Here is a 72089-nt window from a genome sequence, read left to right as displayed (position 1 = left end):
GGGTGGATGCTGAATGGATGGTGGGTGGATGCTGAATGGACGCTGGGTGGATGCTGAATGTATGCTGGGTGGATGCTGAATGTATGCTGGGTGGATGCTGAATGGATGGTGGGTGGATGCTGAATGTATGCTGGGTGGATGCTGAATGGATGGTGGGTGGATGCTGAATGTATGCTGGGTGGATGCTGAATGGATGGTGGGTGGATGCTTAATGTATGCTGGGTGGATGCTGAATGGATGGTGGGTGGATGCTGAATGGACGCTGGGTGGATGCTGAATGTACGCTGGGTGGATGCTGAATGGATGGTGGGTGGATGCTGAATGTATGGTGGGTGGATGCTGAATGTATGCTGGGTGGATGCTGAATGGATGGTGGGTGGATGCTGAATGTATGGTGGGTGGATGCTGAATGTATGCTGGGTGGATGCTGAGTGGATGGTGGGTGGATGCTGAATGGACGCTGGGTGGATGCTGAATGTATGCTGGGTGGATGCTGAATGGATGGTGGGTGGATGCTGAATGTATGGTGGGTGGATGCTGAATGTATGCTGGGTGGATGCTGAATGGATGGTGGGTGGATGCTGAATGTATGGTGGGTGGATGCTGAATGTATGCTGGGTGGATGCTGAATGGATGGTGGGTGGATGCTGAATGGACGCTGGGTGGATGCTGAATGTATGCTGGGTGGATGCTGAATGTATGCTGGGTGGATGCTGAATGGATGGTGGGTGGATGCTGAATGCATGGTGGGTGGATGCTGAATGTATGCTGGGTGGATGCTGAATGTATGCTGGGTGGATGCTGAATGGATGGTGGGTGGATGCTGAATGGACGCAGGGTGGATGCTGAATGGATGGTGGGTGGATGCTGAATGTATGCTGGGTGGATGCTGAATGTATGCTGGGTGGATGCTGAATGGATGGTGGGTGGATGCTGAATGTATGCTGGGTGGATGCTGAATGGATGGTGGGTGGATGCTGAATGTATGCTGGGTGGATGCTGAATGGATGGTGGGTGGATGCTGAATGTATGCTGGGTGGATGCTGAATGGATGGTGGGTGGATGCTGAATGGACGCTGGGTGGATGCTGAATGTACGCTGGGTGGATGCTGAATGGATGGTGGGTGGATGCTGAATGTATGGTGGGTGGATGCTGAATGTATGCTGGGTGGATGCTGAATGGATGGTGGGTGGATGCTGAATGTATGGTGGGTGGATGCTGAATGTATGCTGGGTGGATGCTGAGTGGATGGTGGGTGGATGCTGAATGGACGCTGGGTGGATGCTGAATGTATGCTGGGTGGATGCTGAATGGATGGTGGGTGGATGCTGAATGTATGGTGGGTGGATGCTGAATGTATGCTGGGTGGATGCTGAATGGATGGTGGGTGGATGCTGAATGTATGGTGGGTGGATGCTGAATGTATGCTGGGTGGATGCTGAATGGATGGTGGGTGGATGCTGAATGGACGCTGGGTGGATGCTGAATGTATGCTGGGTGGATGCTGAATGTATGCTGGGTGGATGCTGAATGGATGGTGGGTGGATGCTGAATGGATGGTGGGTGGATGCTGAATGCATGGTGGGTGGATGCTGAATGTATGCTGGGTGGATGCTGAATGGATGGTGGGTGGATGCTGAATGGACGCAGGGTGGATGCTGAATGGATGGTGGGTGGATGCTGAATGGATGGTGGGTGGATGCTGAATGGAAGGTGGGTGGATGCTGAATGGGTGGTGGGTGGATGCTGAATGGATGGTGGGTGGATGCTGAATGGAAGGTGGGTGGATGCTGAATGGATGGTGGGTGGATGCTGAATGGATGGTGGGTGGATGCTGAATGGATGGTGGGTGGATGCTGAATCGATGGTGGGTGGATGCTGAATGGAAGGTGGGTGGATGCTGAATGGATGGTGGGTGGATGCTGAATGTATGGTGGGTGGATGCTGAATGGACGCTGGGTGGATGCTGAATGTATGCTGGGTGGATGCTGAATGTATGCTGGGTGGATGCTGAATGGATGGTGGGTGGATGCTGAATGGATGGTGGGTGGATGCTGAATGCATGGTGGGTGGATGCTGAATGTATGCTGGGTGGATGCTGAATGGATGGTGGGTGGATGCTGAATGGACGCAGGGTGGATGCTGAATGGATGGTGGGTGGATGCTGAATGGATGCAGGGTGGATGCTGAATGGACGCTGGGTGGATGCTGAATGGATGGTGGGTGGATGCTGAATGGACGCTGGGTGGATGCTGAATGGATGGTGGGTGGATGCTGAATGGATGGTGGGTGGATGCTGAATGTATGCTGGGTGGATGCTGAATGGATGGTGGGTGGCTGCTGAATGGATGGTGGGTGGAGGCTGAATGGATGGTGGGTGGATGCTGAATGGAAGGTGGGTGGATGCTGAATGGATGGTGGGTGGATGCTGAATGGATGGTGGGTGGATGCTGAATGGATGGTGGGTGGATGCTGAATGGATGCAGGGTGGATGCTGAATGGACGCTGGGTGGATGCTGAATGGATGGTGGGTGGATGCTGAATGGACGCTGGGTGGATGCTGAATGGATGCAGGGTGGATGCTGAATGTATGGTGGGTGGATGCTGAATGTATGCTGGGTGGATGCTGAATGGATGGTGGGTGGATGCTGAATGGACGCTGGGTGGATGCTGAATGTATGCTGGGTGGATGCTGAATGGATGGTGGGTGGATGCTGAATGTATGGTGGGTGGATGCTGAATGTATGCTGGGTGGATGCTGAATGGATGGTGGGTGGATGCTGAATGCATGGTGGGTGGATGCTGAATGTATGCTGGGTGGATGCTGAATGGATGGTGGGTGGATGCTGAATGGACGCAGGGTGGATGCTGAATGGATGGTGGGTGGATGCTGAATGGATGGTGGGTGGATGCTGAATGTATGGTGGGTGGATGCTGAATGGATGGTGGGTGGATGCTGAATGTATGGTGGGTGGATGCTGAATGTATGCTGGGTGGATGCTGAATGTATGGTGGGTGGATGCTGAATGGATGGTGGGTGGATGCTGAATGGATGGTGGGTGGATGCTGAATGGATGGTGGGTGGATGCTGAATGGATGGTGGGTGGATGCTGAATGTATGCTGGGTGGATGCTGAATGTATGCTGGGTGGATGCTGAATGGATGCTGGGTGGATGCTGAATGTATGGTGGGTGGATGCTGAATGTATGGTGGGTGGATGCTGAATGTATGGTGGGTGGATGCTGAATGTATGGTGGGTGGATGCTGAATGGATGCAGGGTGGATGCTGAATGTATGGTGGGTGGATGCTGAATGTATGGTGGGTGGATGCTGAATGTATGGTGGGTGGATGCTGGGGGCATGAGAACATGGGTGGGTATGCTGACCTTGTTGAGAGGGCTTGCAGTATTGGGTGTTGGTCTATAGGAGTAGATGTTGAGGAAGCCACTCTCCATCGCCACATGTTTCTTCAGAGCAGAGTGCCAGCGGTTTTTAACGCAGTTATCAGTCCTAAAATCAGAAACAGAAGCACAAGTGCAGTTATTCACACAGTGAGGATGCCTGGAATACGGTGTTCTGGAATCCAGTCCAGGCCTTGATCTGTAGCTTGACATACCTGCCAGGTAAGAGCCTGGAGATGGTAGCCCAGCGGTTTCCATGTTGTCTTTGGCCTTGCAGGAGAATGCTGTCTTCTTCTGGTGTCCACTTACTCTTAATCACAGTTTGATTGAGATGGTTGTGCCAGCGCTCGCGGCACTGCTTCTCATTACGAGTGCGCAAGTGTCCGGCAATCAAAGACCAGTGCTTTGTCCCATACTTCTGGATCAATTCCTTCATCTGCACAGAAAGTGACACTGAAAATGGTCAATGTGGATGCTCTTGTATCATGACATACAGTTAAAATCATGCTATCGGGATTGATCATTCTTTTCGGAGCACATCCACAATCATCTGTGAAAATGCTGGAACTTGTCACTGACATTCAAACATACTGCAGATTGGTGGACAGTTACAAGAATTTTAAATAATCTTAAAATGACTTCACTCAGAAAGAACTTTCCCCCCAAGGATGTTGATCTACACAAACTTTTTTCACCTTCTGATCTTCGTCTTCAGACCAAGCACCTTTGACCACCTCCAGACTCTTGATCAGACGCCATCGTTGCCGGCAGTTCGTGTTTGACTTCTGTCCCTGAGAGAATGAAGCGTTTACCCACAGACACTGAATCAAATGCTGAAAAACATGTTTGTTGCAAATACTGACTAGGAAACACAGACATAGGGCCTACGTACACTAACAACTAACACTTTGTAATACCCTGCCACACATTTGACATTAAACTATATAAATGCAATTTAAACTTAATCCTTCTTTCTGGTTTACATATCCCCACTTATGCCCAATTATATTTACTCTAGTGGGGACTTAAAATTCTTGCCCCATGGATGGTAATTAAATCTATTTGACCTTGTTTATAATTTTGAGCCCATGAGACCAATTGGAGCTGGTTTACATAGAAAAATAAATATTATGAAGTAATGGCTAAAAGTATTATAAAATGAAGGGACACATCTTGCATTTGAAACAGCTTAACTTCTGAAAGTTCAGGAGTTTAGTAGATGTAGTGAGGAGACATCCAGCTTTCATCGTGTCAAATTCAAACACTCACATTGAAGTGGAGAGACACTGAAATCCAGCCGCCTTCTCCAAACTCTTTCACCAGAGCACGTAACTTCTTATCCTGAGGAGGAAGATCAGAATCATTGTGATGCAATTAAAGCTGCAATGCAATAAAGTCTCAGCAATACTGTCACATAATCATCTATACTACACACACACACACACACACGTACATATATAATCTTATCTTATCTTCATCATCAGGCACACAACCTCAAATAAGTTCTGAGCATCACCTCTTCTGAAGTCCATCTCCTCTTCAGATGATGTTGAGTCAGGTGTTTGTGTTTGAAAGAGTGGGACTGAACCTCCATACTGAAAGACGTTTGTACAGCACAGGATCACGGCTGAAGAGGGAAAACTTTACAGAGCTTGTCATACATGAAACTAACTCAAATCTGTGGACAGAGGAACTGTAAAAACATTATAAAAAACATGATCTAAGCCAGAAGAGTTTCATGATAGCAGGGCGTCTCAAACATTAGACACAATAAAATGCATTCTTTTAGTTTGAACAGTGAAACTTTGATATATATTAGATTTAATAGACACAAACTAAATGTTTCAAGCACTTTTTGTTTAATTCTTCTTAATAATAGTATCTGTTAGATGTTTAGGAAATGTACAGTTTCTCTTGAAATGCTTTCCTTTTACAACAAGTTATTGTAAACAGTTTTTTTAAGCAAAAAGGTAAGTAGTAAATTGCTTACAGAGCACGTGAAAGCACTTCAGCAGTTAACTCAAATATTGTTTTCTTTACTTACAATTCAGGTAAAGTTATATAAAACAATGTTTCATTATTTCACCAACCAAAATGCAGACCACACCTGTTTGCTTCCTCGGAATCTAATATGAACAAGTAAAAATGTTTGTGGACAAGCTCTATATGACTTAAAAAAAACGAAACAAAAAAACACCCTACCTATTATTCGTTTTTTTTTTTCTTAGGTCTACATCATCTCCAACAGGTCTGTCTGCAGCTGCACTGTCACATTCTTAAATGCATCAATATCATTATTCTGTATTATTTTCTTGCATGACAATAATTAAAACTGTGATCAAATGTTATTTATTGTAGTTCTTTGATTTCACAAATTGAACACAAACTCGAGTTTTAGTATAAAAAGCATAACTGCATAGAAAACGTCCATCTATTCATCCATCTTCCCGAGTGCTTCGGTGCTGGAGTTCATCCCAGCTCACTTACTTGTGTGTTTTTGGACTGTGGGAGGAAATTGAAGTACCTGGAGAAAACCCCCCCACACACAGTGAAAACATGCAAACAGAAAAACCCAGGCAGGTATTTGAACCAGGACCTTCTGGCTGTGAGGCAACAGAGCAATGTAAATGTTTATTATTTAGCTGTTAAAATGAAGGTACAGCTCCACACATAGTTCATCAGACGGAAAGAGAAATAATGTTTCTTTCAGCTCTTGCCTCTGCAGGGCTGGTCTGTTGTTCAATCTGGATTCCTCATGACTGAGGAGGAACTCAGTGGAGTTTCTTTAAAACATGAATGTTTAATAAATGGGACAATGGAAATAAACCTGTTTATTTTGAGTCTCTTAATCTTACATTACTGTACTTAAATCTCGATTGGGCAAGTTAGCATTGTTATACTCTATACAATAACTTCCAGTAAAACACGGATAGTTATTGAACAGTTATTGGAGTTATAACTCCATTTAATTGCCCCTCAGGAAGAAATAACGTTTGCCTGATTTTGATTTAAATGGATATGAGCCGCATTTAAGCTAAAGTAGGAGCAGTTGCTAATCGATGACCAGGTTAAAAAAAACAAAAACTTACCCCCCAAATAAATATCAACTCTAGACGTTTCTCCCTGGTTTCCTCTACTGTTTGCACATTCCTCACAGACTTTCTACAATCAGGCGGAGTTTAACCTCTGATTGATTAGAAATTGAATGAAGTGACTCATTCGGAAAATGTCAGATTTTTTTTACACCTATATAAACAAAATAATAACTTAAACACTGTTGTTTAAAACCGATGCAGTGGTCAATAGAATAGATTATCGCATGTTGTATTGATCGTTTCAGCAGTTGTCAATGAGTCATGGATGAAACGTACCTTTTGAAAAGCAAGGAAATTCTCTGGAGGGAAAAAGTAAACCAGGACAAAGGATTGAAAGGTTAGTAAAACATACCAACCCAATAAGAAAAAAAAAAAACAAAAAACAGGAATTTGTCCAAAGTGAAGTCTGAAATAACGTAAAATGGAGAAGGTGGAGGCAGAAGGCGTCTCCATGGCAACACCAGGGGTTCCTTTCATCTGATTGGACAGTTAAAAAAACTAACGTATTATTATTATTATTATTATTATTATTATTATTATTATTATTATTATTATTATCAATAATAATAATAATAATAATAATAATAATAATAATAATAATAATAAATGTTATTTAAAACTTGTGTTGTTCAGTAATTTTTTATTGTTATTTGTATCCATGAAAATAAAAGCATCAAAACCTCACATGTCTGACTTAAATCTGACTAAAAAAAAACAAAATGTACTTTCTGTGGTTCATTTTTTGAGTAGCCCTAATTATTTCTCAGTTTAAAGAAAGGACTCTGATTACAAAATTAGAATGCACATTTAAACTAAACAACAGCAATACATGACAAAAAGGGGAAAATAATGGATAATGATGGATAATATTATAAAAAAAAACATTCAAATGGACAAGAATGAAAAGAATCAGAAATATACTTGAATAGAAATAATGAGACATTGTAAAGTAAAATGAACAATTGTTTTTACTGAAGGCAGAAGCAAACAGAGAAATGTCAGCCTCTAAAAAGAGTTTTAATTGTCCTGGAGTTTTTATGGGTGTTTGTTCTGAATATTTTGTGCATAAAAGCAAAAAGCAGCTTCTGGATGTTTGGGTGTGACTCAGGAACTGAAAGTAGATTCGATCCAGACGACCTGAGGTCAAATAGTGGAAAATCAGAAAGTTGTGGAGCATGAAAACAACTCAGAGCTTTGTAGAAGTATTTTAAAGTCAACTCTCTGTGTATGTGGAAGCCAGTGTACAGACATGAATTGATTTATCTAAATCAGCCCTTCAGGTTTTGTTGTATTCTTCATGTGACAGTACGCTCCCAACGCACCTGTCTTTGTCCTCAGTGACTTTAATCACTGTTCACTAAAGTCAACTCATAAAGACTTCTACCAGTATGTCACCTGCCCAACCAGGAACAACAAGATTCTGGATGTGTGTTATGGTTCTGTGGAAGGTATGTATAAATCCCTCCGCTTTCCCACACTGGGTGGGGCTGCCCATAACTGTGTGCAGCTTTTGCCAGCCTATTGCTCTGTCCTCAGGAGGTAAAACCTTCACCAAGCAGATCTCCAACTGGACCAAGGATTCTGAACTGAGCTTGCAGGGCTGTTTTGACACACCTGATGAATCAAAGAATCAAGCAGGGATATTGATGAGCTTGTTGACTTATGTGACATTTTGTTAAGACTGTAATTCCCAAAAAACAAGTCTGAATATTTCCAAACAGTAAATCCTGGGTCACTTGGATTTAATGGCAGTTCGCATCCATAAAGTTGGATTACTGCCATCTGCTGGTTCCATCCAGCCGGTTTCCCACAGCTCTTGTCATCCCTGATGACCGTTTTCCTCTCACTTTCAGCAGCTTTTTCATCCCTGACTGTTTGCTCCTTCTTCCCTTTGGAAGAAACGGCAGTTTGCATCCGTGAAGTTGCAACACCGCCATCCACTGGTTCCAGGAAGTTCGTACCATTCCCGCCACTCAAGAAAAACAAGAAAGAAAGAAAGAAAGATGACGAAGAAGAAGAAGAGAGTAACCCTGGGTCTCAAAATCCCTAAGAAACCTGTTTAACAAAAAGAAAAAGGCTTTCAGTGAAGGTACTGTTCCCAAGTTAAACCTGCTTAAAGGGGAAATCAAGAATGAAATAAAAAATGCTCAATCAAATTACAAAGACAAGCTGGAAGGTGAACTAATCAACAACAGAACGGGCCCTGTTTGGAATGGTTTAAAAAAAAAAATCATCATTGATGGAGAGATCAAGAGTGAACAAATGGTGGCTGGTATTAACACTGGGAACCAATTGATGCATGAGTTCAATACATTTGATCTCAGGTTATATAGCTTTGATTTTAGTAATGAGATTTTTAAATCTAAAAAAAAAACCAAACAACTGTTGTGGTCATACTCGTTTTGATGTTCTCTCCAAACTCTTTTAAATGTTCTCAGACAGGAAAAAGCCTGGGTTCTGATAATATAGGCGGCAGACTGCTCTCTTCTTGTGCAGAACAAGATCTGTCCATCTGTCACTAAACCAGCAGAGGGTGCCATGGAGCTGGAAGCAGTCCACAGTGACACCTGTGGCTAAAACCAACCAACACCAAATGATTTGTTTTTATGCCTGTGGCCCGAACTTGCCTTGTTACAAAGTCCTTTGGAATCCTGATAAAGAAAGAACTTCTCACCAAGAAAGAACATCTACTTGACCCTCTCTACAGTTCGCCTATAGGGCTGGTCGGGGAGTTGATGATACCACTGCCACTTTATTAAATCTGCTTTTTAAACATCTTGAAAGGAGCAAAAACCACACAAGGCTGCTATTAGCTACTAGCTATTTATTTTAACACAATCCAGCCCCACATTTTTTTGACAAACTTGTTCACAATTTTAGCCTCGATTTTAATATTTTAGGTATGGATTCTAGATTTTTTTTTTTCAACATTCAGAACACAGAGGGTGAGGGTGAATGGATGATTGTCAGGTGAGATGTCATCATCCACTGGGTCTCCCAAAGGCTGCATCCTCTCCCCTCTCCCCTTCACTTTATACACAAATGATTTTCGGCATGACAACAGATTTCTAATTAAATTTGCAGATACCAAGGACATGTACATTGATTCTAGAAAAAAAGCCCCACAACAATGAAAAGGCCAGGCAATAGACACATTTGATAGACAGATATATCTGGGGACTACTCTGGATGACAAGCTGGATTTCACTTGTCATTCAGAGAATCTCAAAAAAAGGCCAACAACAACTGCACTGTCTGAGAAAACTTTCTGAAATTCCAAATCAATAAGACCCTGATGATTTTATGCTACCGATCTTATATTGAATATGTGCCAGAGACGATCTGTGACCATTTCTATTCTTTGCTGGTTCAGTAACCTCTGCACCAGGTCGAAAAATGCACTGAACAGCGTGATAAAAACCCCATTGTGGATTCCAACAATGCACATTAACCAATCTGTGAAATAGACAAATTATCAGGAAGGTTCAAGCCATCCACGCTGATGGCTGCTGTTGGGATTTCTTACCTCAAAAGGATCACTTGGACCCATTTATGTTGTGGTTGGCTATCGTTAATGATTAATAATTATCAAAGATAGTTATTAATTATGTTATTGAAATTTTATCTGATCTGTATCAGATACATCGGAGCACCACCTGTCATAACAGGAAATGATAGCCAATTCAGTTATATCAGTCTCATAAGATATACTAAACAATTAATCAGGAATTTGAATTAATAGTTAAATTAATTACAATTACTAGAATTAACAGTAAAGATTGAAGGATTTTGGAGTTCTTGACACAGAAGAGGTCGACATTTCATTCACCTTTGTGCTCATTAATAAAACAGCAAGTATGATTCCAAACATTATATTTATTTACAATGAAAACAAATAAAACACAGATTCTAACTACCTATATACAGCTTGGTGTGTGTGTGTGTGTGTGTGTGTGTGTGTGTGTGTGTGTGTGTGTGTGTGTGTGTGTGTGTGTGTGTGTGTGTGTGTGTGTGTGTGTGTGTGTAGAGAGAGAGAGAGAAAGAGAGAGAGAGAGGTGGAGGGACTGCGTGTGAGACGTGTGATGGAATTACAAAACAAGATGGCGGTTCACAATAAACTACATTCCAAATGGAGGTTGTCAGAGAACAGGAAATCTGTCCTGGGCCTCGACTATGTGCTGGGAGAGCAATGGAACATGGAAGCTAGTCTTTAGCGTCTCACACTATTCCAAACACACACCAAGTCTCTCGGGGCAGACTGAGCTTCCATGAGGTGTCTGCTGGAGCTGTTAAATGGCCTCAGGTGGTAGGCTGAGCTGAGCCAATCAGTAGTCATCCACAGATCAAGGTGATCCACATCAGGACAGGCAGAGGAGGAAGCCTGTGAGGGTACCTCCTGTCAAACTGTACAAGGGAACAAACACATACACATACACACAGAGGCAGAGGCGAGGGCATATAGCCTGTGGCCTGTAACACCAAACATGAAGGACCTTTAACTACTTTTTTATTAGTTCCAGATTTAACAGTTACATCAAACATGTATGACCTGAGGCCCCAGGAAAATTGGGGACACTGAGTTATTAAAGCAACAGGCTTGTAACTGTTGTATCGATTCTGGCTTCACCAAACATTCAAACTATGAGGCTTCTCAGCTTTGTTCATGGATTTATAGCACAGTGTCCTGACAACAACCTCATCTGTGTCCTGACAACAACCTCATCTGTGTCCTGACAACAACCTCATCTGTGTCCTGGCAACAACCTCACCTGTGTCCTGACAACAACCTCATCTGTGTCCTGACAACAACCTCATCTGTGTCCTGGCAACAACCTCACCTGTGTCCTGACAACAACCTCATCTGTGTCCTGGCAACAACCTCATCTGTGTCCTGACAACAACCTCACCTGTGTCCTGGCAACAACCTCATCTGTGTCCTGACAACAACCTCACCTGTGTCCTGGCAACAACCTCATCTGTGTCCTGGCAACAACCTCACCTGTGTCCTGACAACAACCTCATCTGTGTCCTGACAACAACCTCATCTGTGTCCTGACAACAACCTCATCTGTGTCCTGGCAACAACCTCACCTGTGTCCTGACAACAACCTCATCTGTGTCCTGGCAACAACCTCATCTGTGTCCTGGCAACAACCTCATCTGTGTCCTGGCAACAACCTCACCTGTGTCCTGACAACAACCTCATCTGTGTCCTGGCAACAACCTCATCTGTGTCCTGACAACAACCTCACCTGTGTCCTGGCAACAACCTCATCTGTGTCCTGACAACAACCTCACCTGTGTCCTGGCAACAACCTCATCTGTGTCCTGGCAACAACCTCACCTGTGTCCTGACAACAACCTCATCTGTGTCCTGACAACAACCTCATCTGTGTCCTGGCAACAACCTCATCTGTGTCCTGGCAACAACCTCATCTGTGTCCTGGCAACAACCTCATCTGTGTCCTGACAACAACCTCACCTGTGTCCTGACAACAACCTCACCTGTGTCCTGGCAACAACCTCATCTGTGTCCTGACAACAACCTCATCTGTGTCCTGGCAACAACCTCACCTGTGTCCTGGCAACAACCTCACCTGTGTCCTGGCAACAACCTCACCTGTGTCCTGACAACAACCTCATCTGTGTCCTGACAACAACCTCATCTGTGTCCTGACAACAACCTCATCTGTGTCCTGGCAACAACCTCACCTGTGTCCTGACAACAACCTCACCTGTGTCCTGGCAACAACCTCACCTGTGTCCTGACAACAACCTCATCTGTGTCCTGGCAACAACCTCATCTGTGTCCTGGCAACAACCTCACCTGTGTCCTGACAACAACCTCATCTGTGTCCTGACAACAACCTCATCTGTGTCCTGGCAACAACCTCACCTGTGTCCTGACAACAACCTCATCTGTGTCCTGGCAACAACCTCATCTGTGTCCTGACAACAACCTCACCTGTGTCCTGGCAACAACCTCATCTGTGTCCTGACAACAACCTCACCTGTGTCCTGGCAACAACCTCATCTGTGTCCTGGCAACAACCTCACCTGTGTCCTGACAACAACCTCATCTGTGTCCTGACAACAACCTCATCTGTGTCCTGGCAACAACCTCATCTGTGTCCTGACAACAACCTCACCTGTGTCCTGGCAACAACCTCATCTGTGTCCTGACAACAACCTCATCTGTGTCCTGGCAACAACCTCATCTGTGTCCTGACAACAACCTCATCTGTGTCCTGAAAACAACCTCATCTGTGTCCTGGCAACAACCTCACCTGTGTCCTGACAACAACCTCACCTGTGTCCTGGCAACAACCTCATCTGTGTCCTGGCAACAACCTCATCTGTGTCCTGGCAACAACCTCATCTGTGTCCTGACAACAACCTCATCTGTGTCCTGGCAACAACCTCATCTGTGTCCTGACAACAACCTCACCTGTGTCCTGACAACAACCTCATCTGTGTCCTGGCAACAACCTCATCTGTGTCCTGACAACAACCTCATCTGTGTCCTGGCAACAACCTCATCTGTGTCCTGGCAACAACCTCATCTGTGTCCTGACAACAACCTCATCTGTGTCCTGGCAACAACCTCACCTGTGTCCTGACAACAACCTCACCTGTGTCCTGACAACAACCTCACCTGTGTCCTGACAACAACCTCATCTGTGTCCTGACAACAACCTCACCTGTGTCCTGATCCTTGTCTGACACTGAGAAAGACATACATTAAATTCAGTTAGCACAACAAAAAAGTTTAGAATAGGCTAAACAAACGCAAAGCTAATGTCACCACATAATACACTTACCCTCGTACTTGTGCCAGTAACTGGATATGTACAGCCGAAAATCTTTTTCTCGTTTGCAGGCCAGGGACTCCGGTGAACGTCATTTATTGACAAGTTGGGCAAATTTTGGAGAGACCTTGACATCACAATGAATGAATGAATGTCATTGTGATGTGGGCGAAACGAGACGTGAACCAGAAACTAGTTTGCAACAACAGGCGGCAAAAGGAAGTACGTCACCAGACCTGTGCACAGAGCTTACTGTGTCCATGGTCTCAGCAATTACTGATCAAAACTATGAGTGACTGAAATGAATGAGCGTCCAATCAGTATCATTTCATGTCAGAAACTTGGGGAACTTTTTAATTTGCCCAAAGCTTGGTGATTGGCTTAAAGTCCATTCTAACTTGTTTCTATGAGATGTTGAGATGAAGACAACAAGCAGTGAGTATCTGATCATTAACTCTGTTACATCACGTCTAATTTACCGTTTGAAATGAGAAATTTGGCAGTAAAGCTGCAGGTGAGGTTAAACTTTTTCCATTATAGTTTTTTTTTTGTGTTATTTTTTATGTACAAACAGAAATGTGTTGCAAATGTGTACAGGTTTGTTAATGTTCATAAATGTTTAGATTTGCTCATATTTATTAATAGCAGAAAATATTTTTATTATGTTTATTTTGCACGACTTTATTGCGGTTTCTTTCAAAGCATTCTAAAATGCTGTTATTTATTAACAAAGACATCCTCACCACATGACAGCTTGCCCAGGACACCAGTGGGCTCTTCCCAACACAAGATAAGGGAAAGAGATCAGTAATAAAGAAATACAGAGTTTTGAATCTTGAGTCCTGTGACCCTTGACCACTCTGGCCACTCACAGTGGACTCTTGTCCTCCACTCATCCTTATCTTAGCTGGACTCCAGTTTCCCAGGCTGCAGTGGGTCATTGTTTACATATCAACACCTATTGTCTCATCAGTGAAACTGACAAGGAAGAACATGGAGTCAAAAAGCACATGGTAGTTTAAAATGGCAGACGACATGGAAGAATCCCAGTCAAAATAGTTCAACAGTCTATTCTTTTTTTGGGGGGTTTTGTCAAGGTTTTGTGTCTGTCTGTGGTCGCACGGTGGAGCTGTGGTTAGCCTCCAGGGCTATTCTTGGTGGAGTTTGTATGTTCTCCCTGTGTACGTGGGTTTTTCTGGATAGTCCAGTTTCCTCCATGTCAGGTCAATTAGTGATGCTAAAAATTGCCCCTAGGTGTGTATGTGAATGTGTGTGGTGGTTTGTCTGTTTAAATGTTATGGCAATGACTCCAAATCGCCCCTCTGGTGACCTATCTGGGGTGTGTCCTTCCCTCCCCCACAGTAAATGGATTGATGGACGTGTCCGTCTACAGGTTTTCACCATGCAGCCTGGGACGGGAGTTACTTCTGGTTTTACACATTAAACTGAAACACTGCAGCTTCTTGGAGCTGTTGGTGGTGCTGACTGTATTTCATCTCATCAGCTTCATTCTTTAAGTTGAGGCTCTGGTAAAGTGGTGTCCTTCCCACCCAGTCCATTTACCACCGAGTTCACTCGTTTCCCATCTTGTCCTCTGTTTGTGTCAGAGAAATGGGATGGAAATATAACATTTATTATGAATGAAACTCAAGGCAAGATCTTCTGTGGCTTCATGATGGATGAAGCCTTTTTTCCATCCATCCTTTCACCTTCTGCACTGCTTATCCTGGTGAGGGTTGCGGGGTGCTGGAGCCAATCCTGGCTTACAATAGGTGAGGGCAGGATTCACCCTGGACTGGTTGCCAGTCCATCACAGGACACAAACACAGTGACAAACAACAGCATTCACACCTAGGGGCAATGTAGAGTAATCAATTGAAGGTCACTGAAGGTTTTTATTTTGATAGGGTTCGGGTTATATTTTATTTCAATTTTGTAGGTGTAGAAATAAAAAAAAAAAATAATAATAATTTCCAGGGAGAATCTTTATAATATAATATAAAGTAAAATAGTACATTTTTAAATACATCATACAGTTTGGTCATGAAGATGTTAAAGTTAAAGATGAAATGGTTAACTTATTTCTAATTAGGGACCTCGCCAACGGGTGGGCCCTAGGCCCAGCCAACGGCAGGTCTCTTTTGGATTTCGTCGTCGCCAAAAGTGCGGGCCCTCCGAACCCCCTAAACACGCTCAAAAACTCACCAAATTTGGGAGACTCGTCAAAAGTGTGGCACTCCACAATCTCACGTCAAAAAATTCCCAAAAAATCAAAAAATGGCTCTCTAGCGCCACCTAGAAAATTGCAATCACCCGCCACGGTCCGTAAGAATGTCGTAGAGAAAAACAGCGAATACAAAACTTCTTCGTCTACTCGACCCCTACAACTCACGCGCTCTAACTTTTGACCTAACTCCAACAGGAAGCCGGCTATTTGCCTTTCAATGTAAGGTGTTCGCCCAAAAAAGGGAAAAAAAGGCAGAAACGGAAAATTTAACTCCTCATAGGGCGAAGGTCGCATCGGTTAAATTGAGATATACAAAAATAGAGGAGATTGTTTACTACTGAACTCTAGAGGGAAATTTTCTTACCTAGTCCAGTTTAATTTTTATTAGCCGTCCAAGCTCCCCACCCCCTAATCGCCTTTTTGGCTCCTGTCATCCATTAACATGGGGAAACGGACAATTCTCGCCGAAAATCAACGATTTTAAACTCCCCGAACTACTCTTAACTGTTTGCAAACCGTGACTCTCAGCCACAAACCGAGGGCATCGCCACGCCCACGAGACCCTGCCGAACAAGAGGATGTAACATATGTGGGGAAAATTCCAAAACAAGTCCCCAGAATGACGAGTTAAAGCGACACAGTAACATCTTTCTCGTCCGAAATCTTAACACTATAGCGGATGGAGCCAAATCTGCCGTTCCTGCCAAACAGCGCCCCCTGGTGTCCAAAGTTTACCTCTGACTGCTTCCAAACCCACACAGTATTAAAGAGGACAAAAATTCCTACAAAAGAATGGTATTTTTATCCACATACTCCCCCGATAAGTATAGATTAAGAGCAGTTGTTCGCAAAATCTTCTAATATAATCCTCTCTGGCTCACTCTGCCGTCAGAGTGTCCGCGCTCGGTGCAGCTGTGAAATTCTCCACTGTGATTGGTCAGTGCATCACTCCATATATGGGCAGCTTCCTGTAGCTTCAGGCTCATCACTGCTGTGTGATTGACAGCCTGTCATATCCTGCAGTTTGACCTGAGAGTGACCTCACCAGTCATTCTCAGGTCAGGTTACTCTCATGTGACCTGACCTCACTCTCATGTCTCATGTTCTCCTGTCATGAGGACATGCAAAACCTGTATGAGACCTGGCCTGAGGCCCTCAAATTCATGTCGGTGGAAGTTTTTGAAAGACCTTTCATGTTCGATAAGTGCTGCGTCATTCACACCGTGCACCGCCGACAAAGGCCGGGCCTCCTAGGCCCGGCACTCCACCAGGTCAATCAATCGTCCCACACTGACCGCTGTAGGAGGCTTGGCCTGAGGCCCTCATATGTATGTCGGTGGAAGTTTTTGAAAAACCTTTATTGTTCCATAAGTGCAGTGTCATTCACACTACAATTGAAGTAAGACCAGATTCAGGATCGGGGCCATCTGAGGAGTACCCAACAGACATTTTCAGGCAGCTCGGCTAGCTTGCGGCTTAGCATGCCTGTTAGCATGCGAGCAAGCATTGTCCGATTGAGCCGAAATTTGGTAGGTAGCCTAATGGGGGTGCTGCAATCACAAATCACTAGCTAATTAGCTGGTTTTGACGCCGTTTTTTCAAAATAAAAGTACTAATTTTTTTTTTTTTTTTTTTTTGCTTAAATAATATTTTTTTTAATTAACCGTTCATAGCCACCCCCCCGACGGGCAATCTCGAGGTCCCGACCAATGCTGCTTGCAGCTTTAATTTCTTTTGAACTTTTTTGTTCAATATAACAAACAGCTCAAGGAAAAATATTGTTGAAAAATATTAGCTTTTCTAATAATGTGTAATTAATAATTTTATATCAACTTTCTAAAAAGCAAGCAGAATACTGAAGTAAGTAAGAAAGTGTTGCTGTGTCACAGGAATGGAGTATATTGTTTTTCTTTTTTGGTGTTACATTACAGTATTCTCTGTGATATTGTAACCTTAACAGAATTAATCTGTGACCAAGGTCGCAGAAGTAATCATACAGTCACATAATTGGTGACATGATGTCATCATGTTCAAGCTAAATAAGAACTCTTTAGTCAGTGTTCTTGTCAGGAGTCACACACCTCGCTCCAGCACCGGATCCTCTCTGGCACTCCTGCAGGCAATCAGCTAATTGATTGTCAAGCAGTCTTAAGCCCTGCAGTGAGGAGGGTCCGGGGCCAGAGGATTGCTAGTCTTCACTCCGTGTGGAGGTGCGTCGGTGTTGTCCTCCCCGGGGGGTGAGTGTCCTCCCCGGGGTGGTTCCCGTTCCTGTTCTGACGCCCGGTTCTGTCCCAAGAAGTTCCCCGTCCGGGTTCCGTCCCAAGAAGTTCCCCGTCCGGGTCCCGTCCCAAGAAGTTCCCCGTCCGGGTCCCGTCCCAAGAAGTTCCCCGTCCGGGTCCCGTCCCAAGAAGTTCCCCGTCCGGGTCCCGTCCCAAGAAGTTCCCCGTCCGGGTCCCGTCCCAAGAAGTTCCCCGTCCGGGTCCCGTCCCAAGAAGTTCCCCGTCCGGGTCCCGTCCCTAGAAGTTCCCCGTCCGGGTCCCGTCCCTAGAAGTTCCCCGTCCCGGTTCCGTTCCTAGAAGTTCCCCGTCCCGGTTCCGTTCCTAGAAGTTCCCCGTCCGGGTCCCGTCCCGGTTCCAGGAGGCCCCCCCAGAGATTCCCCCGGGTCCTGTCCCGGTTCCAGGAGGCCCCCCCCAGAGATTCCCCCGGGTCCTGTCCCGGTTCCAGGAGGCCCCCCCCAGAGATTCCTCCGGGTCCCGTCCCGGTTCCAAGAGGCCCCCCAGAGATTCCCCCGGGTCCCGTCCCGGTTCCAGGAGGCCCCCCAGAGATTCCCCCGGGTCCCGTCCCGGTTCCAGGAGGCCCCCCAGAGATTCCCCCGGGTCCCGTCCCGGTTCCAGGAGGCCCCCCAGAGATTCCCCCGGGTCCCGTCCCGGTTCCAGGAGGCCCCCCAGAGATTCCCCCGGGTCCCGTCCCGGTTCCAAGAGGCCCCCCAGAGATTCCCCCGGGTCCCGTCTCCGTTCCAGCTCCCCGTTCCCTCCCTGCACAACTCCGTTCCAGCTCCCCTTTCCCTGTATTCTCAATAAAACATAGATGTTTGCAAACAACTTTCTGCTTGAGGTCTGCTTTTGGGTTCAGGACACTCCACACGCCGGCTCCCCCCCGTGACATGTTCAGTCTTTCAACCATGCATGTCCTTCAAATAGCTGATTTGATCTGATTCCAACAGGCAAACACATCAGTTCCTGAATGAGGCTTTTATAACAGAGCCCAGTGAACCTAATGGCCTGGTCAAGAAACTGCATATTGTGCTTTGTACATTACAATTCAATTGCATCAATTATAATAGTATAAACCTGACATGCCTTGCTGTGGCATGCTGGGAGTTTAGTCAAATTCAACTTACAGTAATATCCAATCAATAGAAATAATAATAGAACATATTGAACAATATTGTATATCTTTTCAAAAATATTCTTACATAAATTAAATACATTTTCATAATCAATGGTCTAGAAATCAGATGCATTTCCTCATTAGTTGTACTACACCACATTTTACCTGTGTTAAAGCGTATTGCTCTTAGTTATACCATTGTCGGGTTAATCAGGAACAGCCTGGTGGTCTGAGTGTAGCTGGATGGGTACAATAACAAACCTGGGTTCCTCTGCACATTGTCCTTACAATTACGGACAGGGCCGTCTCGATCCAGTATCAGTATCGGGTTCCGATACCACCATAATTCACGGATCAGAAATTCCTGATCCAACCTGTGGAGATTTCCGATCCATGAGACAAGGGTCTTTGCTTTACTGTTGCTGAAATGACTCTACAAGCGTTTCCCTGCTGGCTGCTCTGCTCGCTGGCTGCAAAATGTGGAATGGATCTCCTGAATGTAGGGGGGTTTCAATGAGATGCGGAGTAATGAGTCAGGAAATCCATTCCACAGTTTGCAGTCAACTGGCAGGCGAGCATAGTATCACTGGGGCTATTCTCTTTTCATGACATGTTGCTGTTTGGACGTATTTTACGTTCAAAACACTGCAAAGCAACACACCAACATGCAATGTTTGCAAAGCCATTGTACAGCGAGGTGGTCACTCTGTTGCCAGACGTCACCATTTTCAAACACCAGCTTGCCAACTGACAATGACATCAAAACAATGAACAGCAGCACCTCCACTGTCGCAGGTAATTCACACCTCCGTGAAGCTGTGTCCTACTCCACGCTAAACTCTTAAAATAGTCCCAATCGCTTGTGGTTCATTACAGCTGGAAACTGCTGTTTGTGCTGCATGGCAAAAGAATTTCTCCAGGGTTTAATAAAGTGATTCTGAGGTTTTAAAGATATAACAAGTTTATTATGAGATGATGACATCACACAAACCACCACATTGTCCAAACTATACCGCTTCCTTTTCTGACCTAACACTAACCTCAAGTTGCCTTTTAATTCTTATTTTTATTTCGAGAGAATACATGTATACATTTGTACATTTCATACTTGCCTGTAGAGAGGAGTTTTTTACAGCCTCATATAAAATCAACAACAATAATAACAATAACAATACCAATAATACTACTACTACTACTACTACTACTAATAATAATAATATTAAAGCAAACAGAGCTCTGTATCAGAAGAGCATCAGTATCGGCAGACATCCATATTGAGGCATCGGGATTGGATCGGAAGTTAAAAAACGTGGATCTGTGCATCCCTACTTACAATTATTGATCACAATCTTTTGTTATCTAGGACCATCCAGCAGGAGTTTGGCTCTGGCTTCTCGTCTCTCACGTTGGCAGGGAGACACAGCAGGGGACTTGCTGCTGCTTTGGGGTTGGTGGGGTTCTCTTTAATGGCCGCCATGACTGCGCTTCACACCGGTGATCCAGTCAAGTGTGATGAAGGTCAGGCTCATGGTCATGAATATGAAGCCCAGTGCAGTAAAACAAGCAGCCTGAAACATCAACAGGACATGTGTGAAAGAGAAAACACTCAAACGCTGCAGAGCAGTGGAATATTCATGACGACAGATTCTATTTTTTTTTTTTTTTTAATCAATATCTGTTTGGTTTATTAAAATCATTATCTTTTCCTGTAATCACAGACAAATACAGATACCCTCCGTGGCCCTTTTCTGTGGGCCCTCTGCATTTCCTCTGCAACCCACCACCCCCCTCCCCATCTCCCCTCACTTTCTCCCATAAATGCTCAATGCGAACTGCCTTGTCAATATTTTTGCATCTCAATCCATTTTACAGAGAGAGAAATAGTCATGGGGGAGGTGGAGGTCAGGAGAATTATATTATTTGGTGTCACAGTAGTGGAATCACTAATGAAAGGAAAAAAACAAGCTATGGGCAGCGTGTCGTCACCGCTGGAAATAATGGGAGTCACAGAGAGATCAGTGACTGCAGAGGTGGAGAAGAAGAATCTGATTGGAAGGTGAAGGCCAGAGGAGTGACATCATGGGGGAGAGTTACATCATGGAGGAGAGTGACATCATGGGGTCAGCACCCAAGCAAAACAGCCTCCGTGGTTGTGACGGCCAGCGTGTGTCAGTGTGTCGGAGAGGAAAAGAGAAATTTTATCTGTTTATTAAATGTATGAATTAAATATTTGAACAGGGATGTGAAAAAGGCTCAGTGGACTTTGTGCTTTATCCTCAGTCCCTTGAGAGTTGGAGGCAGAGGATGGAGGAGGTCATCTGTCTGCAGCAGCAGTGCATCCCGGGCACATGACTGTACCGGTACCTAAAGTGATTCTCTGCCAAAAGCTGATTCCAGTCCACACGAGCGGCTTTTATCAGGATTTACAGCCATAACTGTATCACGTATGTATAATAAGCAATATAAAATCTATAATTTCTTTATTTTACATGTAGCCCATTGGTAAATCATCTCAATTGCAGTTTTTTTTGTCTTTTTTTTGCATGAGACTTTCCCAGAGACTCACATTAGTTGTTATTGTAGTATATTTCTAAATTATAGCCAGTGCTTTAAGTGGAAGAAAATAAGTGCCGGTACTCCCCTTGGTGACATGCCGTCAGTCTCTCATACAAATATTTTGAAAAAAACATAATATTCAGTGGCGTGTACAGACATTTTATACGGCAGGTGGTCAGTGTAAAATAGAGGCACCTTGTGTGGATCCACCTGCTGCTTTATTATAGTAGTGTGAGATTTGCATATTTTTTTTGGCATACAAAAATATAGATACATATAAAAATATATAAAATGTATAAAAAATATATTGGCGCACCTTCACTCGACTTCTAAAGGGTACACCTTCTAGTCAGCAATCCTATTCATGCTTAGATTACTTTCTGGTGAGTGAATCAGTGATTAAAGACACTTCGGACACACAGATTCACCCCGTCACTATCAGTGGCCATGCACCTGTCACTATGACGTCACTATCAGTGACCATGCACCTGTCACTATGACAGTCACTCATAGAACAATCACCTATCCTAGTAGACAATGGAGATTTATCACATCACTGCTCAAGGAACCAGACTTCCTCACATTCTTTAAAAAAATGTTTTATACAATCTCTTTAGAAACAAATGATCTGCCTGTGTCCTCTGGTAGACAGCTAAAGCTGTCATGAGAGGCAAAATCATTTCTTACTCCTCATACAAAACCAAAAATGGAAAAAATATAGGAAAAAGAATTAGAAGATAAAATCAAGAGCACATGAGACAGCTCATGCTGCTTCTAAAGATGACCACTTATTAACCAAGTTAAGGAAATTAAAAACGGATTTGAATTAAATAATTGAACATAAAACACAATTTCAACTACAGAGATTACAGTGGGAGAACTTTGAACTTGGCAATAAATCCAGCAAACTGTTAGCCAATGAGTCAAAATGAAATAAAGAAGGGTTGCTGCTGATTTTTCTTGTTTTCTGCTATTGTTCTTTCAATGATCAAAATCACATTTTTGTTCTTTGTTTTGCGTCGTTTTGTTTTTGCTTTTGTTATCAAACAAAAGTTTTTTGTTGGGTTTTTTTTTTGCCTACCCGCTAAGTTATACTCTTGCTAGAAAATCAAGGTACTGTCTAGATAGAGCTGTCCAGGCTGGTTTAATAGAGAAAATCATGCTACTGTCTTGATAGAACTGTTCAGGCTGGTTTAATCTAGAAAATCATGTTACTGTCTAGATTGTACTGCACAGGCTGGTTTAATCTCATAACAGTTGGAAAATATTTGGATCAGTATGATTACTGTAAAAAAAAATATATGTAGCATTAACAAGGGTATTGAATGTTGTCTGCCTTTGCTGCTGAACAGTACAAGGGCAACCCCCCCCATAAAAAACAATGTACATGTGTTCAATCCCCTCAGTGAAAACTCAAAATGGTGAAAGCACTTGTGACCCTCAGGAAAAAAACACGACTTAGAGAATTTTAGAGAAAACTTTACTCTTTATAAATGGACCCTTGCCAACTTTCTGAGCACAGTTGACCTCCCAAAATTAAAAAGACGAACATATCCTTCATGTCAGTAGAAGAACTGCATGAAGCTCTCCAGCGCATGCCTGATGGTAACTGACCTGACGGATACACTACTGAATTTTACAAAGAATTTTGGCCTTTACTCTCACCAACTTTTTTTAGAACAGTTGAGGAGATAAAAGTATCTTCAACTCCCCCCCCCCCACATATGAGCTGTGCAAATATCAGTCTTCTTCTAAAACCGGATAAAGATCCTACACTACCATCGAGTTATCACCCGATATCACTAATCAGTGTAGAGCCTAAAATGGTTTAGATGGACAGCTGACTGAGGGTGACCCCCAGGGCCATAAATATGGGAGATGGTCCGGGAGGGTGTGTGTGTGTGTGTGCGTGTGTGTGTGTGTGTGTGTGTGTGTGTGTGTGTGTGTTCTATATAAATATGAGTGTCCATTGTCTTGCGTGAGTATGTGTGGGTCTGGCCCCTCCCCCGACTTTGCACCGCTCACAATTTCAACTACACTTAGTCACGCAGGGTCTTGAGGGGATAAGTTGACTTTCGGGGTTCTGCTGCTTGGCAGTGGGGGAACGCCCGGGACCCCGCGACCCCTCAATTTAAAACCGCACCTCAGACACACACATTGCATCCACCTCTTCAAAACACAAATACACACCTCTACATGCATCCGACACCCCACAGGAGTGTCGGATGCAGTTGAGGGTTGGAGGGTCAGAGGGTTGAGTTAAAATTGAGGAGAGACCCAAACCTGGATTTTTGGTCTGGAGTTAATGGGCTCCTGGCTGGACGGGATGATCCTGATGTAGAAGAGTCCAGGGAGGATGAAGATGAGGGTGGGAGCAGTGGTCGCCCCTGCAAACAAACAGAAGAAACGACAAATCATGTCTGTGGAAAAAAGATTTGTCGAGAGAAAGATGCTCAAATTAAGAAGCTGATAAGTGAAATTGTGTTTGCTCTCTTGTGGAGGTTGAGTTAAAAATATTTTACGTACTTAACATAGATGCAGCACTGTGACGACAGAGCAGCACAATACTCAGTGGAATAATATTAAGGTAGAAAGTTTTACTTTAAATGTTTCCTGACGACTGATTGAGAAAGTGAACGTCATTAGTTTTACTTTGACCACAGTAGTGATTCTGCAGCAAAACAGCAGGTTGTCATGTTGGCTGACCAGGGGCCAGTATACTGCTAAAGCTGGAGGAAAGACTTGCTCTCTCTCTCTCTCTCTGGATATTACAATATATTATTGCCACTGTTCATGTAATACATTTTCAACTTGGTTTCTAGAAATATTCAAATCCACAAAGTGATGGACCTGCACTCGAACAAAACCCAGACTTATGTTAGATGTTTATTAATTAATTAATTTATGTTTTTATTATTTGGCTCATCTTGGAGAGAAACAGTTTCACCAAAAGCTATAAGGACATTATAAAAACAGACTTCTAATTTAAATATAGTCTCTAGTGTGTGTTGAGACGACATTAATTCTGTGATTTTCCCTGAATAAATATCCATTACAAGCTTCAGTCTTCAGTCGAAAAACAATGTGATTAATTGCAATTAATTACAGAAAATTGTGCAATTAATTAGTTAATTTGTTTTAATTTATTGACAGCACGAGTTTTGGTTTAATTTCTAAATATATGTGTGTGGTGTGTACAGAAAAGGTATTCTGGCTCAGTAATTAAACTTCTATGTATTTTGGAAGACATAACTCCAGTGGTCCAGAAAGGCCAACAGCACTACACAACCACAAAAGTCATAACGAAACTGCAAAAGCCACAACACAACCGCAGAAGCCACAACACAACAGCGAAAAGCATTACTATTTTGATTAAGAATCGTTTAATGAGAGTTAAGTAAAACACTGCCACATGATGATTGTGATTACAGTTTATTCCAATTGTTAACACACTAAAATGACACGCAAGGCACAATCATTAATGGCACACCTCTGTGACCACCAGATCGAAAGCCTCCTCTCAAGTCTCCAAAACTCTAAACCAATTATTTTGCTTTCCACACATTTTGTGATTAAAAATGGCGCTTTTTAAATGCACAACATGGTTCTCTGCATAAGACACAACAATCTAACAAAAAAATCTCATTTGCCATTTGAAAACACTGACATTTACAGTTTTTTCCAATTGTTAACACATTAAAATGACATGCAATGCACAATCATTAATTACACACCTCTGTGGCCACCGGATCTAAAGCCTCTTCTCAAGTTTTCAAAACTTTAAACACATTTTCTGCTTTCCACACATTTTACAATCACTAACTAATTATATATGTGCTCTGCCCGCCATTGTTCCGTCAGAAAATATTGTCCCCTGGAAAAAAAGCCTGTTCTCTCGATAGACTATATCCAGTCAATGTCAATGGTTCCTCGACTGCAAGTCCATACAAAAATATTGTCCTCCGGAAACAAAGTCTGTTCTCAGACCGCTGAGCACTTTTATTGTGACTGCGTTGTGCTGTTAGCCATTCTGGACCACTGGAGCTATGTCTTCCAAAACACGCAGAAGTTTAATTACTGAGCCAGAACCTTCTCTGAAGAAGCAAAAATGCTGCTGCTAACATGCTGTGCAGGATGAACCTAAGGGGCCATCCATACGAACATGCCGGTTAACCTAAACAAGCTGTTTTTGGCCTGTCATCCACACGAGGTGGTGTTTTAGAAGCACGAAAACAGTTTTTTTTTAAACACGGGTCACAGAGTGGGGAAATTGTAAAACCCCAGCTTGTGCTGTTCAACACCCAGATCATCTGTGGTAAAAAGATTATGTAATCACCCCCCCCCCCACCCCATGTCCGTGATATCATCAAAAAACCACAACAATCATGGACTACAAGCTCCAGTGGAGCTGCAGAAGCTACTGAGCTAGCAGTAGGAACAGTGTAGCCATAGACCTTACATCTAAAGCCCCGGTCCCGGACCCGGGACGGAGCGGAGCGGTACGGAGCAGTACGGAATAGAGACCCCGACCGAAATTTTGGGTCGCGTCCCCACTGCAGAGAGGAGCGCTCGGGTGCGGGGCAAGTGGCCGGAGCGTTCCCCCCGGTTGGCTGAGGCACAGACACGGGAGTCTGAGCTTTCTGCTCAAACGCAGGAGGCTCTCCACTCCGGCGCTGATCGCGGCAGCTCAGCGCCGGAACACGGAGGCGCTGAGCTCCGAGCTCCTTTTCATCGCTTCCGCGGTCCGTCCCCGCGATAAAGCGCCACTGACCGCGGCTGAACAGAACGCTGACCGCCTCTGGAAAGCGGAGCTGCCGGAGCGCGGTCAGCGCCGGAGACGAAAGCTCCAGACTCCGGTGTCCCGGACGCGCATCAGCGCCACGGCCAGCGCTATGCTGCAAACAGAAAACTCCAACGCGATGCAAAGTCCCTCCCCCCGGTCTCCCCCTGCCTCAAGTCGCTCTTTCACCACAAACACTAAAGTTGAGCAGCAAAGAAAAGAAAATGAAAATAAAAACAACCAGAGCACAGCTGACCACACTGACAGCAGAGGATTCATCCAGCCGGCACATTAAACTATTGAGGGCGTGTCGTAAATCACTGACCAATCAGCAGACAGCAGCTCAACCTCAGACCCGTTCCATGGTCCCCGGCACCCCAACGGAAGGGGAGCGGAAAAGCGGTCGCCTTTGGAGCGGTCTGGAGCGGTTTAGACCGCAGTCCTGTCGTGACACGTGAACCGGAGCGGTTTAGACCGGTCTAGGCCGGCACTTTTTGTGCGGTGGGACCGGGGCTTAAATTTCTATGTAGGCTGTCTTCTGTGTTTTTGGTGTGTTTGGTGAGTCACAGTGCCCTTAAAAGCCTGGCATGTGTACTGCATGCTTTGAAGCCTTGTGTTGAGTCGTCTTCATCGTGACATGTGGACTGAGTTTTTTTGAGAACCTCGGGGAGAAAAAAGATGTGGATGTGGCCTAAAATAATGAGCTTGGTGATTAGAAATAAAGAAGAGCTGTTTCAGACTACCTGGGGGTCTGAGACCAGCCGAAAGTTCAGACTGCCACAGAGCTGCGTGACATTTAGAACACTGAATAATCCTCAAATTAGATTTATCTTAATCGACCCGAGTACATAACTGACACATCCAACCTGTTATCTGTTTAGCAAATCTACTGAATACACTTATAATGTATACGATACTACTATAGTATGAAGGTAATGTATATCCATGGATGGAAGCCTAAGAATCATCTTAAAAATATGAGCTGCACACATGCACGCACACACACCCATACACACACTTCCACTTCTCATCGATGAGATTTGCTGCTGATTTTTCTTGTTTTCTGCTATTGTTCTTTTAATTATCAAAATCCTGTTTGTTTTTTGTTTGCTTTTGTTATCATTGTTGTTTTTTTTGCCTATCTGCTAATTTATTCACTTGCTGGAAAATCATGTTACTGTCTTGATAGAGCTGCTCAGGCTGGTTTAATCTAGAAAATCATGTTACTGTCTTGATAGAGCTGCTCAGGCTGGTTTAATCTAGAAAACCATGTTACTGTCCAGATAGAGCTGCTCAGGCTGGTTTAATCTCATAACAGTTGGAAAATATTTGGATCAGTGTGATAACTAAATAATATATGTAACACTAACAAGGGGATGTTGTTCCCCACCCACCTCTGTCTCTCTCTCTCTCTCTCTCTCTCTCTCTCTCTCTCTCTCTCTCTCTCTCTCTCTCTCTCTTTTTTTGGGCATTCCCCCCCGGTCATTTGCAGCAGCCATGCCAACTTCAAATAAAGGCAACAACATGGGGAGACTCTTAGTCTCTTCCTGTTGCAAGAGCAAAAACTGTCATCAGAAGGCTCTCAATCACATCATATTGGGGCCATGGTTCTCGACTGGAAAAAGGTGGCTTGCCCCCTTCAGGTTGATGGAGTGCCCTTGTGCCAAGTGGAGGAATTCAAGTATCTCGGGGTCTTGTTCACGAGTGGGGGGAAGATGGAGTGTGAGATCGATAGGTGTCTGCATTTAGGTCATTGTATCAGTCCGTCGTGGTGAAGAAAGAGCTAAGCCAAAAGGCGAGGCTCTCGATTTTCCAGTCGATCGTTGTTCCTACCCTCACCAATGGTCATGAACTTTGGGTCATCTGTTTCGGCTGAACCCCAGGGAGGTGTTCTGGATATGTCCCTCTGGTAGGAGGCCTCAGGGCAGACCTAAGACACACTGGAGGGACTATGTCTCTCGGCTGGCCTGGGAACACCTTGGGGTCCCACCAGAAGAGCTGGGGGAAGTATCTGGGCTGAGGGAAGTCTGGACGTCCCTGCTTCGACTGCTGACTCTGCGACCCGGCCCCAGATAAGCGGTAGATAATGGGCGGACGGATTATGAAATCTTGAAGTATTGATCACATGAAGTTTGTTTTTACTACCATTTCTACATCCAATATCCTACCAGTAATGCCAAAAATGTCCCGGATGTTGGGGACGAGGATGACCAACAGGTTGACACAGAAGAGCAGACACACAGCGATGGCAATGTGCCGAAGCCAATGGAAAGGTCTCTCAGGGAAGAGGAGCTGCATGAGGGCCCGGCGGATCTAAAACAACACCACAGGGGAAAACTATTCACAGAATCCATGCACTCTTTTATCACAACATTTTAACACTGTTTTACCAATTAACTGTCAAGAACAAGAGTTTCCTATCAATAATTTTCCATAATTTGAATAACAACAGTAATATCCAGCACAGGAATTTAGAATGTTTTTTAATGTTTGGCATTTATTACTCTCTCAATATATGAAAAAAAAATGTGTTCTTACAGGGAATAAGACCACAGGTACAGTCAGAGTTACAGCCACCAGCACAGCCAATCGGACACACAGAATCAGAGTGTCCAGAGGGTCCACCTTATTGTAGGTATGGAGCAGCTCAGCCTCTGTGTTTTCTACACACACACACACACACACACACACACACACACACACACACACACACACACACACACACACACACACACACACACACACACACACACACACACACACACACACACACACACACAAAAGGATGAGTTATTTTTGATGATGAGTTGTTATTTTTCAACAGATATTAATCTCACCATAGAAAGTCAGATATCCAAATACAGCAGTGAAGAAGTACATGATGAACATTCCCAAGATGGAAACATTTCCAATGTTCTGCATTCTCCTCTTGGTCGGGCTTTAAGGAAACAAAGCGACAAATGTTTTATGTAAGAAGAAGTCAGTATAATAACACAATGCAAATGGACAATTTAGAAACAAAATATCAGGTTAGACAATTTATTCACCCTGCCTTCAAACCAAATATGTATGCATTATTTAACCCTTCACAGGACAATCACTAAGATATGTGGAAAATGCAGACTTTCAGTGAAATGTGTTGTTCAAGAATGTTTCTATACTTAAATGTGAGGCAATATCAGCATCGACCTTTACCCCACAAATAAACATAACATTGATTAAAAAGTTGCATATGAGGAACCAAAGTCCACTTATATTGCAATTTGTTGTTATCAAGATGTTAAAGATTAAAGATTGGCTTTACTTAATTGAGTGCTACTGCAAAAATATACAATGAGCTAATCACAAAACATTATATTAAAAATATGAATTATTAGGTGTAATTTGATATTGCGATACTGTTCCGTTGAGTTCAGTTTCATTTGTGTTCTTGTAGGGCAATTAGTGTTGCAGCAAAGTATAAAAACATAAATAATGCATTTACATACAGACATACATGAAATAATACATATAAAAATCCATGGGAAGGGATAATACAGTGTCCTGAAAAACTATCAGTAGTACTGAATCATAATTGTAAGATCTACAAAAAACAGTTAGGCTCTGACATCCATCAACTTTAAAATCAAGGTTGTTACAGTGACATCAGTGGGCAACGTAAGTTCCTCGGAATGGCAATTAAATCTTATCTTGTCATCCAGAGTAGTTCAAAAATATATATAATTATCAACAGTGTCTACTGCCTGGCCTTTGATGACGGTTTTTTGGTTGTTGTTGTAGGGCTGATGTGTAAAATCGATTTACATGTCCTTTGTTTTCTGTATGTTAAGTTGACGAAAAGCATCATCACACCAGGCTGCAAATTCATCAACTACAGGCCCATGGGAATGCTCATGGCCCTGAAGGAGACTGACGAATATGATGTTGTCTGCAAATTTGACAAAAAAATCTATTTTCATTCCGACTGTGGCAATCGTTCCTGTATAAAATGTAGAGGAGAGGGGAAAGGACACGGTGTGGTATTGTGATACTGTGCTATTGTAGCCCTTACTTGCTCAGTTCCGTGTAGATTGGAAGAACCTCCGGGTGACATACAAAAGCGAATGCCAGGATGGGGATGGTGTACGCAGTCTGCAGATGAAATAGGAGTCAAATATTTTCTTTGGTGGACTTTCAGGCAGCGCATCAAGTGTGAACCTGACCTGCCATGTGTTCGTAGGGACAAGATATATTGCCCCTACAATAGGTGTGTTAGTAGTTTACAGATACACACATGCTGTTACATTTATTAGGGACCTCGCCAACCGCTGGGCCGAATTACAAAAGGTCCCTTTTGTAATTCGTCGTCGCCGTCAATCGCCTCAAATTTGAACCCCTAAACGCACTCAAAAACTCACCAAATTTGGCACACTCGTCAAAACTGGCGAAAAAATTAATAAAATCTAAAAAAATCCCCAAAACGTCCAAAAATGGCTCTCTAGCACCACCTAGAAAATTTCAAATACGGTCCATAGGAATGTCGTAGAGAAATGCAGCGAATACAAAATTTGTTCGTCTCCTCGAGACCTACAACTCACATGCTCTAACTTTTGACCTAACTCCAACAGGAAGTCCGCTATTTGCCTTTCAAAGTAAGGTTTTCGCCCAAAAAAGGCCCAAACGGCCAATTTAACTTGAAATAAGGCAAAGGTCGTATCGGTTAAATTCACATATACAAAAATAGAGGAGATTGTTTACTATGAAACTCTAGAGGGAATTTTTCTTACCTAGTCCAGTTTCGTTTTTATTAGCTGTCACAGCTCCCCACCCCGAAATCGGCTTTCTGGCTCCTGCCATCCAATAACATGGGGAGACGGAAAATTCTCTTCGAAAACCACCGATATCAAACACCCCGAACTACTCTTAACTGTTCGCAAACCGCGAGTCTCAGCCACAAACCAAGCACATCGTTACGGCCACGAGACCCTGCCGAACAAGAGGATGTAGCATATGTGGGGAAAATTCCAAAACAAGTCCCCTTTATGAAGAGTTAAAGCGACAGAGTACATTTTTTTCCGTCCGAGATTTTAACACTGTAGCGGGTGAAGCAAAATCGGCCGTTGGCGCCAAACAGCGACCCCTGTTGTCCAAGGTATACCTCTGACTGCTTCCAAACCCACACAGACTGAAAGAGGACCAAAAAAATTCCTACAAAATGATGGTATTTTTATCTACATACTCCCCCGATAAGTATGGATTCAGAGCAGTTGTTTCCCAAATCTTGGAATTAAAAATCAATCCTCGCACTCTAACTCTGACAGTTAAAGGTATACAGGAGGATTTTCAGGAATTTTAGGAAAGAACCGCCCTCTCCACCGTTTGAAAAAAATGCGCATGCGCAACGCTGTACCTGCTCCCGAGACGGAACGCCTACTAAAACGCGTGCGAGAGACGTGCACGAGCCCAGTTCTCCTCGTGCACGCTCTGTTTACAAGTCACAAGTCGGCATCGCTCACATAACTCACTTTACAAGAAGATTTGCACCAGAGGGGGTGAAACTGTGTAAAAATGTCCGAGAATAATGCGTCGGGTCGGCCACCGGCATGATGAGAACCGTGTGGAGTGAGCTGCGCGCAGGGACGAGCACGTACGACGGGCTTACGTCATATATCACCAGAATGATTGACAATTGGGAGGACCAGTTATTTTGATGATCCACCCGGAAGAAGAAAATCCTCTACTATACCTTTAAGGAGCCAAAGTGAGGCGCAGCTGCAGTGAAATTTGACACCATGATTGCGCAATCTGGCACCAGAGGAGAGGGGGAGGGGGAGGGGGAGTATCATGTCGGTGCCATTTTTTGAAAAAACTTTCATGTTCCATAAGTGCTGCGTCATTCACACCTTCGTACACCGCCGACAAAGGCCCTCCTTCAGGTCACTCTATCGTCCCACACTGACCTCTGTAGGAGGCCTGGCCTGAGGCCCTCAAATTCATGTCGGTGGATGTTTATGAAAAACCTTTATTGTTCCATAAGTGCTGTGTCATTCACACTAGAATTGAAGTAAGACCAGATTCGGGATCGGGGGCACCTGGGGAGTATCCAACAGACATTTTCAGGTGGATCGGCTAGCTTGCGGCCTAGCATGCTCGTTAGCATGCTAACAAACATTGTCCGATTGAGCTGAAATTTGGTAGGTGGCCTAATGGGGGCGCTGCGGTTATGAATCACTAGCTAATTAGCTGGTTTCGACGCCGTTTATTCTAAATAAAAGTCATTAAAAAAAATTTTTAACTTATAAAATTATTATCAACCATTCATAGCCACCCCCCCGACGGGCAGTCTTTTGTGAGGTCCCGTCCAATGCTGCTTGCAGCTTTAATTTTATTTAAAAATTTTCCACCAAACAAGCCACATTGACTGAAAATTAGTCAATGTGTTTTCAAGTACACTGGGAAGCCATGTTACACGTAGTGTACTGCAGCCAATATCATACCTACATGTTGTACATGTGCTAATCTGAGCTCTTTGCTTCTTTGAGAGTTTCTCTCAAAGGTCATGTAAAAGTAGTTATTCTCAGTTGGTTTCACTTGAGAATTTGACCCAATGTGGACAGACTGACTTGTTGAATATTGTTGACCATGGTGTTGTCCTGGATGATGTGGCTTTGAATTTCTTGTAACCTGCACTATTTTCCAAAATCAATTTTAACATGGCAGTTGTGTGTGTGTGTGTGTGTGTGTGTGTGTGTGTGTGTGTGTGTGTGTGTGTGTGTGTGTGTGTGTGTGTGTGTCCCACCTCTGGGTTGATAGTGAATAACTTTGCGTTGCATGTACCCTCTGAGAGGGTGGAGTTCATTGAGTAGTTTCCAAACACTTCCAGGGGACAGGCAATATTAAACCTCTTGTAGATGACCTGATAGGTAAAAGAGAGATGACGAAAGAACATTAATGAACTCTTGTCACATTCTCCACATCTGGTAATAACACATTTTCCACATTAAATATAATGGTTTTATTTCTGTCGTTATATTGAGTTCATATTTAACTACTGGGTGTCTGTGGCTTATATATATTATATATTATATATATATATATATATATATTTTTTTTTTTAAGAACTCAGTTATTGAGTGATTGCTGTCAAAACATAATAATTTTCCCTTACAACTCATCCAGTATTCTTCCACAACACTACTTTCAATACAAAAAAGTCATAGTGTGTCATGTGACGGCTCACCGCAGAGAGGAAGAAAACCATGCATGTGAGAGAAAAACCACTAGTGTAACCCAGATACCCTGCAAAGTGGAAGAAAAGACATGAAGGGATAAATGTTGACTTCAAAAAGTGCTCTTGCTGTTGTGTTTAAAATACATGAAGTGCATGTACACAGCCTTTACCCAAGTGTCTCATCATAGCCAGAGGGAGGATGATGCAACCAGTGACAATGATAATGAGGTAGTTTCCATTCATAAACCAGTCACTAAAAAAAAAAAATGCATTCATTAAAATAAACACACAAGAAATGACAGCATTCTTTATTCCTGTCAGAAAACCAGGTAACCAGCTGAAGCACTCACAAAGCTGCCAGTTCATCATCAAATTAGCAAGAACCTGGGAGAATGTTTAGAATAACGATGTTGCTCACATCAGAGAAAAGGCACAAATTGCTCTTTCAACCCAAGCTAGTTCAGGGACTTGCTTTGAATGGGGGGATGAACCGAGACTGATATTTTCAAACCAGAGTTCACCACTTCGGTCCATGCCAGAGTCTGGGGGAGATTTCGCACCTACTCAAACAAAGCAAACTTCCCATGAAACAGAATCTGGTCCAAACCAAACAGTGCTGATGTGGATGGAGCAGACATCCTCAGCCTCACTTTGCCGAGTTACCTCCTGTAAAGTATTGTGTTGAGACAATTACCCATTTATGTTTGTTTGAAGAAAAGATGTAAAACACTGGTGGTGTCTGATTTATTGACCTGGGCCCGGTTGTTCAAAACCCGGTTATTTTAAGCACTGGTTAATCCTTAACCTGCCGTTAGCTAACCGACCATTAAATATGCATTGTTTAAAACACGGTTAGTCATTCCGTTAGCAAACGTCACCGTCAAAGTTAACAGTGAGGTTAACGTCACTGTTTAGCGTCCCTGATGCTGCTCCGCCCACGAAACCAAAACAAGACACGCCCACGAATGTGCCGCTTTCTCAGTCTTTGCTCGATTCACATTGAACGCTGCTGTTTTTGTTGCTGTCGATAACTGTATTCGTCATCATGTCCACTTGGAGAAAATGTGTTTTCGGGTGCAAGTATGTGTTCACACTATTTGGCTTGGCGAAAGAAGAAGCACAGCGGCGAACGTGGCTGGATTTTTTTCCCGTGGACTTCAGAAATCCACAAAGAATGTGTTTGTTTGCGAGCGACACCTCACCAAAGAAGCTTCCAGAACTACGGTACTTTGAAACTGGACTTACTCAGAAGCTCATCTTGAAAACTGGTGCTATTCTCACAATAAAAGACACTAACGAGGCGCCGAGATCTGTAAGTACCAAGCGAGCGTGAGCTGCTGGCTACGCCACGGAGCGGGTGGGAGGATGCGGGCTGTGGGCTGGGCTGCAGTCTCCATGCAGGAGGCAGAGGAGCTGACAACCACCCGTTTCATGAGAGGTGACGTCAGCTCAATCCAAGAAATAGCTATAATTTCACAAGTTTTGCATGTTGTATACTGTATCACCCAAATTATTATCCCACATGAGCATTGGATGGACTGTGAAACATGAAATATCGTGAAATATGGGTCCTTTAATATAGCGAGGGAACGAGATTATATAATCTCTGGCCCTGAGATTCTTTGTAGTAATATTGTAGTGATGGCGTAGCCGGTGTTACACAGTCAGCTGCGTCAAACATAGAATTGAGAAGTAGTTTTCCATTATCGCTTTTCCACGCTTTTCATTGTAACATCATTGTAACTAACTTCACTTCCAGGTCTTGCATCATGTTATGACCACAGGCTGAGATCTGCATAAGGCTGCCTTGCGCTCTGCTATGAGACACAGAACTTCTTTATAATGAAGAAATACTTTTGGTTCATCAGCAACTACTAAACAAACTACTTACTGCTGTAAATTAAAGCTTGTTTTTTTTCTTTTTTTGCCATAAAATAAGCCTTTTAATGGCTTCATGTGAAAGAGAACTTTTGTTTTTGATCAGTGTGTGCTTATGTTGGTTGCTATTGGAAACGGCTGTAGAGCTGCGTTCTATCATTCCACACCTCCATTCCTCATGATGTTGAAGCATTTGATTCAGACACGTCCAGAAACATAGTGAAAGGAGCAGAAGCTTACTATCTCGAGCTACTAATTTGAGGTTACTAATTATCTAATTTCAACGCATTCTTTTTTTTTCTCTATGGCCACTCCGTGGAGACGTAACTCTTCATTACAGTATTGACTTATTTCAAAGTTAAGTCAACGGTTCACCCTATCCTTCCTTTGCTGAACTGGCCTCATGAATGCAGCGCTGCCAGTGACTGCCATGGTGAGAGTTAATCACACTGTTAAAAGTTTAGCAGAGGTCTGGAGGTGCGTTAACTTTAATGTCAATATAACACCCGGTTAAAGTTAACCAAGTTTTGAACAAGATAACAGTGCTGTTAAGGCTAGCAGTCGGTTAAATGTATTTAACGGCCGGTTAAATATAGAGTTTTGAACAACCACGTGTAAAAAAACTGGCAATTGTCAAACTGCTCAACTCGTAGCTGTTGAGTTGTTTGTATTTTCAGCATCTGAAGCTGAGAACATCCATCCATCCATCCATTATCTGCTGCTTATCTGGGGCCAGGTCACGGAGGCAGCAGTCTAAGCAGGGTTGCCCAGACTTCCCTCGACCCAGACACTTCTGCTCCTTCCGCCCCTTCAGCACTTACGGTGGCACTCCAAGGCGTTCCCAGGCCAGCCAAGAGACATAGCCCCCTCCAGTGTGTCCTGGGTCTGCCCCGAGGCCTCCTACTGGAGGGACATGCCCGGAACACCTCCCTGGGAGGTGTCTGGAGGGCATCCGAAACAGATGCCTGAGTCACCTCAGCTGGCTCCTCTGGATGTGGAGGAGCAGCGGCTCTACTCCGAGCTCCTCCCTGGTGACTGAGCTCCTCACCCTGTTTCTAAGGGTCTGAGGCCACCATACGGAGGAAACTCATTTCAGCCACTTTTATCCGGGATCTCGTTCTTTTGGTCATGACCCAAAGCTCATGACCCAAAGCTCATGACCATAGGTGAGGGTAAGAATGGAGATCGAGGGGTATACGAAGAACTTTGTCTTGTGGCTGAGCTCCTTCTTCACCACAACGGACTGATACAGCGAACACATAACTGCAGACGCTGCACAGATCCGCCTGCCGATCTCACATTCCATCTTCCCACCACTCGTGAACGAGACCTTGAGATACTTGAACTCCTCCACTTGGGACAAGGGCACTCCACTGACCTGAAGGGGTCAAGCCAACGTTTTCCGGTCGAGAAAACAGACTTTTCAATGACAAATATTTTGTATACTTTACAAATCTTACTACATGTACAAATTATATTACAGATGAGCAGATTTTATTTTACACATTTAAATATCTAATTACAGACATACAAATTATGAGATGACTTTGACAGATTTAGGTTCACATTGACAAATTAATTTACACATTGACACTCTCACTTTGGACAGACGGACTGAAATATTGACATTTGTCAATGCCCCACAAGCATTGACAAATAGTTTTGCTACAATAATACCCCCATAACCGTGTTTGTGAGTCTTTCCAGGTTGAAATACCTTTTAAGTTAATTTAATAGTTTTAAGTTAACTTAATAGTTTTATGGTTTCAACTTGAGTTCTACACAGGCTGAGATTTGGCCGATTATTTGATAGGTGTATGGGCAGTGGCGGACTTGGCTGGTCCCCCCCGGGACCTCGCAAAGAATGGTATTGTTTGCGCATATGACCCCATACATGCAATGTTCTACGCATGCATGATCCACCTGGCTAATGACTGCACCAGTCATATTTCAATCATGTTTAGCATGTAACGTTGCTACTGTATGAGCTCCACAGCATGTTGGAGGCTGGACTCAAAGCTGTCAGGTACGAAGTGAGGGCGGCAGAGGGAGGCGTCACAAGACCATTTCTGAGCAGGTGCACAGTGTGCCCCAGTTGAGTTTGTGCCCCAGGCAGTTGCCCACTTCGCCCATAGCAAAATCCACCACTGTGTGTGGGTTCTAGGTTGTTTGGGCTCATAACAATGAGTCACATCTGGCAACCCTGGTGCTAACCTATGTGCCATCCATATTTACTTCTGTCAAAGGCGTCTTCTGCCCATGAGCTCTGAGGCCTGATGGGTCCAATCACGTTCACACGGCAGTCTAATAGAGGTTGCATTCATGATGTAATGTGAATGATCACGCCAAAAAAAAATGGATCCTAGAAAAAAATTGGAATTGAGCATTTAGACCTGCAGTGTGAATGTAGCCTGAATCACTTGTTGCATTTTCTGTTGTCTAATGTTTTCTTAAATTCTCAAAGAAAACTACACGTAATCAACTTTTGTTGTAATGTAAATTACTTAGATTGTAAAGGGTATAATATCAAGAATTCCCCCCCCCCCCCCCCAAGAACAATAAGTCTATTTTTTTCTTCTGTTCTGGAGAGAGTCATGCAGAGATGCAAACTTTGAGAATACATATAAAAGAGGGAATTATTTTCAAATTCTTGCTTGACAAAGGACTTTAGTTCTGAATAGATAAGTTGGATCCTTAGTCGTTTACCTGCTCAGTGAGTGTCAGCAGTGTCCTGTTAGAATCAGTTGGGAATTTATGTGAACGTATGTGAGAGTGGTGGCTTCCAGGTCAGAGAAGCAAACTGATTTGAATCTCACTGAAGCAGTTCACCAATTCTAAAAGTTAACCATGAATAAGATGAGCAGAATGTGAAAATACATGTTCACATGAGGGCTAAATTATTAATAAAAAAATAAATAAAATTTACCAAACTGTTTCTGTCCTTTGTGTACAGCTGCCATGGCGGTGATCCTTTGTTATTTTTCCTTGTAAAAGTCACCCTCTCTGGGATGCTATTTTTCATCTCATACCACTTTAACACTTTGCAATCCCCCATTGGTTGTGAGACGTTTGACATGTTTCTTTCATTTGGGTTTTCAGGAATATTCTTACATAAAAATGATAATATCCTACTTTTTATAGGCAGATTGAAGTGCCATTACAGAACTTCACTTGGTGATCATACTGGTGAGAGTCTTTAAAAACATTTCTTTTCATGCAGAAGAAGAGATGAATATAAAAAGTTGAGCTAATTAACAGGATCCTATAAAACAAGGTGACTGGGTCACTTACAGTAAAATTATTATTCTTGTTGTATTTTAGAAATCAGGACAACACACCTTTTCACTCCTAAGAAATATTTAATCTATAATAGTAATTTCATTAACAATTCAGCTATTATACAATTCTGTTGAGGGGCTTTCTCATTAAATTTCAACTTCTTGTGTATTGAATCATTTTGAATGACACATACGATCATGTGAATCATTAAATCAGGAAATCTGTTGAATTTGAGTGTGATTAAAAGATACTCACTCTGAACTTGATGTCTGACCGAGAAAGGCTTGGATGACCAGTGGGAGTTCATATTTTACTATGAACAGGTAGCTAGACATGGCTGTGAAGGAGGAAACAATAGGAACAACAAGGTAGAAAATTGATCAGTGTATTTTAATTCAACAAATCATTTCATATGTGTGTGTGTGTGTGTGTGTGTGTGTGTGTGTGTGTGTGTATATATATACATTTGAACAGTTTTTGCTCTTGCAACAGGAAGAGACTAAGAGTCTCCCCATGTTGCTGCCTTTATTAGAAGTTGGCATGGCTGCCGTATATGACCGGGGACAAACGCCCAAAGAGAGAGAGGAGAGAGAAAATTGAGAGGAGTGGGGGGTAGGGGGGTGGGTGGGGGACAACATACAATACCCTTGTTCGTGCTACATATATTATTTACCGTTATCACACTGATCCAAATATTTTCCAACTGTTATGAGATTAGACCAGCCTGAGCAGTTCTATCTAGACAGTAACATGATTTTCTAGATTAAACGAGCCTGAGCAGTTCTATCTAGACAGTAACATGATTTTCTAGATTAAACCAGCCTGAGCAGCTCTATCTAGACAGTAACATGATTTTCTAGATTAAACGAGCCTGAGCAGTTCTATCTAGACAGTAACATGATTTTCTAGATTAAACCAGCCTGAGCAGCTCTATCTAGACAGTAACATGATTTTCTAGATTAAACCAGCCTGAGCAGCTCTATCTAGACAGTAACATGATTTTCTAGATTAAACGAGCCTGAGCAGTTCTATCTAGACAGTAACATGATTTTCTAGATTAAACCAGCCTGAGCAGCTCTATCTAGACAGTAACATGATTTTCTAGATTAAAGTAATTTGAGCAGCTCTGTGTTAAGTAAAAATTGTCCTTTTATTATTCCCTGGTGCTTACTATAGTGGAAATTGGTATTATTGAAGTTATTGTTATGCATGTCAAAATTGTACTTTTATTATTCTCTGGTGCTTAGTATGGTGGAAATTGGTATTATTGAAGTTATCGTCATGCATGTCTATGTTGATTGCTGTTCACTGTTTGCACCTGCAAGGCCTCAAGTTATTATACTTTGTACTCACGGGAAGATTTATTAACTGCACCACTCTGAGATGTCTTCAAGGTCTCTAGCCGCTGGGCCGGAGGAACATCTTATCTTAGGGGCATTCCTACCTTCTCAGCTCACATAGAAGGGCACTTACACACACACAGGCCTGAGAACCAGCGTTAACAAGCTTTGTTGTATCTCTGAATGAAAACGTAAACACCTACTTCAACTGTGTGAATAAAATTGGGCAGCAGAGAGAAAGAACTTTGCAGATCGATGAACGAGCTGTGAGGTGATTTCATTTCTCTGCCCTTGTACAAGAAGTCATTTCTCTCGATACTGGGGTTTGTCTCTTTTCTCTCATTTTTCCAGGTTTTATACCTAACACTCTATTGAGACAGTAACATGATTTTCTAGATTAAACCAGCTTCAGCAGCTCTATCTAGACAGTAACATGATTTTCTAGATTAAACCAGCGTGACCAGCTCTATCTAGACAGTAACATGATTTTCTAGCAAGAGAATAAATTCGCAGGTAGACAAAAAAACCAAAACAACAAAAAAAAAAAAGCAAAACATGATTTTGATAATTGAAAGAACAATAGCAGAAAACAAGAAAAATCATCAGCAAATGTCATCGATGATAGTATGTGTGTGTGTGTGTGTGTGTGTGTGTGTGTGTGTGTGTGTGTGTGTGTGTGGTTTGTCCACTGGGTGTGGTTGGAACTGTTGTGGGGGGGCCTGCAGCACCACCCCAGGGCCCGAGGCCACCAGGGCCAGATGCCGCCAACCTGGCACACAGCATCCCCCCAGACCCGGGGAGGCCTGGACAAACCGTGCCGGAGAGCCACGCCCCAACCCGGAAGGCACCAGACAGAGAGTGCAGGGAAGGCTCCCCGCAGGCAAGAGGGGCCCACAAGAGAAGGACAAAGGTGCAGAGCCCCAGGCTCTGACCCAAGCCACCAGGACCGGCTGGAGCAGGGCCCCCAGGCCATGTGGGCAGGGAGCACCCCCGATCCCGGCGGTGAAGCCCAGCGCAGCCCCGAGGGCCGGCCACCCCTTCACCAACCCTCCAACCCGGCAGGACAGATAAGGCCCCAGCCACCGAGCCCCAGACCAGCCCCCCCAGACCAGGAAGAGCGACGGCCCAGCCGAGCCCAGCTGGAGGACAATCCTCTCACCCCCAGAAGCCCCATGTCCCCACCCCCTGATCCCAACACATACACACACAGGCCCCCCCACAACAGCTCCAACCACACCCAGTGGACAAACCAGACACACACACAGAACAACAGAACGCCACTGGAAGTCATTCACCCCAACAGCTGTTAGGACATTTAACAACTCACTGTAAATGTCCTACATGTACCGTTACACCTGCACTGAGTACTGCTCTTTACCTATCTACACTGCGTGTATAACAATCCTGGAAATCTACTCTATTTTTAGAGGATTTTTCTTTTTTACTGGATTGTATTATTTTTTTTAATTTTTACATATACAATTTTTGTGCTCTTTTTTGTGCTCATTTACATATGTGAACATATGTAAATGTATAAACAAGAGTTTATACATTTACATATGTTTACATATTTTAATTCCTTAATTGTATAAGTTCTGCACCTTTTTACCTTGAGATGTTGTAAGTTTGTGTTTCCCCCTGTGGAGGAATAAAAGCTCTCTACTCTACACACACGCACGCACGCACGCACGCACGCACGCACGCACGCACGCACGCACGCACGCACACACACACACACACACACACACACACACACACACACACACACACACTCCTGGACCATCTCCCATATTTACGTCCCTGGGGGTCACCCTCAATCAGCACGGCAGCAGTGGCTAACCCGCCCCAGCAGGGATAGGGAGGCAGAGGGAGGACCCACCCACGGCGCCGCAGCAGGCACCCCCACTAGAAAGGGGGGGGGTGTCCGCCGTCGGACCAATGGGACCACCCACAACCCAAAGCAGACCCCCCCAGTACCCCCCAAGACAGGCCGCCACCCTCAAGGATAGACACTGGCAACCCCCCCCCCCCCCCCCCCCCCCCAAGGCTGCAGAGCTGCCAACCACCAAAGCCATTTTCCCAGTCACAGATAGCTCCAAGAGCCCCAGGATGGTGCCCCCCCCCCCCCCGCATGCTGTATTTAATTATTGGGGACCATGTCAGCTCAAATTGTGCCAAATGATTTTTCCTACAAGCAGACATTCTCTCCAATGTGATGTGGTCAAGAATTAAGTTTTTAAATAACTTTATATTCAGATTACTTTTGGATTTCCAGTTCATGAGGATCACCTTTTTTGCGACGCTTAGGGAGACCAGGAGCATGAAGGACTCATTTTTCTCTCTTTTAATTTCTGTGAGATTACCTAACAGGCATGATTTCATATATTGAATGGAAGGATTTTTTATTTCAGTTACAGTTTCAGTGCAATGGTTGAATTTTGTGCATTCAGCTCATAGCGCTTTAAAGTTCACGGACACATTTTTTTTTGTTTTCACAATATCTGTAGTCGAAATGGGTATAGGCAGAAGCCTCCTGGTGACCTGTACAGTCCAGCCTGTTCGCATGGGGCCTGTTCCCGTCTGGCCTGTTTTCCCCTGGGACCTGTTCTCCTTTGACCTGTTCCTGTTTGGCCTGTTCCCCCGGGGCCTTTCCCCGGCACTCATGAGCCGTTATTTCCTGTGTTTCCCCTCAGTCCCGTGTTCCACCCAGTCCTGTGTTTCCCAGAGTCTTGGTTGGCTTCTGTCGACAGTCCCTTTGGCACGTGGCTCAGTCCCTTTGGCATGGGTGACTTCTGTTTTGAGTCCCCGTGGCCCCTGTGCCTTCTGAATCCCCACCCCTTTGTCTTTGGCCCGCCAGGTGCCCTTGAAGTGGGAGTACTGTCAGGTCTCTGTGTCTCCCCCTGTGTGTCTCACCATGTTTTTAATTAACCACTGGTCTTCTCCCTCTGTGCGCTCCTATCGTTGTGTTCCACCTGTGTCCACCCCTTCCCAGTGTATTCAAACCCTCTCCCTCTGTTGTCTTGTTCGGCTCATCTTGTCAACATGTTGCTCTTCTTGTCATCCATCATTCCAGTTTGCCTGTGGTTTTTCGTGTTCACTGGACTTTTCCAACAATAAACTGTGGTTTTTATGGAACTCTGATTCTGTGTTTTGGTCCACCCTGCAATCCCTGACACACTCTAGTAGATTATTAATGTGACTGAATCTGTTCCCTGAACTAAAATGACTAAAAATCCTAATTACACAAACAGTCCAATTTTTTCATAGTTACAGTTATTTCTTTGTAATTTCACAGATCCTATCTTGGGTTACAAACCAGTATAACACTTGTGAGTCAGTGTTTCACCTCCAATATTATGAAGAGTTATGGCGACAGCAGCTAAAATCTTCCCCGGTTGTCCAAAAGCTCGCAGGCCAAGCTGCTCATAAGCACGGATACCTGCAAACACCAACAACAGATAAAAAACAAAGTGCCTATAAACACTAATCATAAAATGAACAGGATGGAGATTGAAGTGTAGATAAAAAGAAGCAAGGCTCTTTTAATCAAGCTTTACCCACAACTCCAGCACTTCGTAGCAGCAGATGGACGGAGTAACAAGACAGACAGGCGATGCATGTCAGCAAAATCCTGTAAAACACAACACAGCTAAAGTCAAGCCTTACATGTTAGAAGTAGTTTCTAAATATCCAGCCTTCCCAGCTCTAACTTAAATGCATTATTCCAGACGGACAACACATATTATACATGAGACCAAATCAAACATTCACAAAGGACATTATCCTGAAACCTATCCAGAAAGAAATCACAGATTAGACTTAGATGCAGGGAACAACACCTGCGAACTAAATGGATGGAAAATGTTTATAAAAGCACATAACACAGTTGCTCTGGTGACATACACCAAAATTAATCTGATTAAATGCCAACCCTATTAAATCTGCACCATATAAACACTTCACTCTAATCATATTTGCACAATCTGATTGAAATTTTGATCAGATCTGAGGAGGTGGCGTAAGTCTTGGTTTTGAGCCAATCATATTCTGTGTACACAGTTTATTGGGTTATTTCCTACAGTCGGAGCTTTGTGCAGATGACGTCAGAACATGGAACGTCATGAAAAAACACATGTGTGGGAGGCGAGACAGGTTGCGGAGGAATCCATGCCACATCTCACACAAAAGCGTCCTGTGCCGGTCTCTCCCTGATTGTACTTTGTCCGGTAAAGCTGGGTGTGGGATTCTGTGCGCATGTAACAGACTGCAAACATCACAGCATTATATCATTGATCCACTGAAATCAATCAGGTCGCATCTTGGTACATATAAACTGGCACAAAAATCAATTCTTTTATTCAGTGTTCATTGTAAACAGGCCAATCTGATCCTTTAATTGGAAAGAGGGGGGGTGGCAACATGGTGATGAGATAGACGCATCCTCACCAGCTCCTGCACATTTTTCAAGTAATAATTGTAAAAAAAGCATCTCTAATTTCTCAGTTAGTTTTCGTCAATCTCCAAAAGATCGAGATGTGTCGTCCAGCTTGGACTATTACAGGCCCGACCACTCATTTCATTTCTTTATTTTCCACAATTTCACATATACAACAATAATGTTGATTTGTGCATAAACCCTACAAAATTATGAAAAAATGGACACCCAAAAAAGCTTGGAGCTTATCATGTTGGGGCCCAACACTGGGGACTAATCTGTATGTATATACACACACACACACACACACACACACACACACACACACACACACACACACACACACACACACAGTTGGGTTCTAGACATCCATTGTTCACTCAACCTCATTGGGGGGGGGGGGGGGGGGGGTGGACCATGTTTCTTTGAGGACTGCATGGTCAGCCCAGCAAAAATGTGCCATTGGTCACGTGATCCCCACCAGGGGATCCCCGGGCACACTCCCCTCAAGCTGCAGCACTGCTCATCATCATCATCATCAGCCAGAGCACCCGCAAACCCGGAAGCTCGATGAGGCAAAACCCGCTCTGACTGGCTCAGGAGATCGTGAACACAGCGGGAAGCCAGGATCATGATGTGCAGGTATAAAAGTCAAGCCCGGGAAGAAACACAGCCTCCCAAGACAGATTTACATCAAACAAGACACAAAACTGCGTATGGTGGACACAAGGGGCCGCATGTGAACTCATGTGGACTGGGCCGGAACTTTCTAAACTCGCCAGATGAGCAGAAAAGGCCGTGGATTACTTTTTCTTCTTTTTTTTGTTGTTATTTTCCTCAACTGGACCCGCACCACTGCTGCCCTCCTCCAATGGAACCACCGCTCCCCCCCCACACGTTGCAAGCCTACATCAGCAGCTGAGCAAGGCCCAAATCGGATATCAAAACGCTGATCCAGACCAGTAACAATGGGCAAGTTGTCTCACCAAACTGCACCGCCCCACGTATGGTGCGGAACAACAGGCACGCAATGAACAGCAAGAGAGCTTTTGTCTGGGAAACATTTGTTAGGCCCTGTTTACACGACAACGTTTCACGTGGCAACACCTAATCCGTTGAAAAAAAGGGAGTGCATTTACACTGCAGCAGCGGACACAGAGACAATGATGTAGTATGTCGGGCCACGCAAGGGCGCTGTTGCTTGATTTTGTAATGAAACCACACAGACACGTGTGCAGAGAAGAATATACTATAAACAGGAAGAACATGGAGAGCACCCGACATCCATATGGACTGACGACACATTGGATACTATCAGAGGAGAGTCTCAACTATAAAGCTACTGATATGGATGATAAAACGAGAATACTGACCATGACAAATTCCACTGTGGGTCACCATGTTTGTTTACAAAAGATGGAAGGAGAAGGGAGGGGCAGAGATGCTCATAGGCAGTACCGGGCTCTGTAGCTCCCAGCAGTCTCTGCAGAAAGGATTAGTGGCTATGAAAGAAACCTTCCACCTTGGGAGCCAGATGAATAACTTTGTGGATACAGTGCATCCTCACACTGGTGCTGTGTAAACGGACCCCCCCAAAAGTGAAGAAAGTTTTGCGGATAGACTTGTAATCGTTGTCATGTACACGGTGCTTTCCATTAGCCTGAAGCTAATACATGCAATGTGTTTTCCCTGTGTTCCGGGTAATGCTGCATCAGTTTGTGTATGTGCATGAACGCACTAACACAGTGACTGTGCTAACCTCGTGCCATTATCTGATCATGATTAGATGGGGCCGGTATGGCTTGGCTGGTAGAGCAGTTGTCTCTCAATCGGAAGGTTGCCAGTTCAATTCCCTCCTCTGCCTGCATCCATGACACTGAATCCCAAACTGTATGTAGTGTGAGAGTGAGTGGTTTGTCGTGGTTGGAAGGGACAATGGCACCATATATATATATTATTGTGACAGCAGTGGCAGTCTGCTTCTTCCTGAACATGTGGACCAACTAATCTTCCTGAAAAAAAGCCACAAGAACCCACCAAGTTAGGTGTTTGCAGTGAGAGTGGCATTTACAGATAGATCTGTTTTCAAAAGTGTATTTATTCTGTTATTTACATTGAATGTTACAGAGTGGTCTGTTTACAGCAGTTGCGACTACCAAACAATAGTTAAACAAGAGTTGTGAAAGACCTACCATAATTATGAAAGGTTAATTTTATTTGTATTGTTTACATTTGAAATCTTAGTTTAGTATCTGTCTGGAAGACAGGAATATGGACATTGCACTACTGGAAGTGTCACTTTAAGTTACACATTGATAGTGATTGTTGTTGTTGTCTTACTGTTTCCTGTGTAAGTTGTGACAGTGTGATAAAACTAGTTCAAAATGTGAAGAACCGATTCCTGTTCCTTATGTTGAATCTGGTTCCAAAGCCCACCGCTGTGTAAAGGCCTGTTTTTTGTCTTGTGCTTTTTAATAGGACAAAAAGAAGAAGCATTAAAAAGTGAATAATAGTTCTCGTAGACTATAAGAAAAATTTGAACTTTTTGTTAAATGTGCTGTTTATGAGGATTGGTATAAAGAATAAATCCTCTGCCTCGAGTACCATACGGAATTGCAGATTCTTATTTTCCATTTCTGGTACTATTTCTTTACATCATGTTGAATTGTTTCTATTGATTCTAATTCATTTTGTATTGAATCATTGTCAGTGATGGAGATCACACACACACACACACACACACACACACACACACACACACACACACACACACACAAAATAAACCCATTCCCCTATAAGTGTAGTCCTAAAATCAAGAGAAAAGACAAATAAGAGTCTACATGTCACAGTAAATCATATACCGTATTTTCCACACTATAAGGCGCACCGGATTATAAGGTGCATGGAATAGACCAGTGGTCATAACCTTTACAGCTCAAAGCCATTAGGTTACATTTTCCACTGATTCTAACACCCAGAGAGATGCACACACTTTATTTTGATAGTCCTACCTGCAGCCTATGCCAGGAGGACACTACACACAAAACCTTCTTCACTGCTGGTTGACAACTTACAACTACCGGTAATAAACTAAACTACATGAACTAAGCAACAAAAACACAACACAACACAATTATTACCGACACCACAAACCAAATAGAACCCCCAATAATTGCATTTAAAACACCACAAACAGAAACTCCCATAATGCATTGCAGCTATCGGCTGCACTGAGGAGCTCAGGATGCAAGGCATGATGGGAATTCATGTTTTGTGTTGTTGGAGGTTATTGTGGGTTGTTGTTGGGCTTGGTGTTGTGTTGATTGTGTTTATGTGTTTTTGTTCCCCAGTTTAGGGAGTCATTATTTCATCTAGTTTATTTTGGTTTGTTAGAATGTTGGTGTGCAACCATGAGTGATGAAGGTGTTGTGTGGAGTGTCGTCCGCTCTGAAGATCCGGTTGTGAAGTTAGAGTTGTCAAAATAAAAGCTTCTGGTTGTTCAGCTGTCAAATAGCATCTCCAGTAGAGCAATTCTTCCATATATAAGGCCGGGTTTTCAGGCGCACCGGCAGCTTTTGAGAAAGTTTGAGGCATTTAGGTGCTTTATAGGGCGGAAAATACAGTTCTTTGAATTGATCCATGTACAGAGAGAAAACATTCAACCCTGTGAGTACCAGGCCGCATGTAAACCACATGCATAACTCTCCAGTATTTTATTCTTTAGTTTCCTTTTGAATATAGATAATGTGGTCGATTGTTTTAAGTTGCTTTCCAACTCATTCCATATGCTTGGACCTCTATGACATATAATAAAACTGGTACATTTTACTTTTCTGTGTTTCCCTTTTAGAATTAGTTTATTTCTGGTATCACAGTAGTGAGAGGAGTAAAATAGAATGAGATTACATAATCTAGTATTTGACCTGTTAACAATAATATACAATAATACATGCAATGTGATAAAGATTCACTTCAGGAAGCTTTAGGAGACCATATTTATGGAAGAGAGCATTTGTTGGCGAGTTTGGCATCGACCATGAAATGATTCTTATAGCTTTCTTTTGTAGTGTCAGAAGTTTTGCAGTGTAAGTGTTGGGATCTCACAGGACCACAGAGTTTGTTCATTTCTGGGGAAAGACAATGTTCATTTGTCCTGATACGTAGTCATGACATATGAATTCTGACCCAGGAATGTGATTGTCTTTCGCACCCAGTGGGGGGGGGGGGGGGAGCTTTCGCAGGACCTTCCTCCCCCCCTTTCTGCTCACAAGATGCTTCCCCCCATGCATTTAGCCATTGGTTGAAGCTCCCAGGTTTTGACACCTCCGAATCCACACGTGGAACAAAGAGCCTGCAAAGCCAGGCTTCTCACTCTCTTGCAAGACTGGACCCCAAGTAGGTGGGTTTCTGAAGAGCTGCTCCCAGCAGCTCAACTCACCCAGCGTTAACAGACAGCTAACACCAGAGGCCTGCAACCAGAGGCCTTCACTCCTCAACTCCTCTGCTGACCCGACCACGAGGGGCAGACCTTCCCAGGACCGGAGACCAGCGCCCAGTCTGCTCTCCAGGGAAATCAACTGGTTCCTCCAGGACGGGACCAGGGAAATGACACCGCACAGAACTTCTTTGTGTTTTCCTCAACAGCAGGAAAACCATCACAGACCTGAGCGACCAGCTCCTCAGTCTGGATAAAAGGAACAACCAGGAGCTGCAAAGAAGGACTCCTGAAACATCAACTTCATCTTCTTCTCCTCAGCCTGCAGAACCAGCAACCACAGTTAGCAGGAGGTGCTAACTACAGGAGAAGACACCAGCTTCCCTCCAGCAGGACAACAACTGAACTCCTTCAAGGAAGTGGGAACAACAACTGGGCTTTACCTGAGATTAGTTAAACCTGATGCTATGATAGAACTGTTTAACTTTATGAAGATGTGTTGATTCTGTTACAGTGATTGAGTTCTATAGATAATGATATTAGGAGCAGTTATCAACTTGTAAACCAACGTTAGCTCTGCCACAGACACAGGGTCTGCATGCTAATCTTTGCTTTACTAACTCGTTAACTCACAATCCTACGCATATCACATCAAAGACAACATCACACAGTAACTGAACACCATCTGACGACTCCTAACGTTTTACAAGACAAATCGCATTCACATAAACTCATTCTAGAAATGGTCCCTTAGCAGAAACACACCGGAAGCAGATGCTAAGGCTAGCTTCCATTGTTCTCCAGCACATGGTGGAGACCCAGGACAGACCTCCTGTTCTCTGACAACCTCCATTTGGAATGTAGTTTCTTGTGATCCGCCATCTTGCTTTGTAGTTCCATCACATGTCTCACACACTCCCTCCACCTCTCTCTCTTTCTCTCCACACACACACACACACACACACACACACACACACACACACACACACACACACACACACACACACACACACACACACACACACACACACACACACACACACACACCAAGCTGTATATAGGTAATTAGAATCTGTGTTTTATTTGTTTTCATTGTAAATAAATATCATTTTTGGAATCATACTTGCTGTTTTATTAATGAGCACAAAGGTGAATGAAATGTCGACCTCTTCTGTGTTAAGAACTCCAAAATCCTTCAAGCTTTACTGTTAGTTCTGGTAATTGTAATTAATTTAACTATTAATTCAAATTCCTGATTAACTGTTTAGTATATCTTATGAGACTGATATAACTGAATTGACTATCATTTCCTGTTAAGACAGGTGGTGCTCCGAGGTTCTGATACACATCAGATTAAATTTCAACATTATTAATAACTATCTTTGATAATTATTAATCATTATCGATAGCCAACCAAAACATAAATAGTGATCCATATGACGTAGTAAATACCTACATAATGGTCCCAACATCACCTTAACCCTGCGTTGCCTCTGCATGCTTATAGTATCAAATATTGTGGAGGGTCAGGTAGTGGTCAGAGCTAAATGCTTCTGGTCCATGAGGAAAAATGAAGAACCTCACAGACTGCAGGTTTGAAACAGTCAGAGAGTCTTTTGGCTCATGTTCATTAGTTTGAAATCCTGTTGATGCCAGCTGAAGAACCTTCATGGACAACTCCTGTATGACTGAGAGCTTACTATTTCTCTTCTGCTGCGGTTGCACTTCATCCTCAAACAGGATTATATTACTTAATTAAAGCCAATTATGCTTTAAAAAGTATCAATTTATATATGTGCTAAAAATACGTATCTGTTTTAGATCTGACTGGGTGTTGATAAGGCTGAGATGTTGGCCTTTTCCTGTAGTTGTGCAGCTGGTAAAGGCTTTTGCAACTATGTAGTTGCACTTCTTTATCAAACCGCACGCTACGCCCAGCTCCAGCTGCCAACTGTTCCTCCTGCACTGGCCTGGGGTCTGTTTCACAAAGCAGGTTTAACAAGCCATGAGCTTAACACCGAGCTCTGAGTTGAGTTACACTGAGACAGAAAACACGGAGTTTTCGGTTTCACGACGCCGGATTTTGATCAGTTTGATGAACTCAGAGTAGTTTCACCTGGAGTCAAGCGCGTGCACTCCGACTCTAAAAAGACCGCATCAATGGAGCCCAGATTCAACGAGTCACCATGACAACTGAGACGTGGAGGGCGGAGTTTTTGACGCCAGTGGAGCAGGAAGTATTGATCCCATCATATGGCCAATATGAACATATTAAAAAATAAAAAATGCAACAGCGCAGCAGCTGCTAAAGAGAGGGAGGCGGCGTGGAAGAAGATTGCTGCTCAAGTGAATGCGTAAGTTCAAACGTCTTTGTCATCGCAACATTATTGCGAGGGAATACTGCTTGATGGTAGCTTATTAATTTATTTCTTTTAGGTGCAATTCCGCGGGGGAGAAGCCTCTTGGCAGCAGCTGAAAGTGAAATATAAAAACATTGTCCAATCGGGTAAGACCGCTGCCAATTTAATTGTTAATCAATACATTTCTTAACGTAATTTCGATCATGTGTGACATTGTACAGTAAATATCAAGTGGCCATTTGACTGTGAGGTGTTTTATTCCAACATAATGCTGTTTTCAAACACATAAATGTCTTCTCACCCATATCATGTGCTGTCAAATAACTCAGGCTAAACTAACGCAGACTTTACTCCGCCAACAGAAAGAAGGCAGATGCCTGTAAAACGGGTGGTGGCCCAGCACCTCCACCTTTAACAGAGGCAGAGGAGCCCTAAGCCAGAATGTTGGGAGGCCAGTGGCTGAGGGAATCCCTGGAGGAGCTCCTCTTCAGAGCTCACCCCTCAAGATACCACTTCCTTCATAATATGTAATATGCCGAGGCCTATATATCTCTTTAAGCCTATTTCTCTTCATCTTTATTTCCCCATCATGTCTTTGTTTTGTCACCCAACAGATTGTGATGGTGCTCTCTGCCTGCTGGACCCCCTCATGCCACAACAGACCTTGTAAGTAGGCAACACTCCAAAGATCTTGCTAAATGGTAGTTTAAATATACTGAAACATATTCATGTAGGATGAAGAGTACGAGGAAACCCTGTCTGCTGCCTTTACAGAGGAGGATCCACAAAGGCCTGTAGACGTATGATAGTTCTCATCCCGTTTACATTTCTGAAACATTGTGGTGGAATAAAGAGTGATATTTTGTCTACACTGAAGTATTGACACATTATTTTTAACAGGGCCTGGCTGGGCAGCAGCAGGAGGGTCCCTCAACATCCACTGCAAGGACTGACACAGTGAGACAGATGTTCAGTAAACACCAGAGGTTCATTCTGTGGAATTCATTTCCAACTGTAATAATTGAATGTCCTCCTTATGTCTTCCCAGTTATCTGTAAAACAGATCTATAGACTCCACCTGCTCCAGAAGATGGAAAAAACTGGAGCACAAGTTAAGGGTGGGTGTACAGTCCCAGGTGAATTATGCTAACTACTAACTACATTAGCTAAACTAGCTCTTGTATTTGTAGGAAATAAAAAAGTTCAAATTAATTGTGCATCATGTCTTTATTTGGTGGTGGTGGTGGTGGTCAGACCCCGAAGTGATGATGTCATATGGTGTCTCTGACAGCTCTGCCATTTACGAGGAAACGCAGCACAACTTACAATATCTGCTATGACGTCAGGGCAAGGCTCCGGCTGGTGATGTTGCTAATGTACAGAGCGATTAAACTGTGGATGTGCATAATGGTCTCTGCAGTAAAACGTACCGCTCAAAAAGGAAGGTGTCTGCAAATGCCAGTACATCTATGGTCTGATGATGCGGATATTATCTGCGAATATTAAATTCTCGGCAAAGTAATGCTGCGCCTTCATCAATCGGATCATTATCAAAAGCACATTCCATATTGAGGGAATAAAGTTGACGTCTAATTTGCCTCTGGAATAAGGCACTGCAGAACTGTTTCACCAAAACTCCCCCGCTGAATGAGGAAATGAAGTCCCGTGTCCGTCTGAAAGGGGGCGGAGCCAGAGCAAAACTCCAGGTTCACTGACAAAAACCTGCTCCCGACCAGGTTAGTTCTAGAGCGTCTGTTGCCCCGGTAACTGACCGGGAGTTGACGTTACACCTGTTGGGGGCCACTCAACCTCATGGAAGGGGGAGGGGGGGACCACGTTTTGAGAACAAAGGACCACATGCCTACAACTGAAAAGTCTGCCATTGGTCACGTGATCACCCCCCGGACACCCCCCCCCCCCCCCTTCAAGGTGCAATACTGGAGGCCAACGGCAGGGGGCGCACGAGAGCTCTCCCTCACCAGCTGGAATGTCTGGGGCGGGCCCTCCTTCAGGATTGGTCCACATGACCCAGAGCCCACTGGAAACACGACACCAAAACAAAAGGTACAAAAAACCCCGCGGGGGTGATTTCTTCCTCTCCAATGTTGAAACCTGTGTAAAGACGGACGCATCCGTTTCGCACGGAGACGAAGTGCCACGTGTGCCCGCTGACCGGGCCCGGAGTTCCACACCAGACCGGACGAGCCGACAACCACCGTGGAACTACGTCTACTTTTCCTTTTTCTCCTTCTTCTTCACCGGAGTCCGAGTGTGCAGCTGCCAGCGCACCCTCCTCCCGCATGCAGACCTGAAGCCGCTTCTTCTCCCCCCTCCTCAAAAGAAGCGCTTGATCATCCTCGGATCATCCTGTGGACTTTTCCCTGTCCACAGACCATTTTAGCTTGTTTCCCTGGGACGCCAGAGAAACAAGCTCCAGCCGGGAAATCAACCGACTTTACCCGGCCGCCGCAGCACGTTCACCCTCGTCAAACTGAGTAAGGCTTAGAGTCTGGGCAGGCAATGAGAATAACGTGACTGTAATATTGCTGTGTGTTTATTATTGTGTTGAAGTCAGGGACGCTGATCCCTGTTTCCAACCAATCTGTGTCTGCGCGTTGGATTTACATCAGCGCGAACCTCGCTCCCTCTCTCTCTCTCTCTCTATCTCTCTCTCTTCGTCTGAGTCCTGTATATTCCCATATCTGGACTGGTGTGTACAGCTCCACAGTTACACACCGCGGGACTGTGCAGCTAGACAAATTCTGTCCACTGCCCTTCTCCCTCCTCTTCTCCTTTCTTTTTTTTCTCCCCCTCACTAACAATCGCAGCAGCCGCACGCTGTTGCATGCGCTTCTGTGTCCGTGTGTAGCTCACTGCCCCTGGGAAAACTCGGCCACAAGCCCCCAGGCGCGCTCCAAGCAGGCTCACGAGCCGTGCACGAGCACAGTGACGTCACGCCGTCCAGAAAGAGCGCGCCGAGCGCCTCTGGTGGCCGCGTTGGTGATTGCAATCTCTTGAAAGGTCGCCACTCGGTGGACAAGTCGAGTCATTGCATTCTCCCTCCGTGCGCCGCCGCGCCCCTAGTGGTCGTTCCGGTTACTGCCTCGAACTAGACGCCTGCCGCCATCTAGTGTCCGTTCGAGGTCATTACACCCACACACACTGACCCTCCAACGCCTGCCGCCACCTGGTGGACGTTCAAGGTCATTACACCCCACTCAGGCTTCCACACATACACATACACACACACACACACACACACACACACACACACCCTCTTTCTTTGTACATAGTGTTTGCTGTTTAATAGATTAGATCTTCGTGTTTGATGTTTATTACTTAATTGTGTTTTAATAAATGATTTATGAATTATTTTTGAATAATACATTTTTGTTAATAAACGCATTTTAACTGAATTGATCGATTCTTGGTTATCATTGTGTATTTATTGTTGACAATTCACTGGTTTGTAACAGTCTGTGCTCGAATCTCACACCTTCCTTGTTATTTAATATTGTTATATTTACACAGAAATATTAACTTTACTTAAATAACCCTTTTTGACAAACGAGACTGAAATTTGGTATTAGCTATTTCCAGCTTAGCTGGTGGTGCCCCGATTTAATTATTATTTGATAAATTACCAATTTAGGCAAATTAATATTTTTTTTTATTAATAAATTATTTTTGATAATTTATTAACTTTTGAGTGATTACTCAATTACTCTAGGAGTTGCTGATGAGTAACTAACCGTTTACTTTATTAGTAATTCCAATTTTTCCTAAATTACTTTCAGTAATCTATTACTTTCAGTAATCCATTACTTACAGTAATCATTAATGCTAATTACCAACCATAAATCCCAACACACCGCTTCGTGAAACAGGCTGGAGTTACCCCGCTTCCTCCGGTTTGAGTTACCTCCCTTTGTGAAACGGAAAATCCCGCATTTCCCTCAACTTGGTGTTCAATAACCTGGGGTAATCCTTAAACCTGCTTCGTGAAACAGACCTCTGCACAAGTGAGCTGCAAAGATGGCACAGACCAAGAACACAGGTAAAAAAAAAAAAGTGGAACCTTTTTTTTTACCTTTTGTAAGATCATTTAGCATATGACAATCTCCTTTGTAGTTTTAGTAATTTAATTACAAATCTTAACTCTCACAAATCTGTCCATCCATGTCCTACCAAATTGCTCACCTGTCCCTTTATTTATTTATTTGACATATTTATTTGTTTATTTCTTGTAAGGGGATCCATCCTGAACCTGCCAGTGAGACGGTCGGAAAACAATGTCTTCAGTCCACGCTGAACAGAGCTTACACAGGTTAGTTGGTAATATTTTTATTACCAACTTTTTAATAAGTAATATTTTTATTATTACTTTTATCATAACTTACTGTGATTATGTAACTCGTGTGTTTGTAGGACCACTTCCTGATCCCGACATCTTGGCATCAGGAGGAAAACTACGCCAACCGGAGTCCCAACCACTCATGGCTCTTGTTTTAGATGGCCTCTCAACTTTGGAGTCGGTCCCATCCAAATTTGGGCCTGTGCCACGGGGCTGACCTTTGTCCTACCAGTGCCCACCTGATAAGTCCTGCGGTGGCATCATGCTGCACCACCTGACTCCAGACTTTCCTGCTCTTCCTATGATGGAGCACAGTCTTCCCAACATGTGCTTTGTGCCCACACTACGTCAACTTATGCATCTTCAGTCTCTGCAAGTGTCACTGGAAATGTAACGTGTTTTAAAAATGCTTTTTTTTGTCAAGGTTACAACTATCGGGTGAGCAGGTAATATACGTTAAAACCTGGTGGATTTAATGGACACCCATTACAAAAGATGTATTAACTAAATATTTAGCAAACATTCATGTTTTGATTTGGTGGATATTCATTTGCAGCATAATCCATTCTCAATTTAAGTTATAAATTGTTCACTTAAATAGGTCTTCAGAATTTTCTGTTTTACAAGAACTTCTAAATTTAACTTTTTGCAATTAAACTCAATCTATCCACAAATTAAATATATTAAAAAAACAGGATAGTATTTTGCTCAAGTGTGTTTTACTTTAAGAGCACATTTAAAAGAATAAAAACTCTTCAAACATTTACTTAACTAAGAGCAATATAACTATTCACATAATGATTAATTTAGTCCTCCAAACAAAATGGGCTGTGGTAACAAACAACAAACAAACACCCGCTAACAAAATCCTCCGGGGTGAAGTGCCGGCTGCATACAAAGTGCTCCCCGTCTTTATACAGAACGTCGGACCCTCCTCCCTTCTAATGGCTTGGATCCACTGCCTCTGTTGGTCCGGGTCCGTAGCAACGACATGGTAAGAGAGGTAAGGTTGTTTTCTTGCAGCACAAGAGCAACCAGGAGCACAACAACAACAAGTGTGTCGAGACTGAGCCATGAGTGTCACTGTCCGATGCTAAACCGATAGCCACCGGATGCTGGTTAGCCCCACATCCGGTTTTAGATGCGGAAGTGTGAAAAAGGTCTATAAGCAGGCCTGATTAAAACTTGTAGTCTTACAATGCCCCCTGGAGGAGATAGGGCTTGGGTATGAGACATTAAGCTAAAAATTGCATGTTTGTGTAGTTATTTTTGGCACCAGTTCAAAGAGGATCTGAACTCCACCTGGCTAACCTTGGAGGCTTTCCCAGTGACCCGTTTTCCTCTTGTATATTTCTAAGACATGGTTAGTCTTAATGTAAAGAAAACAACAACTTTATTTTACATAATGCCCCTAAAACGTGGAGACTGGCAACTAAATTTGAAAATCAAAAGGCCTTCCTCTCTCTCCTTACTCCTATCCACTCAAATCCTAACTTCTCTCCTGGTTTGATGATGGAAGAATGTGGGTGTGTTGAGGGTGGGATATGAACAGCGCAACATTCCAAGTGGGCTATGATTTAGTGAGGTTCTTCACGTGATGTCAAAGGTGTAGTGGTACTACTGTGCCTATCATTTTGGACATCCCCTGACACGAAACAACATGCTTAACACTTCAGGCATAATTTGATCAAATATCAGAAAATGGGCATCTTTTGTGTAGCTGTAGTGAGACATCTGAGTCCTCCAGACTCTGTAGGGCCCATATCAGGTTGGGAATTTGTTTCTGGGTGGACAGTTTTAATGGTTCGATTAAGCCGCAGTCCTACTGCACTTTTTGTGCTGGGACGTGTTTTCGCGTGGTCCCACTGAAAAAGTTGTGGCTGGTACGGAAAAATCAGCGACCACTGGCTACAATTTTCCATCACCCCTCCATTGAGGACTAATAAAGATAAGCACTGATAAAGAGGTCTGTAAGCAGGTGCTACAACGCAGCCATCTGCTGATTGGCAATGACCATCATCACTCTCGATTTGCCAACATTATTTAAATATTTCATCGGCCTGCAGCAATTTGTAAGCAATTTAACTACATGGTGGAAGAGTGGTTAGTGCTCCCACCTCACAGCAAAAAGGTCATGGGTTCAAATATGGCCTGGGGCATTTCTATTTCAACTGTTTTTTATTGATTTTGCATCCATTATAAGCATCACACACAGCACATTGCACATTATAGACATTTATGTGGCCATAACAGAACACAGGCATCCAGCATAGGGCGTATAGGAACATAGTGCAATGTGCTTGATAGGGGACAATTCCCCCTTAACAAAACAAGAAACTCAAAAAATAAATAAACAAATATAAATGAAACAAAAAATAAATAAAATAAAATTCAAAGTAAATTACAAAATACAACTAAGAAGGAAAGGGGGGGGAGGGAGGGGGGGGGCTACATGAAGGCCTCAGTCAGTCACATTTGCACTCGGCAGGTTATTAAAGTAATCCAGGAAGGGCTGCCATGTTTCCTGGTACTTTTTTGCAGAGCCCTGACTACGATATCGTAACTCCTCTAATTTTAAATGCGCCGTTACCTCTCTGACCCACCGAGCGTGCGAGGGTGGCGAACAGTCCTTCCACTTGAGAAGAATGAGTCGACGGGCCAGGAGGGAGGCAAAGGCAAGAGAATTTGATTGACAGCTTGAAAGGGACATCCCCCTGGGAGCCAGGCCAAATATAGCTGTGACAGGGTCAGGTTGCATCTTGCGCGAATATATAAAAGAGAGAGTATCAAACACGGAGGACCAGAATGGGGCGATGGATCGGCAAGTGAAAAACATGTGAGAGAGGGTGGCAGGGGCCAAATGACACCTCTGGCAGGTGGGGTCGGTGCTCGGATACAGCTTTGCAAGCCTGCTTCTACAAAGATGCAGCCTATGGAACACCTTGAATTGAAGTACCCCATGTCTTACACATAAGGAGGATTTATGTATTCTTTCAATAGAGGACTGCCAGGTCTCATCAGACAGTTTCAACCCCAATTCCTTCTCCCAGGAGTCCCTCAGATGTTTAAGGAGTGGACTATAGATACCCTGGATTATATTATACAATCTAGAGACACATCCCCCCAGAAAGGGGTTAAGGTCAAGACAGTCCTCCAGCCACCCCCTTGGCGGAGCCGACGGAAAGGAGGGGACATGTTTCCGGACAAAGTCACGAGCCTGTAAATACCTGAAATAGTGAGTCCTAGGCACGCCATATCCTCCAACCAGATCCTCAAAAGATAGAAACACCCCCTTCTGAAAGAGATCAGCCACACTCTTCAGGCCCTTAGAGAACCAAAGTTGAAAAGCCGAGTCGAGTAAAGCAGGTTTAAAAATTGGGTTACGAACTATAGGAGGAACCGGAACAATCTGAGTTAGTCCAAAATGTAGCCGAAACTGCGACCAAATCCTAAGTGAGCTGCTAACCACTGGGTTGTTGGAGGGATATTTTTTACTAAGCGGCAGGGGAGCGCACAATAAGGAGGCTGGATCCATCGGTTTGCAAGAGAACATTTCCATGCTGGACCAGATCGGACCCGACCCCTCCCTAAAGTGGGACACCCAAAAAACTAGTTTGTGAAGATTCGCAGCCCAGTAGTAGTGCAGGAAATTGGGGAGTGAAAAACCTCCCTCTGATTCTCCAAAAAGGTCTTACGAAGACGCGGAAGTTTCTCGTCCCAGATAAATGTAGAGACGTGCTTGTCTAGCTCTTTAAAGAAGGATTTTGGAAGAAATATAGGAATCTGCTGAAAGTAATATAACAACCTTGGCAGCACAACCATTTTCACGGCATTTACTCTCCCAGCCAGAGATATGGGAAGAGACGCCCAGCGTTTTAGGTCCTCTTTAACCCTTTCAAGTGCCGGTTGAAAATTCTCCTTAGACAGGTCCCTGAATTTCCGTGTCACATGCACCCCCAGGTATGTAAACGAGTCAGAAACCACTTTAAAAGGAAAATCAGTGTAGGAAAGTTCAGACGCTTGGGAATTGATTGGGAACAGTAGGCTTTTGGTGAGGTTAATTTTGTAACCAGATGCCGACCCAAACAGGGCGATAACATCAAGTGCGGTCGGGATTGACCTGAGAGGGTCCGGACAAAACAGCAGTAAATCGTCCGCATACAGGGCCAATTTGTGCGTATGACCTCCCCTCACAATACCAGCAAAGTCGGACCGGGCTCTAAGGGCAACGGCTAGAGGCTCTATTGCCAAGTTGAATAGGAGAGGTGATAATGGGCAGCCCTGACGCGTGCCCCTCCGGACGGAAAAATACCCTGAGACAACATTGTTAGTGCGAACCGCAGCTTGAGGTGCAGAATACAAAAGCTTTATCCAGGATACAAAGCCTGGACTGAACCCAAATCATTCAAGCGCTGTAAACAAGTACTCAAATTCAATGCGATCGAACGCTTTATGCGCATCAAGTGAGATAAGGACCTCCGCAGTGGGGCTAGGACTAGAGTATACTATATTGTAGAGGCGTCTAGGGTTACCAAAAGACTGCCTACCTCAAACCCAGTCTGGTCCGGGTGAATAACCTTATGTAAAACTGTCTCCAACCGCAACGCTATAGCTTTAGAGAGTATTTTATTATCGCAGCAGACCAGACTCACCGGTCTGTAAGAGTCACATCTCGTCGGGTCCTTCCCCTTCTTAAGAAGGACAGATATAATCGCTTGGGACATGGTAGGAGGTAGTGACCCACGTCCAAAAGCCTCCTTGTATACCTCCTGAAGCACCGGCACTAGTTTATTGGAAAATTTCTTGTAAAATTCTATCGGTAGGCCGTCAGGCCCAGGGGCTTTTCCGCTCTTCATAGCCTTGATCACACACTCTATTTCCCCGTTAGAAATGTCCCCCTCCAAGGCGGCAACCTCATCCGGGTCTAATGTGGGAAGCCCAAGGTTGTTGAAAAAGCGTGTAACAGAGGAGCCATCAGTGACCTCAGATGAGTATAGTGTCTCATAAAAACATTTAAACTGATCGTTTATACCCTTCTGGTCAGTCGTAGTGCCCCCAGTTGTTGTTGTAACTTCTGTTATTAGACTATCTGCAGCCGCCTGCCTTAATTGATGGGAAAGTAATTTACTTGCTCGTTCCCCGTGTTCATAATGAGACTGTCTAGATCTAAGAAACAGGTCCTCCACATGGGTAGTTGCCAGAGAGTCATATTCTGTCTGCAGAGAAATGTGTTCTTTATACAGGTCGGCAGTCGGCATAGCTGAATGTCTTCTATCAACGTCGCCAATTAAGTCCATAAGCTCTGTCATACGTTTTGTCCTCCGCCTGTTCATGCTGATAGTATAGGAAATAATTTGGCCGCGGAGATACGCCTTCATAGCCTCCCACATAGTGCCCACGCTTGTCTCTGGTCGCCGATTAGTTTCGAGAAAAATATCAATGTGACTGGAAATAAAGGCAATAAAATCATCGTCCGATAGTAAACGCGGGTTAAGCTGCTATGTTCTCTGCGGGCGCATGTGACCAGGAAAACAGAGCTGCAACACCACTGGGCTGTGATCCGGAACCACGATATTCCCATATTCAGTAGAATGGAGAAAAGAAATCAGCTTTTTGTCTAACAGGAAGTAGTCTACCCTTGAATATGACTGTTGGGCCGCAGAAAAAAAGGAAAATTGTTTACCGGTGGGATTTTTAAAGCGCCAGGGGTCCAGCATGCCGTAACCCTCGGCAAAGGAGTTAACCACACGGGTCGAGTTAGACAGAGGTCTAGCCGACACCGCAGAGCGATCCAAGCTGGGGTGGAGGACACAGTTAAAATCTGCCCCTAGGATGAGACAGTGTGAATCCAGATCTGGAAGTAGGGCAAACACATTACTAAAGAAAACTGAGTCATCCCAGTTAGGGGCATAAATATTAGCCAATACGACTGGTAAGTTATACAGTGAGCCCTTGACAATAACATATCGACCATTTTTGTCTGCAATGACGGTGGACTCTACAAACTGCACATGTCTCTGGATTAGAATGGCTGTCCCCCGATGCTTGGTCTGTAATTTAGAGTGAAAAACTTGGGAAAACCCACCTCGCCGAAGTTTAGAGTGGTCCGCTAAGCTGAGATGCGTTTCCTGTAAATAGACGATGTCTGATTTCAATTTACGTAAAGTGGAGAAAACCTTACTACGTTTTACCGGGTGGTTGAGACCCCTGACGTTCCAGCTCACAAAGGTGGTCGCAGCTCTAGCTGTACTCTGCATCCCTGTTACCTGTGACAGTATAGGTCAGACATTCCAAGAGCCCTGCATGTAGATAGATAGGGAAAGGGAGGGAAGGGGAACTAGAAACAAACCAGAAATAAACCATCCAAAACAAAAGTTTAAACATTAAACCAAAACATACATGACAGAAACTCAAAAAACACTGCAACACAAAAAACATTAAGGAAAAAACATTCCAAACAGCATTCAAAAAAACACGCCGGTCCCTCCCCAAATGAGAGACTGCACCCCGCCCCCGACAACACTTACACACTACAACAAACAGCTTACCTCGCGAGACCGAGACTGAGACTCGCCAGTGCCCTTAAACATAACCCATTATCCTAATTATTTATCAAGAACATTAGCTAACCTCCAAAAATAAAAAGTCATATTCAGTGTTATTAAAACCAAACACCCAAAGTAAAGAAAAGTGAGCATCCGCCGCTTCGTTTAAGCGGTTTAACATGGGTAATACAGAACCAAAGCATGCCTGCCAACCCACCTCACGTGTGGGAGGCGGCTATTGTGCTAAATAGTAGCGTCTCGTTAGCCAGCTAAATAGGCCGTAGTACACGTTAGCGCCAACATCGTCAGGCAGTCTCATGATTATGTGCCGAGTAAATCACATCACAGTGGGCCGCACTGTAACCTAATCCCTTAAAACATATACCCACCTTATAGATACAAACAAGAAAATGTACATTTACTCGGTCGAAACATTTAGCCGCTAACGCAAGCTAGCATAAACATAAACACGCAGGATATAGCCTATTAGCTGGCCCACCGAATACCTCAGGTTGTTTCATGGAACCCCCGCAGTGGTCTTCTTCACGAAGCCTTTGGCCTCATTCGGATCCGAGAAGCTGTGTCGCACACCGTCAGCGGTTGTAATTCTAAGGACCGCGGGGTACCACAGTCCGTATTTGACCCCTTCACAGTTCTTAAGCATGTTTTTCACATCCCTGAAAGCCGCTCTCCGCTTCACAATGGCCTGCGTGTAGTCAGGGGAAATCCTGATATTGTCCCCTTGCGGTGTCACCAGATCGCCGGATGTAGCTGCTTTGCGGAGAATAGCCTCCTTCTCCCGATAATAGTGACATCTCACCACAAAAGTACGGGGTGGCTGGTCCTCCTGGGGCCTCTCACGGAGAACACGGTGGGATCGATCAAGCAGGGGGGGCGACTCCAGACCTAGCGTCTGCTGAAGCAGCTTAGCCATGAAGTCAGATGGATTCTTCCCCGTCTCCCGTTTCTCCTTTATCCCGGTGATCCGCAGATTACATCTCCTCGACCTCGCCTCTAGGTCCTCGTTCTTGTCGGATATAGTTTTCATCTCCCTCTTTAGCAGTTGCATATCATGCTCCAGAGTAGTTATCCTGTCAGAGTGTTCGTTTGCGGCTACATGCAGGTCCCCCACTCGGTGCTCGAGGGCCTTAATACGACCACCAACTTGTTCAATAGATGTCTTCAATTCGTCTCTCAGCTGGCCAATTTCCCCTGAATGTGTGTCGGCGTTACCGTCGATCTTCTTCACCAGGTCGTCCCTCAGCGAGTGGATGGCCTGCAGGATTACAGAGTCTCCGTCTCCCGCTGTAGTAGCCGGAGGGAGCTCCGCCTCACTGTCTTTAGCCGAGCAGCTAGCTTTAGCCTTCGGGTCCATGGTAGGGGCACCATTTCTCCGATGGATAGCCGTCATTTCTTAGCAGCCGATAGACGGTTGAATAAAGAACGGTCACAACTACACAAATAAACAATAGGGTGTTGATAGGAGGTTGCTAATAAACAGAACTCACGGCACCAGCGAGGAGCTCAAAAACGTGCGTCTTCACATGGCTCCGCTCAAACCGGAAGTCGCCTGGCCTGGGGGCATTTCTGTGTGGAGTATGCATGTTCTGCTGTACGTGCGTGGGTTTTGTCTGGGTACTCCGGAGGAAATTTCCCCCTGTGGATTAATATAGAGCTCTGTTTGCTTCTGTCATTGTTGTCTGTCCTCTTTTTTTCTCTCCTCTATCCTCTCACTCCAACCGGAATAACAGAAAGCTGCCACCTCTGAGCCTGGTTCTGCAAAGATTTCTTCCTGTTAAAAGGGAGCGTTTTCTGTTGCACAGTTGCTTATGCTTGCTCCAGTAGAATTGTTGGGTTTTTCTCTGTTAAAGTGCCTTGAAATTAGTGTGTTGTAGGTTTTGCTATGCAAATAAAGTTGAATTGAATTGAGTTGCTTATCTCATTCAGTTTGAACTCGCCACAGCAAAGAGGATAATTTCTTTAATACTCACAGGAAAAGCACAATGCCAGTGTTGGACATGGCATAAGACAGTCCAAGGATGCCACTCCCCATGATTGCATTGCTCAGGTTAAAAACTGACATCCCAAAAGAGGTTTTTCCGTGGAACTGGGAAAAAATAGAAATATTATTGATACCAAAGGTCACACAAAAGGTTTCAAAGATGTCATTGTTTTTAACTTTCCAGTTGAAGAGGACAGAACAGTGTGTGTGTCTGGTTACAAAAATACATTAGTTTAGAGAACGAGAGCAGACAAAGTTGAAAATAGGACACTGGACAATGTGAAGAAAAAGAGGAAAACAGAATTTCCTAGTCCGAGCAGTGTGCACAAAAAGCAGACATAAAAGATGGATGAACTAATGAGCATTTTAAGTCACTCAGATGATGTTTCCAATTTTGATATCTATCTTTCAACATTTTGGAAACCTCGTTCACAAAATAGAATTTTACTGACTCGGGATGTGAGCTGAACGATGAAGCGAGCTGACTCGGGCATGTGAGCTGAACGACGGAAACAAGGTGAGTCGGTCATTCGTGCTGAACTACACCTACAAGCTGACTCAAGGTGCTGAAAGCCTCATGTGAATGTAAGGAGCCGGAAGCTGCTGTGCTTAGCAGCTCGCGTTAGCGGCTCAGCTACAAGCTGCTTTTAGCAGCTCTTTTAGCAGCTCTTTTAGCAGCTCTTTTAGCATTACAACTGCTTTTCTCACAGGGCGACTAAAGTGAGTAATGGAGTTCGACGAGCTGCAGAACAGTGACATTTATATTTTCCTATCTGCGGCTGGAGGCTGTAGCAAGAATGACTCAGTGAACGAGTTAATGAATGTGATACTCGTGAGTCACCGTTCAGTAAAGTGACTCGCGGGTTTTGAACGATTCGTTCAAATTCGATCATCACTGCTCCTCAGTGTTGGTTTTAATGGCTGAGGGTAAGTTGTATGGGAATTCACTGCCGCAACTTCGTGCTATTTGTCTGTAAATGTAGTAGTTTTTGCCGAGGTTTTTACTGTAGATCGTTTGTCATAGTGTTTAGAAGTTTAGAAGCATATATAAATTCATTAATTTTGGCGCGATTTTCCAGTAAACGCACAGTGTGACGTCAGCACACAGCGGCCCGGGTGAACACTGTCTTTATTTTATGTTCAGAACCAGAGTGGAGGAAGGCCAGTGGGAACATCAAGTGTATTTGTAGTCTTTTCTACAGGTATGTTTTAAGTTTTCATTTTATTTCCGTTCATTTGTTCCACCCCATATTTACGTATTTAACAGATGGCAGTATTGCAAATTTTGTATTTCATTTTATTTCATTGTTCAGATTTAATGTTCAAAATGTACTTTTAAAATGTTGTCGAGTGTTGGTTTTAATGGCTGAGGAACCAGAGTGGAGGAAGGCCAGTGGGAAGATTAAGTGTATTTGTAATCTTTTCTACAGTGAGTAAATCGAGACTGAAGGACACTCAATCGACTCATCATTATTTTAAAGTCCAAATCACACCTGTTACGAAGGGACTGTCAGAACAGCTACAAATGGACTCAGAATTAACTCTTGCTAAAGCCATACAAAAAGTCAGACAGAGTGAAACTGTGAAAATACAGCAAATAATACTGCACAGCAGTTCTGCAGAAGATAAGACTCGGAATATTGATGCAATAAAAGCAAATCTGAAGAAAGGAGGAACTCGTCAATGGCAACAGTCAAAAATGTGCAGAAGCCACACCAGCAGGTCGAAAGAGAGTGCAACCGCTGTGGTTGAAAGAACAAACACTCATGGAAAGACTGTCCAGCCAGACAGGTTCAATGTAGGAAATTTAAGAAAAAAGGACATTTTGCTGTAGTGTGTCGCAGTAGTGATGCTGCAGCATTAAAATAAGTCACAGAAAATCAAAATGATATAGACAGTGAGGATTGTATGTTTTGGGGAGAAATTGGTACAGAGAGGTCAGAGCCTTGGGTTGAAAAGGTCAAGCTAAATGGTGAAAACATTCAGTTTAAACTTGACACAGGGGAGGATGTTACATCTTTTCCAGAGAGACTATACAAACCCAACAGAGATGGTAAACTGCAGGCAAAAGGAAACTTCTAGGGCCAGGCAGACAAAGTTGAAAATGGGACAATGTGAAGAAACAGAGGAAAACAGAATGTGCTTGTCCTCACAGTGTGCACAAAAAGCAGATATAAAAGATGTATGAACTCATGAGCATTTTAAGTCACTCAGACAATGTTCCCAATTTTGATATCTATCTTTCAATATTTTGGAAACTTCATTCACAAAATAGAATTTAACCAATTTTAGATTATATATATTTGAAAGTCATTGTCTGTCTGACACTTACGTCTGTGAAATGGGGTCCCTTCGAACCGGCGTCTGTTTTGTGCTGCTGAAACATTTCTTCCTCATGTCGGATTCTGCAATCAATCACAAAGAGAGAAGAAGAAACAGTTATTAATATTAAAGTAAATAGTAATTTGTGGATGTCAATAAAGCATGGTTCGCAAGTCTGAATAAAATCAAACATACCCTCCATCCAGAGACCCAGTGGCTTCATGATGGTTCCCATTCGACAGCTTCTGTAGTTCCATAGTGACTGTTTCAATAGAAACATAGCTTCTTTAAACAGATGACCGCTTGGAAAAATAATAAAGTTGAATTACTATTTTATTTGTATCATAAATAAGTTTAGCACTCACTCACTCACTCACTCAAACAAATAAACATTGGGTATGTGTAAGTTTGACTATTGAGTCAGAGCATATCTATGTGTGTTTTCTGCTGGTTTAGATCTATGGAAAGAGAGAAACGGTGCACTAATGGCGACAGCTGATTGGTAGTGATGGCCAAATGAAGCTTCAATGAATCTTCATGAACCACTGTCTTTATTTTCTAAAGCCACTAGATGGCACTGTCTGTTCAACAAATGTTTGAAAACACACTTCATTACCAGTCTTTCAGACTCTTCAAACCAAGAGCGCCATCTGGTGGAGTCAGGTAATATAGAAAGGGACCCATGAAGCTTCATTGAAACTTCATTTGGCCATCACTACTGATTGGAGAGCACACGGGGTGCAGAGATCTGCCTATGGTGTCTGACTTACTGGTCTCAATGCTGTAGAAGCAATAGCTGAAGTTCAAATAGTCTCTGTAACAAAGACAGTGCATCACTGTGTGCATAAGGCATGTCTGCAGCCTGCATTTAGTACTTAGTTGAACGAGAAGTAACCCAAAGTTTTCCCCCGGATTCTCTATGTTTAGTTTATCAGAATCACTTCGGACCCAGATAAGTGATGAAAAACAACTAGCTGCTGCCGTCCTTCAAACAAATGTCACTCGTATCAAAGTACACATGTGAACCACAAACAAACCCATGTGTCTGTGTTGGGTCAAATGTACCAATAGAAGAGCAAACATCATAAAGGTGCAGGGACACTATGGTTGTTCCCAGAGCAATCTGTTTACCGATTGATTCTTTCTTTGAACAATTTGATATGCGGAGAAGCTGAACAGGCAGAACACAAAAGAGACATCAACTGAGAGTCCCGCAGGATGAAATATGACACATAGATCCAGTGGTCTGACAAGACAACTACAACAAAAGTAACCAGAACAGCAACTGATGCTTATTTTATATAATAATTAAAATACATTTTAAGATTAGTGTATTACAAAAGGAGACGAGGAGAACCCGTGACTTCAGCTTTAATACTTTCACCCCTCATAAACTGGAAGCGAATGCTGGAGACCTGAGCAGAGCCATCACAGGAGTCCTGTGGTGTACACCCTATCATCTGTGGCTGTTCATCCACTGCAGCGACATGAGTGAATATGACACTACCACTGTAGGACTGATATATAAACCTCCAGGTTCATATATAAAAAGAAACAGAAATTAAATTCAGCAATTGACAAAAAGCTGTAAACAATAATCTGGTGGATTTTTCTGATGATAAACTGAACATAAAGCACCACGAAGACCAATCAAATAATTGTGTATCAGAACAAACTGAACCCTTTGTTGACTCTATTAGGAAGTACAGAGGGTGGAAACAGTACAGAGCTACCTTCTTAGGCCCTGCTTACACGACAATGATTACAAGTCTATCTGCAAAACTTTCTTCACTGTTGGGGGGGGGTCATTTACACGGCACCAGTGTGTGGATGCACTGTATCCGTGAAGTTTTTATTCCAAGGTGGAAAGATTCTTTAATGGCCATGAATCCCTCCTGCAGAGACTGCTGGAGGCTACAGAGCCTTTTACTCTGCGTGCACAACTCTCCCCCTCCCTTCCCCTTTCATCCCTTGTAAACAAACATGGTGGCCCCGTAGTGGTACAATTTGTGGTCAGTATTCTAGTTTTATCGTCCATATCAGTACTTTTATGGTTGAGGCTCACCCCTGATAACCTCGCATGCATCATCAGTCCATGCGGTTGTCAGGTGCTCTCCATTTTCTTTGTTTATAGCGTATTCTTCTCTGCACACATCTGTGTGGTTTCATTACAAAATCACGCAAACAGCGCCCTCCCATGGCCTGGCATACTAACTACATTGTTGTCCCTGTGTCCGAGGCTGCAGTGTAATCACACTGCTATTTTTAAACAGATTAGGTGTTGTCACGTGAAACGTTGTGTAAGCAGGACCTTAGTGATCACATTTGAGCTAGCATTGATTCAACAACAAACATCCCACATCAGGTGAGGAGATGTTTGTTGGACCTGTCGAGACTGTAGTTCCATTTGATCTACTGCTGCCCTGTGTTGGTTCTCCAGGGATACCAGTGAAAATGGGAGGGATCTGCATTACACAATCCAGGCGGGCCAGACTCAGGCGCTGTCCACACAACAACACATCATGTTTCATGTACCTGCATCGTTTTTGGCCGATCATCCACAAGGAGCAGCGTTTTAGGAGCCAGAAAATGTTTTTTCTTCCCTTCTTTATAAAATGGTTTCCAGAGTGAAGAAATGTGAAAGCACCGCCTTGGCTTGAAGGTGTGAATGGACAAGACACATCTTTTCTGAAAACTGATATCGTCGCTTCACCTTTCAACCTGAATTTCCCTGAGACCCTCTCTGTGACATCACTTAACAACAACAGTCTAGCAGTCTAAATGCTCCAGATTGAGCATCAGGAGCTACTGATACTATTTACTTTAGTAGGGCCAGATGTTTTTCAAGCTCTGTCTTTTGCATTTTTGGTGTATTTATGTGGCAGAGTTACAGCATCACCTATAAGCCTCCCATATGGACTACATTATTTTGAGTCATTTTCATGGTGCTGTGTGGAGGGCAAACTTTTTAAGAACGATGGGAAGTAGGCAGAATTTGTAGGCAGGGCCATAATTATAAAGACCAAGTTCATTCTGAATATCAATGGATCTCCTTGCTGCTTCTGCATAAAATGAACAGACTAAAACAACACACACACACACACACACACACACACACACACACACACACACACACACACGCAGGTAGGCAGACAGTGTTGACATAGACATTGGCAACATAGACATTGACATTGGCAGCCTCCAGCTCCGGAACCGAATGCGACTCTTTCGTCCCTCTACTGCGGCCCCTTGAGCCTCAGTCCCACTGTGCAGTAGGTACCGGAGCAGAGTGGGCTAGTACCCTATGGGAAGGCAAAGGGGCACCCAGATCCAACTTTGTTACCCGGACTCACCACAGAGAATACGGTTAAAATGTAGGTGGGGTTGTGAACAACACGTAACAATGTAGGTATGAACATGATCACGCAACAGTAGTCACGGGACCAACGTGGAAGTTGTGGCTGCAGCCCCGCGGCCGTCCAAGTAAGGCTGTGTTCACTATGACACAGCTTGCAGAACTTTCTCATTTTGAACAGCAGCGTCCAACTCTCTCTGAATCTCGTTCTCCACTCTTATGGAGAGGAGCGTCTGCACTTAGTCGGAAAACCCGCCCACATTTCAATAAACGACCAGTGTGCGCAAAGTGGCGTATGTAAACAACAACAGGAGGGTTGACAGCAGATGAGATATTTTAATACCGTGGACAGTGGTGTTAGAGAAGTGAGCTTGTTAATTGAACTTTCCTGGTTTGATTTTCTTTGCTGGCCACTGGTGATCGTGTGTGGTTTCATTGAATTATGATCAGATAGAGCAGAGAAATAATTTCCCCAATGTGATCAATCACAGGTACTTGACAGCAGTAGTTTCATTCTTTCAGCTAATAAAAAAGCAAAACAGCTGAAGTGTCTGTAAAATGCTGAACTGGTGAAAAAGTCAACATGCTGCTGTGGGTGTGCAGATAGGAGGGCAAAGTGAGGTCTGCAGGCTTCCAGATGCCCATGTCTATTCCCCACAGGCCTCAGTAATCATAGTAAATAGATAACAGCTGAAAATGACCCCGCTCCTCAAACATGACTGAACTGCCTTCTCAGACATTGACATTATGTTGAAATTAGTCACGTGGACTCTATTCAGAAAATGTTCCCTCAATAAAGAAACCATTTACATCTTGTTATGTCCATTTTGTTGGTACACTATTAACACTTCAAGTTTCAAAGAAATGTGCTTTGATTTATGCTTCACTTTGAAATCTGCATGCTGCAGACAGATTTGATATAGAGCAAGTGTATAAACTGCAGCTTGAACAATGTTAGAAAAAATCTTTAATAAAATTATTTCACTTGTCATTCCACTGACAAGATGTCAGGTGTTTTAGAATTTAGAGTTGTGCAGATAAATAATTAGTTTCAGTTGAATGTGTGCCAGTTGTTAATACACATGCAAAGAATGAGTTGTTAAGGTCCAGTGTTGCCTCATTTGTGTTTGTGATGCTGACACACCCTCTGAACCACACACCAATCAGACACCACAAATCAGGACATTCGTAATTGCGAACCAAACAAAGTGGATTTGATGATCAACTGTGATTAATATCATCTACATTCAGTAAACTACTGCTCAAATGTTTGAATCTCATGGAAAACTGGGACACACAGTTGACTTATCAATTCCTAACCAGGTTTTAAAGCCATTAAACATTACAAAGACATTTTCAAAATATTTTGAAATGACAAGCACAAAAACCATTTTAGAGAACAGGCAGACAGTTCAATCATACACACAGCAACACCTTTAAAAACCTTTGTTTGATTTACTAAGGTCCTACAACTCACAAAAATACTCACATGAATATATTGTGCTTTCTATTTGTGTTTGTGATGTCATGCTAAAACAGCCTCAGGACTATTGTGATGTTTATACGGGAGGCGCATCCTCCGAGCCAAGCTTAACATACCAGAATATCTCTCTGTTACCTGGTTTAACTTACCAGGATATCTCTCCATTACCAAGGTTAACATACCAGGATATCTCTATTACCTAGGTTAACATACCAGGATATCTCTATTACCTAGGTTAACATACCAGGATATCTCTATTACCTAGGTTAACATACCAGGATATCTCTATTACCTAGGTTAACATACCAGGATATCTCTATTACCTAGGTTAACGTACCAGGACATCTCTCCATTACCAAGGTTAACATACCAGGATATCTCTATTACCTAGGTTAACATACCAGGATATCTCCATTACCTAGGTTAACGTACCAGGATATCTCTATTACCTAGGTTAACATACCAGGATATCTCTCTATTACCTAGGTTAACATACCAGGATATCTCTATTACCTAGGTTAACATACCAGGATATCTCTATTACCTAGGTTAACATACCAGGATATCTCTCTATTACCTAGGTTAACATACCAGGATAGCTCTCCGTGACCTAGTTTAACATATCCAGATATTTGCGATCGTGATAAGTGTTAACATGAAGCAGGTTAACAATTTGTTAGTTCAATCCAAGGTTTTCCCGTCTTTATCAGTGTGTGTTTAATTTGCAGTGTTCACTGTAAATTATTTAGCACATTTTTAGATATGATAGAAAAATATTTTTTTTCAAAAGTGACTTGCCAATTTTTAGTCTTTGATTTTACAATATTACTCT

General features: G+C 43.6%; 1 protein-coding gene across 1 annotated transcript; it reads right to left on the bottom strand.

Moving 5' to 3' along the window:
- Positions 1-20386: 20386 nt before the first annotated feature.
- Positions 20387-66676, bottom strand: LOC308130135 (sodium-coupled neutral amino acid transporter 3-like; the record flags this gene model as incomplete). The annotated part of the gene is made up of 15 exons (XM_080496335.1): positions 20387-20491; positions 23763-23866; positions 28428-28572; positions 28798-28922; positions 29097-29197; positions 30311-30390; positions 33038-33154; positions 33479-33537; positions 33640-33722; positions 38882-38963; positions 43313-43405; positions 43524-43597; positions 64087-64202; positions 66430-66502; positions 66615-66676. 15 exons carry the CDS (start codon positions 66674-66676, stop codon positions 20387-20389), a joined length of 1419 nt encoding a protein of 472 aa, XP_080352461.1.
- Between the last annotated feature and the right edge of the window lie 5413 nt (positions 66677-72089).

The sequence above is a fragment of the Blennius ocellaris genome, assembly GCF_963422515.1.
Source record: "Blennius ocellaris genome assembly, chromosome: 5".
In the NCBI taxonomy this organism is placed as follows: Eukaryota; Metazoa; Chordata; class Actinopteri; order Blenniiformes; family Blenniidae; genus Blennius; species Blennius ocellaris.
Note: the sequence above shows the minus strand (reverse complement) of the source record. Positions and strands in the feature narration are given on the sequence as shown.